At 45.4% G+C, this 51,558-nt stretch overlaps 1 protein-coding gene, 1 long non-coding RNA gene and 2 pseudogenes across 7 annotated transcripts; 1 reads left to right on the plus strand and 3 right to left on the minus strand.

Moving 5' to 3' along the window:
* Positions 1-2,244: 2,244 nt before the first annotated feature.
* LOC125549516 (uncharacterized) lies at positions 2,245-3,602 on the plus strand (annotated as a pseudogene). Its single transcript, XR_015599414.1, has 3 exons — positions 2,245-2,412; positions 2,499-2,818; positions 3,136-3,602. The product of XR_015599414.1 is annotated as an uncharacterized LOC125549516 (transcript).
* A 6,353-nt stretch (positions 3,603-9,955) lies between these two features.
* On the minus strand, positions 9,956-14,332 carry LOC125546295 (uncharacterized). 5 transcript variants are annotated; one of them, XR_007300541.2, is made up of 9 exons: positions 14,157-14,329; positions 13,790-14,065; positions 13,285-13,538; positions 12,882-13,187; positions 12,311-12,765; positions 11,131-12,212; positions 11,012-11,049; positions 10,824-10,925; positions 9,956-10,705 (listed from the first exon to the last, which is right to left on the minus strand). XR_007300541.2 is itself a non-coding variant. In XM_087514349.1 (8 exons), the coding sequence occupies exons 6-8, from the start codon at positions 11,090-11,092 to the stop codon at positions 10,547-10,549; spliced, it is 342 nt and encodes a 113-aa protein (XP_087370475.1). In that variant the 5' UTR covers positions 11,093-12,212; positions 12,311-12,765; positions 12,882-13,187; positions 13,285-13,538; positions 13,790-14,065; positions 14,157-14,330; the 3' UTR covers positions 9,956-10,546. The 5 variants fall into 5 exon arrangements, 1 of the variants encoding a protein (XP_087370475.1); XR_015599179.1 differs by having other exon boundaries at positions 11,012-11,832; positions 12,015-12,212; positions 14,157-14,328; XR_015599178.1 differs by having other exon boundaries at positions 11,012-11,832; positions 12,041-12,212; positions 14,157-14,326.
* Positions 14,333-15,552: 1,220 nt separating this feature from the next.
* LOC125547362 (disease resistance protein Pik-2-like) lies at positions 15,553-45,300 on the minus strand (annotated as a pseudogene).
* On the minus strand, positions 41,010-41,788 carry LOC147982359 (uncharacterized). Its single transcript, XR_015599182.1, has 3 exons — positions 41,681-41,788; positions 41,513-41,570; positions 41,010-41,427 (listed from the first exon to the last, which is right to left on the minus strand). It is a non-coding gene; the product is annotated as an uncharacterized LOC147982359 (long non-coding RNA).
* Positions 45,301-51,558: the final 6,258 nt, after the last annotated feature.

Raw genomic sequence — 51,558 nt, forward strand, 5'->3', positions numbered from 1 at the left:
TACACATGCAGTTTACATCCCCAAGTACCTGTGTATTTATTTTCATATTTTTTTAAAAAAAATTGACTTTCAGATTTTTAAAAAAAATTCTGGTCCCAGGAGGCAAAAATCTTCTCTGACAAGCATACGTGTTTTAGGCTTTTAGCAGCCGTACATACTTTTTTCTCTGACTGAAACAATACTCAGGGAGATATAAGAAGGTCGTGACTAGAGACATCTATGGAGCCAAATCTGCACCCGAGTGAATCGCGCCGGGATCAAGGGTCAAAGAGAAGGATTTTATGGGAACCCCGGCCCAACTCTTGTGTCCGAACCAAACTCGTCGCCGATGACTGAACCGAGCTCTAAATACCAATTGTCAGGTCGTAACTACAGTAAAACTTAGAGATTTTGGTGGTCGATGGCAAGAGAATTACGAAAAAATTGGATACATCTAAGGGCCAACCAGAAAGGTGGCTAAGTTTTCTTCAATACAGGCAGAATGAGCTTGAAGGCTCTAGATCTATGGATTTATAGTTTTACTTTTTGATTATGAACTAACTGTATCTTTTGTTCCCATCGAGTTCTAGATCCGGGATCCTTAGTCACTAGGCAAGACCTCTCCTAAAGTCCCTTAACACAGGACCCTTCTAAATGCTATAGCATGCTTTTAAAACCATGGTTATGGTCTAATTATACAATCTAGCTTCTTCCAATTATCAATATACATAGGTAGTCTTTCTAGTATGCAACGTATATAGTGTATTCCACTGGTAATCAACCGGCTTCCTTGAGCATGCGAAGGCTAAAAAAAGGCCCTAGTACACCTACGGTTTATTACGGGACTTCTACGGGGAGAGAGAATATTCCCTTACCTAATCTCCCCCCCCCCCCAATGTTACACTCAGGGCCCCTTCAAAGAGTGTTACGGGGTCCTTCCTTAAATTCTCTCAATGCCCCACCTGATTTTCAGCTGGGTGGGGTCCCTCACACCCCGTTAATCAAGTCAAAACATACTTCATAACAAGCTCATAACTGTCCGTGGATGTAGCATCCCCCCCTCCCCCCCCCCCCAAATATTCCCTTCCCTAATCCCCCCCCCCCCCCTCCACAATGTTACACTCAGGGCCCCTTCAAAGAGTGTTACGGGGTCCTTCCTTAAATTCTCTCAATGCCCCACCTGATTTTCAGCCGGGTGGGGTCCCTCACACCCCATTAATCAAGTCAAAACATACTTCATAACAAGCCCATAACTGTCCGTGGATGTAGCATCCCCCTCCCCCCCCCCCCCCCCCCCCCCCCCCAAAAAAAACAAATTCCAGGGCGGGGCTCACTAACCAATCATAAGCCTCCAGATCTTTCTCCCTGTAATATCGGTAAAAATCTGCCCGTAGATATAGCATTACTCATAATTCCCTGCCAAACAAGTAAGCATTTCCATGCACAGACACATGTATAATTCCATAATGAGATATTTTGAATATTAATAATAACAAACAATTTGAATATAGTTGCAGAGACACATAATCCCAATAGATATATTAACTAGAGCCGATCGTTGAAGTCGTCAACAGATTGACATGATTGCAAAAAAAAAAAACAGATTGACATGAATATTCCTTTTTTTCATACGTCACTGCCATCTCCCTCTTCCCCAAGATTTCACCTATACTCCTGATCCCCTTTCTTTTCGTTATGCCTCCGATCTAGGGTTATGACAAGCACGTGAAGGACTAGCAGGCGTGATGTTTTCTCGTACGAGCTTTTCTTCTCCTATTCTTTGACACCCTCCAAATAGAGCAGGGAGAAACATATGGACGGAAATGCTCTTGATTCGCATTCTCCTCTGGCCTCCAAAAGATCTCTAATTGTAAGCAATTAAACAACACCACCTTCTTCAATTCAATCTCGTTTGGTTGTGTTTTTCATCAGAGCAATCAAATGTGAGCCTCCTCTTCCTTGATTGATCTCTCGTGCGAGCATTTTTTGTTAGAATGTTTGGTTGAGTTCTCTGGTCAGATCGATCAAATGTTGTGTACCTTGAAGCTCCGGAGCCTCGTCTTCCTTTGGCGATCTTTCATGATAGCACTGGTCTCGTTCATCTCCCATTTCATCTGGTAATCCATGCAAACAAACAACTGTCAATCGCCATACACCCAAAATCCCCAATAAATAAATACATACATACACAAGAATTTTCTTTGCTATCGATCGGGGACCCGGAGAACTACTCGTTCTTGTCATGCATCTTCATTACGGTTCACGATGGGATCGGTGGACTACTACGAGATCCTGAATGTCAACCGGAGCGCGACCGACGACGACCTCCGCAGGGCCTACCGGCGGCTGGCCATGCGGTGGCACCCCGACAAGAACCCCACCGGCGACAAGGATTCCGAGGCCAAGTTCAAGGACATCACCCAAGCTTACAACGTACGCTCATGCACGTTCATCCATCCATTCTCAATGATGAATGGAATCTGCGTGTAATGCTTCATCGTTTTGCTTTGCGTGATCAGGTTCTCAGTGACGCCAGTAAGAGGGCAGTGTACGACCAGTATGGGGAGGAGGGGCTCAAGGGCCCGCCACAGCAGCCCGCCGACGACATCTTCGCCGAGTTCTTCGGGAGCACGCCCTTCACGTACTGCAATAACGTGCGAGGCAGACAGCGGACGGCGCGGGACGGCGGCGGCTTGGGACGGCCTCACGGCGCCGGAGACCAGGGCGGCGGGGCGCCACCACCGCCGGTGGAGACCAAACTGGCGTGCACGCTGGAGGAGCTCTACACGGGCGTCACCAAAAATATGAAGATCTCCAGGAATGTCGTCGACTCCAGCGGGTAAATACAGTTTGGATGCTGATCAAATTAGTTTTGTCTAATTTTTTGCATTTCGCTCAAATGAAACATCAGATTTTTTACCATTGCGAATCGAACGTTTTTGTGCAAATTACCTGGTGGGAGGGTGGCAAATTCTTCAGGGACACATGGAAATTTCTGGCAAACAAGGATTTGCTGTGCAAAAAATGCCATGTTTGCTAAAAGAAATTGCCATGCTCGACAACATAAATTGTCACAAAAACAGTCGATTTGACATGCTTAAAAATCTGACATCATATTTTTAATGTTACCAAAATATTATGGCACGTGTCTCATAGGAGGATGAAGACGGAGTCCGAGGTTCTATCGATCGAGGTGAAGCCGGGGTGGAAGAAGGGTACCAAGATCACGTTCCCTGGCAAGGGCAACCAGCAGTGGAACCAACTCCCTGCTGACCTGGTGTTTGCCATCGACGAAAGGCCACACCACATGTACCGCCGCGACGGGAAGGACCTGGTCACGGATGTCCGTCTCACCCTCGCGGAGGCCCTGGGCACGGTGATCGTGCTCCCCACCCTCGACGGCCGAGAACTAGCGGTGGACGTGGGCGGCGGCCAGGAGGAGGAAGCCCCCATGGTTCGCCCCGGGTATGAGCTCGTGGTACCGATGGAGGGCATGCCCATCGCCCGCGAGCCCGGCCGTCGGGGAAGCCTCAGAATTAGGTTTGATGTCATATTCCCGGACCGACTCAAGCGCGGTGCGCGCTTGCAGATCAAGCGAATCGTGGAGGCCGACGCCGCTTGAAGCCTAGATGTCTGAGACATATACATGTATGCTTTTTTTCTTATGAAAAGCTTTAATGGCAGATTATATTATGTGTGTAAATAGAGCTACATCACCCGCAACAGTGGTGGATCTAGCCCAATTTATTAGGGTGGGCCAATATTGAGTTTGGCTGGGCTTTTTTCTACTTACTAGTAATGTGTACGTGCAATGCACGTTGATATTAGGTAATATATTAATTACACGTAAATATTAGATATAATATTATTTGCGTATTAATTATGTAATTAATATTGGAATTAATATTTGATATGATATTTACTGCACACTAAACGTGTTGAGCGCATCATTGAAGCAGCCTGAGTCATTGGATTGACCTGATTTGACGGCCGGGATTTGTTGGATCTGCCCCTTTAGATCTTTTTATATTGATATAGATAGATCTATTTTCTTCATAACGATATGCGCTTGGAAAAAATCTTAGGGTGGGGCCCACCCCGGTCCCACCATGGTCCCCACCCTACACCCTATTGCATCTGCCCTGACCTGCAATTACATGAACAAGAAAACATTGATGGATCCATATTCCAGGCAAGTCTTGGGCATCCACCCTGACCCGCAATTACATGGACTTGCTAGAACATTAGCTGCTCTAACAATGAATAACGATTATCTGATCAAAATTGTGACATAAAAAGAGCACTCTTTGTAAATTGCCGCAGCCGGTCCAATGGAGTTACAATCTTGTTGCATGATCTCAACGACCTCCGTGCAATCAATTTTGTTTAAGAATTAAGCCATTAAGGAGAGCACAAGCCTCAGCCGTCGTGGCATCATCGATAAATGGAATGTCGCTACTTCCCGTTGTGACAAAACGACTACGATCATCTATGATAATTGCACACGTTCCTCTGGCACCAGTCATCATAGAAGGATGCGTCAACGTTAAGTTGGTGTAGTCTTTCTTAGGACATTGCCATCCATGCCGGACAAGCCCCCGAAGATAGCTTTGTCTACACTCTTATGTAATTTGTGACCAAAGCCACAATAGTATGGGCAGTTCTAGCCAGAGATTGGATTGTTTGACCGTGAGTTACCTGGCGGCATTTCCACAAATATACTGAATGATTGTAGCAATTATATCATTGTGAAATACCTCCGTCAAGAGAGGTGCTATAGCAGATTTGTCCAAAAGAAGTCTCTCTAAGATCGACAATTCGTCATCACCGATAGCACAAGCACTTTGAATTATATCATCAATCCCAAGATTCATCCAGATATCCTTTACGTGCAAGCATTGGAACATAGCATAATGAACACTCACTAGCCACTCGAAACCTATCGGTTCGCCAAAAGCATTTCTGAAAAAGATGAAGTTAGGTACCGATGAATCATCCGCCCCCCAAAAACATCAAAATCCTCCCTATTTGCGGCTAATTCAATAAAGTATTACATTGTATAGGGTATATCTTTTCTCTTACGATAACAATGTTAAATGAGTAGACTTGTGACGAAGAGGAGTTTGCCCTTGATGATATGTTGGAAACTGTACTTAATCATTTTGAAATTTGTTTTCATTTTTTATAAAATTAATTATTTTTAGGACTATCATATAAGTACATTTTGGAAAGCAATATATTTGTGTGATGTGGCTACATTTAGGTATTTTTCGTAAAGATGAAAATCCAGGAAAATTCAAGTTTACTTTTGGAAGGATCATAAAACCATGAGAGAAGACCGTTGGAGGACACTCACCATGCCCATGCGTGACTTGGTGGGTCCCCCTCATGGGTTGCACAAAAGGAGAACCAAGCCCACGAGACATCTCCCATACCATCTTTTGGCCGAGGGTTTCGTCTCCCCTACAAAATGGACCACCTAGTTATGTTTTGATATTTAAATACTGCGTGGCGAGCACCATCGCAAAAAATAGAGGCCAGCAGATAAACATATCATGTCTCCGCAGGCATTGATACATGTATTTTTCATCATAACTCCTTGGGTCTTCCCCCACATATCCCAATTCAGAATAAATCATCATAAAAAATAAAATTATCTTGCTAATTAAATTTATTATTTAATATTCCTATGCTCATTGCAACATGTAAGGACATGACACCCGCGACACCATGCGGATGGGTCGGGCCCAATATGGCCGTTTTGGTTTTCCCTTTTTTCGTGGTTTTGGGGATTTTATGGTTTCCGTTTTTCCTTTTCCTTTTTCTCTTTCTTGGTCTTTTATGTTTTCCTTTTTTTTTCCTTTTTCTCTGTATTTTATTTTTTATTGTTATATGCTTCCTTGTTTTCACTTTCTTTATTTGTGGGTTGGGGGGGGGGGGGGGGAGGGAGGGAGGGAGTTATATAAGCACATTTTGACAAATGCATGAGCATCCTTTTAATACACATAAACCAGTAATGTAACACACATGATTAAATATTCTGAAATGATGACTTGTTTTCCAAATATATTAACCGTTTGTCGTATGTAGTGAATAATAAATACTACATAAACACATTTCCAATATGCAAACAACTTTTTTAGATAAATAGTAATAAAATTCAAAAATAAGTAAAATGAATGGACTAAAAAAGAAGAAAAATGACAAAATAGAGAAGAAAAAAAATGCTTAGGCCTTGGCCCAACTAGGCGACGACATCGCTCCGATCGGGTGCTTGTTGGCCGGCCCAAGCTCTCGCAGATTTGAAAAGATTTCATCGATTTTTTTTTGTGTTTATAATAATGTTCGTGTCTTCAAATGTCACTCATAAAATCATGAGTGGTCAAATTTTCAAAAAAGTAATTCGATTTTCTCAAAAAATGTTCATGGTTTTCAAGAATTCTTTGGGTATTCAATTTTTTTCATAAATTCAAAATGTTGCATTTACAAATTGTTTGGGTTTTTTTCAAATAAAAATAACTTTTTAACAATTGTTTGGGGTTTGAAATTTTTGTTCATAACTTCCTAAAATGTTAGACTTTTTCAAAAGCCGTTTCAGTTTTTCAAAACATGTTCGTGTTTTTCAAGATTTTTTCAAAATGTCAAAAATTATTCCTGATTTAAACTTTCTCAGACACTCAAAATCAAACAATTTTGAACCTACAAATATATTTTTTTAAATGCACGCATATTCATATTTTGGAAAAGAGATATTGTTTCTTCAATTAAAATCATTTCTCATACATTTATAATTTTTTAAATTGCAAATATTTTGGTAAAATGGGAACAATTTTTGAATCTCCCATTTCTTTTAAAATGCAAATGTTTTTTGACATTTGCAAACAGTCTGATAAAAAATTCTAATAATTGTTGAGACTTTCATTTTATAAAAAGGAAATAGGAAAGAAAAATAGAAACCAAAAGCTAATAAAGAAATCAAACAGGAAAAATCGCATTTTCAAAATTTAAAACAATATTTTAGACTTGGTCGTGGCTGCTGCTTCTTATTATACACGTTTTCCTAATTTCCAAGGAAGCTCGTTAGTTGGTCTCGCAAACGACCAACACTCACAAGTGGCACCCTAAAAAGGCTCTTTTTCGTGATTTTTTTTCACTGTGCACAACGCGTGGCATAACAGAGATCACTACAGGAAGCAAAACAGAAAGCTTCCGAGTGTCCCAAAGGCTTCAGAGCAAGTCTTGGTTTCTTCAGCGCCATTATTTCTACTCTTGCCATGCACAATCAACATGAGGAAGAAAGCTCAAGTGATGGATAGCCCGTCCATACAATAGTGAGGAAAACCGAAATTTCCATTTCTTTGTTTTCGGCTTCGGTGCGTCGGGTTTTAACCCCACCCTGAGGGAGCGATGTCGTTGCCTAGTTGAGTCAAGGCCTAAGCGGCTTTTCTCTATTTTTTGTTAATTCATTTTTGCTTTTTAAAATTTATTATTATTTTTTAAACTTGTTCAAAATTTTGAAATTTTGTTTGGAATACCAAAAAAATGTTATTATTTTCAAGTATTGCTTACAATTTAAAAAACATGTTCTAGAATTTTTTAAAAATGTTCACATTTTTTTCACAAATTTAAGAAAAGTTTGCATTTAAAAAATTGATATTTTTTTTAAAAAATAGGTAGTTTGCAATTTGTATTCAAATTTTTCATCGATTATTGGGAATTTGTTAACTATTTTTGGAAAACGTTTTGAAGCTTGTAAAGTCTTCATACACAATTTGAAATTCCAAAATCATTGAGAAATTTCAAGAAATGGTTAGAACATAAGAAAATGTCCATATTGATTGATACTGATGGAAATTGCAAATAACTGAAGCATTCAAATTAGGAAAAACTACATGCTCAATGATCTACTAGTCTAGTCTAGTGTCGCACACTCCTTTCGAATGGTGAGTTTTCTTACTATGGATAAATGACTCCAACTTATTGCTGCAACCTAGCACGGACATATGAGACATCCATGCCAGATTTCAACGACCACCAACACCTTTTGCTCGTTGCAACACGTCCGGTCGTTTATCGGCCCTTTTTAATCAAGAAAACTCCAGAAAATGCAAAACTTGTCAAAAATCCAAACAACTTGGCATGCAGCCTGGAATTGGTCATATAAGCTGGTGGAATAATTTTGGGGTCATTTTACGAATGTCAAAAGACAACGTGCTGGCCTACCCGAATAGTCTCCGTTGAACATGATCTATTTTTAGGCACTATTAAAATGACCCCAAAATTTGCAAGCAGACGAGCAAGCCCATGGTAGGCATACATGCTAGGTTTGAAACGACTTTTGACACCATATGCAAGTTGCGACACATCCGGTCATTTATCGATCTTTTTTAACCAGGAAAACTCTAGAAAATGCAAAACTTGTCGAAAAGGCAAATGACTTGGCATGGTGATTTTAATTGTTCATACAAGGCCATGGAGAAAAGGGGCAATTTCAAGGATACCAAGAAACAACATGCACTCAGACGGAGCCTTCTGGCCTACCCGAAAACCCTCCATTCAATATGATCTATTTTTTGACATTGTTAAAATGACCTCAACTTTTGCAAGAAGGTGGGCATGCCCATAGTAGCAACCATGCCAGGTTTGAACGATTTCAGACACCGTATGCAAGTTGCGACATGTCTGACATATTGTGTCAAACTTGGTATGCAGGTTGCACCATGCCAAGTTGTTTGGGTTTTCCATGACCTTGTATGACCAATTAAAGGCACCATTCCAAGTCATATGACATTTATCGGCCTTTTTTAGAAAGAATTTAAAATCATAATTTGAATATTTCAAAATTTTGAACAAGTTTCAAAGATAATAATAAAATTCAAAAATAAGAAAACTGAATGGACAAAAATAAACAAATAAGATGACGAAATAGAAAAGAAAGAAAAATGCTTAGGCCTTGGCCCAAATAGGCGTCAACATCGCTCCCATCGGGCGCTTATTGGCCGGCCCAAGCACTGGCAGATTTGAAAAGATTTTATTGATTTAAAAAATTGTTTGTTATTTGTGACAATGTTCGTGTCTTCAAATTTCACTCATAAAATCAGCAAAATGGTCAAATTGTCAAAGAAGATCGATTTCTTCAAAAAATGTTCATGATTTTCAAGAATTGTTCGGGTATTCAAATTAAACAATTGTTTGGGTTTTAAAATTTTGGTTCATAAATTCCTATACTATTTGAATTTTCAAAAACTGATTCAGTTTTTCAATACATGTTCGTGTTTTTCAAGAGTTATTCAAAATGTCAGAAAATATTCCCAATTTAAATTTCCTCAGAAACTCAAATCAAACAATTTTTGAATCTGCGAATGTTTTTTGAAAATGCACGCATATTTTAAAAAATGGGATCTTGTTTCTAAAATTGAAATCATTTTTCATATTTTTATAATTTTAGAAATTGAAAACATTTTGATAAAATGGGAACATGTTCTTAAAATTCTGAATCTCGTTTTTTTTGGAAATGCAATTTTTTTGGACATTTGCAGACAGTCTGATAAAAAATTCTAATAATTGTTGAGAATTTCATTTCAGAAAAAGGAATTAGGAAAGAAAAATAGAAACCAAAAGCTAATAAAGAGAAGAAAAACAGGAAAATCGCATTTTCAAAATTCAAAACAATGTTTTAGACGTGGTCGTGGCTGCTGGTTCTTATTATACACGTTTTCCTAATTTTGAAGGAAGCTCGTTAGTTGGTCTCGCAAACGACAAACACTCACAAGTGGGAGGTGCAGGGTTTGATCCCTTGCACTGGCACCCAAGCTCTTCTTCTTGATTTTTTTTTCACTGTGCACAACGCGTGGCAAAGTGGCATGTAGGAGCTCCCGAAACGTACTCCCTCCGTTTTTATTTAGTTCGCGTATTAGCTTTGGTCAAAGTCAAGCTTTGTAAATTTTGACAAAATTTAGAAACAAAAATATTAATATATACAATAACAAATCAGTACCATTAAATTCATTATTGAATGTACTTTCACATCATATAGATTTGTTATGTTAAATGTTTATATTTTTTTCTATAAACTTGGTCAAACTTTACAAAGTTTGACTTCAGTGAAACCTAATATGCAGAGTAAATAAAAACGGAGGGAGTACGATGATAACAGAGATCACTACTACAGGCTCCCCTAAAAAAAGGAACACGCTACAGGAAGCAAAACAGAAAGCTTCTGAGTGTCCGAGGCTTCGTTTCTTCAGCGCGAAAGTCATATTCTGAGCTCGAGCTCAGATGTTCCCTTTATCTCAGCCGTTGTGTAGCGCTAAGATTCGGACCACTGTCAGTATTTTACTCTGTATTTGGAGGAGTATGCCGGGCTTTTTCGCAGGTTGTGGCCCACTCAACCACCGCATTAAATGCAACGGCCGTCATTGTCACAACCACGGCTCAGATGAAGAGTTGCATCATGAGCCACGGCTCAGTCGTCAGCCACCAAACGGACGTCCCCCCACGGCACCCATTAATTCAGCTCCTCCCGCATCCTTCCACTGCAAGATTCCTCTGCTGCCATTGCTCGCTGTCATGGCCATGAGTCAGCAGATACGATAGCAGTTGGATCGTGCTCGCCAGTCCCCTCCACTCCACCTGCTTCTGGTTCCATAGCAGCCTCCGGATCAACATGAAGCTTATCATCGATGTAGACAGTAGCCACCAGCGCATGGCCGTGAACTGGCGAGCTCTGTTGAAAAACAAAAAGACAGGAAATTGTTCCAGCTCCCAGTTTTCTTCAAGGAAGAACAGTTGATGCAAAACAAGAACTGCATTCTGGAAACATCCCATCAAAATTATTGGCATACCTGAAATGATCCATTCAACATGCGGGAAACAACACTCCCATCTGATCGTGCAGACGCAGCCTGGTTCACATTTGCCTCTGAACCAACCCCCCCTTCTGAAAACTGAAACCATGCTTCCATTCTTACAGAAAGGGACAAGAGGAAGAAAGATCAGAGGGAGAAACAATTCAAAAACTAGAGCCACGTACCTCAGCGCCGCAGCCGATGCTTGCACCCAGTGTGACCCCTGTCAAAACAGAGTCGTACGCATCACCAATGGATCGCTCCATCTCCTAATACACCTGAGATCTGTGTGCTCAAACCTTACCCCTGAGATTAGTTCAAAATAAGGCTGAAGCTAGCTCCATCTCTCTCCTTGGGCGTACGAGTTGCCACTGCTACATCTAATTACATGACGTCAATACCAAAGCATTTTTACCTACATAAAAAAATTATAAGCAATAATGGCACCACCACCACAAAGAAGCTCTTCTGATCAATCAAGAAATTTTAATGCGACGATATATACAAGTAGCGACAGCATGCAGGGCTGAACAGAAAACAGTCAAAAGCTCATGGAAGGCAACATGCAAGTATGAAACAGAGGACAAGCAGTTGCTTGTCCTTGACATCGAGTCAGTCTCTCCAAAATCAGCCATAGCTTGCTGCCCACTATGGTTCTGTTCTCTTACTACTATCATTGGGTTTGATTGGTTCACCACATCTCCCTTGTCTGCAAGCCTATCCTCTAGACCAAGACCATCTCTAATTTCTGCGTACGGTAACATTACTGACAAGTTCGACTTGAAGAGGTCCATCAACCGATTGTACACTTCCACACTGGTGTCACCGAGCCTGACCAGCTCCATCGCATGCATTACATGGTGAAGTGCCTTTATGCGTACGGGATGTTCTGCATACTGTCTTTCTGATATTGTGCTAAGTGTGCAGCAGTATGTCCCGAGCATCCTTCGTCCACCTCTTCACGATGCTTCGCTTGTATTTCTTTGGCCCAAATGAAATCTAGCAGCTGTGACAGAAAAGCCACAACTCAATACCGGATCGGGAAATCCATCATTCAACCAGAAATGAATCAAAATGAACCGGCAATCATTAAGCACAAACTTTCAACACATGACTGCAAAGTAGGCCCATGTGTGCAAATTGTCCGCACTCACAGTCGAATTCATTGCCTCCGTCAAGCATAGTTACCTTGTATGACACTCTACACCACTTACTCTTTTCTGCTTCGCTATGGATTGCAACATATGTCTTGTGTGTCTCGATCTCTTCCACATGATAAGCTTCACATTCGTACAATATATGACCAAACTGCTCAAACATGGCCCTTGTATATATCTTGCTAGCATGCCTCTCCACTGCCAGGTTTGCTCTCATGAGTGGCCTTCTCTGTATTTCTCATCAGTCAGCATCGTTCTAAAGTAAACTTTTATATGCAACGAGTGGCACAAATGTCGTACGAAATATATTTTCAAGATAACACTTACAATTTGCATTCTTTTCTCTTCATAGTTCTCCTCTGATTCCCGGTCGAATTGTAGCCTCAAGTATTTGTGCACAAACATGTGCATTGGGCACCCAGGAGGCACGTGATTCTTCAGCATATGGTTCGCACTCTCACTCCTCTGTGAGCTGGTCATCTTTGTACAAAAAACCCTTGAAATAAGGTTTAGCCCATTTCTTCTGAATCTCGAACAGCCGAATCATTTATGGGTGTGCCCTTAGTTTGTATTTGTCCAACAGTAATTCCCACCCTTAATCAAATTCATCTTCTGTCAGCATATGGTTTATCACTTTATAAAATCCAGCCCTGAAATCACTTTCTTTGTGTACAGAGCACCCAACGACTCCTTTGCTTACTTCAAAATGTGCCATTTGCACCATCGGTGTGTCACCCCCGACATAATGTTATCGATAGCCAATTCCATAGCACGGTTTTGGTCTACAAAACAAGGGAACAAATCATAAACAACCATCTCTCTGTAGCACGAAAAATATACATCAGCTAGCCGACAGTACAGAAGGAGGATTCATCATTTTTCCAAATATAGATAATACCTGCAAGTATGGTCACGAGTGGAGAACCACCCATCATTCTTACGAATTCTGAGAAAACCCACTTGAAACTCTCTTAGGTCTCGTCGCAAACAAGAACACCAGCCATAATCACACTCTGGAAGTGTTTGTTAACCCCAACAAATAGGCCGAAAGGCATGTCATATAGGTTGGTACTGTATGTTGCGTCGAATGTTATGACATCCCCAAACGAGTACTACAGCCTGCTGCGCCCACTTGCCCACATCAGATTCTTGATTCTACCTTCACTGTAAGCTTGGACCCTGTGTTCTCGACACCAGCTGTCACCTGCAAAACGTTTACCAAATTTCGTCAGTTAGTAATTCTTGACAACAACTCAATTGATTCATTGAAGTAGTACCTAGAAGCAAAAATTCGTACTCACCGCACACCCACAAACTATTTCCTGCATCCATTTTGTCCTCTCCACGTTCAGCTGGATCTTATTGTATCAAATGCAAAAGCCCTTGTCCCATGAGTACAAATTCTAGAAGTCATACGCCTCACCCACCGAGTCAAATCTAGTGCCAATAACTAATGTAATCATATTATCAGCTGGGTTCCCAACAAAGCTCCTGACAGCCTTCTCAAATGCATTGGCGCGGGTTTGGGCAAGGTGCTGCAGCTCCAATCGTCAACCTTGCGAAAGCAGGCAACTATGAAATTAGTTTCCAAGGTTTCAACCATCATATCATATTAACTAAGTGCATCTTATGCCCTAGTTCTTCTAATCCAGCAGTCAATTTTTCTAAACTCACCTTGAATTTTTTAAATCCTGCAAAAATATGATTTTCCTTCCTATTCTGTCATAATCCATACACTAACTGAGCAAAACTATGACTCATTTTATCCTGCTCCAAATTGAATGCATGATCAAATACATCACTAACCTTTTGTTCCACCTAGGGGCTCAGGGATTCATCTTTCCGGTTGACAGTTCCAAAGCCGGGGGAGATCTCTCCCTCCTTTCCACCGCCGCGTCAGCGACCGCCAAGATCTGGGCGTCCGCGCTGCCATCCGCCGGTGCCAGCTCCCCCGCACCCTGCTCCGCCACCAGTCCATCTCTCATCGCCGGTGCCTGCTCCACCACACCCTGATCCGGCAGTTGCTGCTCCGGCACAGGAGGTGGCACCATACTCTCGCCTGCCTCCTCCAGGAAAGAGGATCTGTTCGATGAGGAACCAAATCCATCTCAAGCACTAAATACAGATCACTAATCCAGGGACTAAACCACGGGAAAAAGAAGGATTTACATACCCGCGTATGGACTGCATCAAGAACTCCATGGTCTGTCGCCGGCTCGCCTTCTCTCGACGACTCCAGTCCCCAACCTGCAATAGGCCGAGAAGACACTAGACGGTGCATCCATTTCCCCCTGACCCCACCAACCGGAAAAGGCAACAACCTAATCCACGGATCAGACGTGCACGGCGATTCTGGTCCACGGCTCGCCTCGTCTCAGTCGAACGGCCGTCAGCCCACCGCATACGTATTTCTCAACAGTGTCCCTTTTCCAGCAGCCCACGAGCAATTGTATAAAGAAATCGCCCAGATCTATATCTAGTACTGAACGCCCAGGATAACGAGCTCATTTGAGCTCGGGTCCAATAACTCCACGTCCTTCAGCGCCATTATTTCTACTCTTGCCATGCACAATCAACACATAAGGAAGAAAGCTCAAGTGATTGATAGCCCGTCCAAATAATCGCATCTCCTGCTGCTGCTGCTGCTGCTTCATACATAGCCTCCCATGGTCTGGGCTTCAACGGACTAGGCTCTGTTCACAAATGACGACACAGGAAATCTGTAGTATGCTGATGCAGCATCAAAGTTGACACTGAAAAGGATGCACCGGAGAAACCAAGAATTAACGTAACGCCAGTTCTGCTGAGAGGTGTCCAAGCTCCCTGTGCATTCCTCAACTGACGAAGCATTTTCTCTCGTCATTGCGATCCTTGGATTCAATCCCCATCTCTCAAGGTTTTTTCAGTTGGGGAACAGGGTGCCAACCTGAAAGCAGAGTGGACACGTGACCCTCTCCACTTCTCCACTCTAGGAGTGTAATCCAGTCCTGTTGTGCTCTAGACGATCAATATAGTGGGAGGCAGTTATGCAGCACTTTCTTTGTTTCCTAAAACATTTCATGAAAAATTACTACCACTACTTGGCTAAAACAGTGCGCACGCAAATCCAAGAGTCGGGACGACATGTCATTTGTTGTCACGGTGCCTACGCAAAGGAAGTAGCATCTCTCACGTGCATAGTACTCCCTTCGTCCTTAAAAGAGTGTACTTCCAACTTTGTTTGAGGGTCAAACTATCTCAAAGTTTGACCGAGTTTGTGCAAAAATATATCAATGTTTGTGAAACCAAATAGGTATATGACGGAAATATATTTTATCATGAATCTAATGCTACTAATTTGATGGCATAATTGTTGGTCTATTATTGTATAAATACGGTCAAACATAAAAAAATTTGACTTTCTTAGAAGTACACTCTTTTAAGGACGGAGGGAGTAGTAATATGAAATGAGCCTTCCTAGACGGTCTTGATTCATCAACTCAATCAAAAGAAATACTACAAGGGACAGAGGTGATAATACATGAATATTAATTAATATACACAAGAGAGAAGGGGAGGTTGATACATCGCTACTTCCAAGGATTCCAGCTCTTCAGCACAGGCCCGTTTTGATTCTCTGCCAGCTGGCCTAGCAGGTTTTCCACAACCCCGGACTGCCAGTCTGACTCCTCCAGCATAAATTCCTTGAGGCTTGGGAGGTATGGTAGCCCACAGAACAAACCAATACTAGGACTCCATATGCCATTATAAAACTGCACCAACTCAAGCTTAGGGGCTGCTCCATCTTCAAATCCCACCGACCTGAGGTTTCCTATCGATTTCAGCTGCAGCACCTTCAGCCTTGGGAATGCCTCCCGACAGAAACTGAAACAAACCTCTTCACCAACGAACGAGTAATCCAATAAACATAGGGTGCCCAGGTTTGGTAGGTTCCCAAGGACTTGTATGGCCGCATCATGCTCCGATATACGCGACCTCTCTAGCTTCAGCTTCACGAGATTTTTGAGGCACTGGATCCACTTCGGCAGTTTAACCAGCTTGCCTATCAACTTGAGGCTCTGCAGGTTTTCTGAAGGTGAGGACAGGCCATCCAAGCAGCCTGATAAATGTGTCTCTCCGTGTGATTGCAGCAACAATGACACCAGGCTTCTGAGACGAGCAATTGCTGAACACAACTTTTGACGGTTTCTCTTGTTGATGCCTGTCAATCCTAGCTTGCGCAGCCGGGTGAGCTTTTTTATATCTTTTAGAACAGACTTCCCCACTGAAACGTCCACAGTACGAAGTGTGTGCAGGGTCTTCATCTTCCAAATCCCTCTTGGCACTTCAATACCACCTGGATTTCGTCCTCCTGCCGCATAATAAGGTAATAAGGTAATATGCTGCAACAGAATGCAGTGCATACATCACGTCTGCTAAGTTGTGCTTCATCCTGAAGTATAAGATTCTGTGCCAGACAATTAGGTGCACAACATGCCAGACAACAAATCGCTGACCGTAAGGGCAAACACATTAGCGACTGCTCATCTGCATTTACATATATATCAAAATGTCTCTTTCCTATGTTGCTAGCAAGAATGTGTTGCATCTTCACAAGTTTGATGATGGTCCTTGGTAGCTTTATTATGCTTGTACCTGAAATATCTAGTGTCTGGAGTTCTCTCAAGCTCCCCAATGAATTTGGCAGGTGAAATATATCAGCATGTCCCCTTAGAGAAAGATATCTAAGATGTACAAGCTTCCCAATGTGCTGAAGGTGATGATCAACTAGATCCCACTTGCCCTCCAAATCCAGCACTCGCAGGAACCTCATTTTATCAGAAATATAAAACGGCCTCCAATTACCAAACACTGTCAATGATCGTACACAGGACAAGTCTACTATATTCTCAAACTCACACTGATCACCCTTCCAATTGCTGCTTATAGCAAGATGACGTACCGTGCCTTGGTTGTTTAAGCTGCACCCTTCCTCCAATGTGAAGACAAGACTTTCCTCCATAGACTTTGAGATGGCAATTTCACGAATGAGATCATGGACATGGCAGGAGTCAATTCCCTTCCTACTATGAATTGACTGTTGAGATGGCAGGATCATGCTCCTGCTTATGAGTTCCATGAAGTAACACTCCAATACTTCCTCCACAGACTTGCCACGTACCTCACTTGAGTAACTCTCTGCAATCCAACGACGCACTAAGCGTCTTCGTGCAATCTGCTGGTCTTCAGGAAAGATGGCCAGATACAAGAAACAAGCCTTGAGATAATAGGGTAAACCATCATAGCTTTTCATAAGGACTGCTTTTATGGTCTCAAGTTCTGGATTCATCTCCAACTCAGCACTGATGTGCTCATTCAATTTTCTCCATTCAAAAGCAGTTTTTGGTTGGCTTGCCAAGAAGCCACCTAAGGTGACTATTGCAAGGGGAAGTCCTCTGCACTTCTTCAATATCAGTTTTCCTTCTTCAACTAACTCTGGATATTGCTCATCCAAATTTACGGTCTCCTTAAATACCTGAAATCCGTATCAATCGAGTCATTTAGCACTACAAGAAATCATATACGCACTAATGTGATTGTCTACGAACATATTTACCCTACAGTGTTGAATATATGGGCATGTAGTATATAGATGTAGAAGTGAGACACTGCTACTTTTTGTTAGTTAATATATTAGGTTTCTTTGTCGCCCATCTTTTTCACGTAGTATATCATCATTTTTCTTCCTAAAAATATTTCCCTCCCACCTAGCAACGTACCATGGTTCAATGGTGATTTACTCTGTGCAATCCTACTCTGTCATTGGGGCTTTCGTCAATATAAAGCCAGCCAACATGCCTACTATCTTAAAAAAAAGTAACGAATTTTTTTTCTTTGAACAAACCAAAAACTCCTATAAAATCAAAATTCTGAATGTTAAAATAAATGTAATATATTTGAGAGAAACTAAATGTAGCAACTAATATGGCCTACTGTCTTCTCTCTATATTTGTCAACTGCATTTGCAAGATTCAAAACCTGCCTTAGCTTTCTTAGAGGTACGTGTGCAGCGCTTGAATTTCAAAGGAGCTTTGTGTAAAACATTTTCATTTCTACAAAGTACGAGGAAAAGTATCTCACATATGTACGCATGCCAAAGCATGCCAATGTTTTGGATGATAAATTTGAGTTTGTCAGCCATTCATGAGTTTCAAAGACAAGATTTTTTTTTCAATCTAATCAGAAGTATTGCCCGGTTACTATAATTCTTAGGTTCGATCAAATGAATTATCTCATTATATATTCATATGATATTCTGTCCCATCAGCACTCTTGTAGTAAACTAGGAATGTATGTTGTTCGATACAAGTTAATAGCAGTTGCTATCTGTCGGTGTCAAAACCGGCGGATCTCGGGTAGGGGGTCCCGAACTGTGCGTCTAGGCCGGATGGTAACAGGAGACAAGGGACATGATGTTTTTACCCAGGTTCGGGCCCTCTCGATGGAGGTAAAACCCTACTCCTGCTTGATTAATATTGATGATATGGGTAGTACAAGAGTAGATCTACCACGAGATCAAGGAGGCTAAACCCTAGAAGCTAGCCTATGGTATGATTGTTGTATGATGATGTTGTCCTACGGACTAGAACCCTCCGGTTTATATAGACACCGGATAGGGTTAGGGTTACACAGAGTCGGTTACAATGGTAGGAGATCTTGAATATCCGCATCGCCAAGCTTGCCTTCCACGCCAAGGAAAGTCCCATCCGGACACGGGACGAAGTCTTCAATCTTGTATCTTCATAGTCCTGGAGTCCGGCTGAAGGTATAGTCCGGCTACCCGAACACCCCCTAATCCAGGACTCCCTCAGTAGCCCCTGAACCAGGCTTCAATGACGACGAGTCCGGCGCGTAGATTGTCTTCGGCATTGCAAGGCGGGTTCCTCCTCCAAGTTCTTCAAGAAGATTTTAAACACCAAGGATAGTGTCCGGCTCTGCAAAATAAGTTTCGACATATTGCCATAGAGAGAATAATATTAACACAAATCTAATCTGCTGACGTATTCCGCAGCGTGGCATCACACTACGGCCAAGTCCTTTGCTCGAATCGTTTTTACTTTTCCACCTCAGCACGTTTTGCGAGGCGGTTTCCTTGGCACGTCTTGTCAAAGCAGAGATCGTGTCCCCCTTTTACGGGATTCTCATCAATACGGACGTGGGTAACCCAATCGTGCCCGTTAGCACGTTTCCTCGATTAAAGGCGAGTTCCAAACGGTTACGGGGAGGGCTCTAGGTATTCAACCTCTTATAAAGAGACCAAGGCCTTACTCCTTTTTCCAATCTCAAACGAGTTCGCCCGTCGCCTCGAGCTCCAACACCCTAGGCTCCAGATTCCAGGCACTTCGGACCTTCGACAATGTTCGGTTCCGACCTTCAAGGCCGATGGATGCCCTCCTCCGTCACGGAGGAGGACGTGCTAAAGCTAAGAGAGGCTAAGTTCTTGACCGGCGAAATTTCGCATAGGTTGCCTGCTCAAGGGCAGGCCATTCCCAGTCCCCAGCCTGGTGAGAGCGTGGTGTTCATACCCCACTTCCTTCGGGGGTTAGGCTTCCCAATGGACCCCTTTGTGAGGGGGCTGCTATTTTATTACGGGCTGGAATTCCACGACTTAGCTCCAGAGTCCATCCTCCATATCTCCTCATTCATTGTCGTGTGTGAAGCGTTCCTCCGTGTTACCCCTCACTTTGGATTATGGCTCAAGACTTTTAAAGTGGAGCCGAAGATGATCGAGGGACGGCACGCAGAGTGCGGAGGCGCTGTTATAAGAAAGAATGTTGATGCTCCATGGCCCGAGGGCTCTTTTCAAGAGGAGCTTGGCTTGTGGCAACGAGAGTGGTTCTATATCACCGCTCTCAGGGGCACCAAGTGGGTGGCGCCTCCTGCCTTTCGCTCGGGTCCCCCACCACGGCTAGCGTCATGGGTCAGCAAAGGGTTAGATTGGGGGTTACCCAAAGACGTGCCCTTGTTGCAGGGCCGCATTAGGGATCTCTTAGAAGGAGACCTCAGCCTGGTCAAGGTGACGCAGGTCATGCCGATTCGCCGAATATTGCCCGGCAAACGTCGCTCCCTTCGCCTGTGGGAGTTTAATCCAGAGGGACCGCGGGCTCTCCAGCATTTCATGGGCGCAACGCCCGCGGAGATGTATAAACTGTTCTTCGGATCACAAGCGATGTGTCCGGGTTTGACCGAGGACGCAGGCCTAAGCTGCAATCGCCCGGATACTCAAGTAAGTAACCTTGTGCCCGGACCTGCTATCCGTATAATTGTCATAAACTTGCCCCTAAAAGAGCTGTCCTTTTAAACAGGAGTGGATAGCGAAGGCAAAGCTGATCAGGTGTCCGGCTCCCCTTCCCGAAACCAGGCCGGACCCCGTGCTTTTCAGGATGTTGAAGATAATGCCTTTGGAGGGAAGTAAGGGGGAGGACAAGGAAACTATGGCCTCCTCGAAGGAGGCTGCTCCGAAGGGATGAACCGACAATTCCTCTCCTAAGGGGAAGAAGAGAGCCGCCTCTGACGACCCGGAGACCATGGCCTCGAAGCGGGGGAAAAAATCCTCGTCAGAGGGTCCGACGCCGGGGAGTTCCACGGCCGAACTACGCCCTCAAAGGGATCAGCCCTCCAGCGAGCCGTAAGTAGAGAAAGATTTTCCTTTTGAGGGATGAGAGAAATCCTGGATTTATATCTGAGAAGATTAACCTAAATTTTACCTTGTAGCTCGGACCTCAGCCCTTCTCAGCAGAGCTCGTCTTCGGGGGATCTTCTTCCGGAGATGATGGAGAGCGGGACGCCTCCCCCTGTCGTACCGCCTAGCGAGGCGGGCGACCCTGAGGTGTCGTCGCGAAGGGTTTCTCCGAATCCGGCAGGGGCGGAAGATAGCTATGTGGCCCCCCAAGGTTCTCCGCGTCCGGCCTTCGAAAGAGGCCATAGGACAAGTCCGGCACCGTCTGGTGCTCGGCCTGAGGAGCTAAAGATTCTGCTGGGGCGAGCTTCTATCTCAGGGAGCACCGTGTATTGATGGGCACGGTGATTGAAAGGATTTCATCCACAGAAAGTGGATTGCATGAGGCCGTCAAAAGTTTACTGACGGGTTTTGAGGTACGTTAGATAATGTACACTTTGGCAGTTGCGCATAAGTAAGATGCGCCCTATGTAGATAGTAGCCCCTGAGACTCTGTGCGTTGTCAAAATTGACGGCGTGCAGAGGATCATAATCCCAGGTCTTAAATGTCGCCTTTGTATATAGGTGGCGAATTGTCCGGAGTCGAGCCGGATTGATGATTTTGCCGAACTAAAGCGGCAACTTGACGTGGCAGATGCCGACATCGCGCTTGTCAACAAGCGGCTTGATGAGGCTCAAGGTATGTAATTCATCGGGCGGCAGCTGGTAAGGGGAGCTTTATGCCAGTATCTTACAATGTGTGTGCTTGATGCAGATGGTGCGGCCGCCATGGAGAGTCTTAGGGCCGAACTTGCTCGAGCTAAGCAACAAGCCAGAAAAAGCGATGCGGCTGCCGAGAAAGCCCTTGAAGAGCTGAGAGCCGAACAGGCTGCCCACTGCCGAAGCAAGGAGGAGATGGCCGAGATGGCCGTGAAGTTAAAGGGCGCTGCTGACCGTTGCAAGCTTCTTGAGGAAGAAGACCGGGCGAGGCAGACGGGCTTAGAGAAGGTCGTTGCTGATGCCAAGGACGCTCGCTCTGCGATGAGAGCTGCGAAGGAGAAGCTGCGTCAAGCCGGACAGATTGCGGCTGGAAAGCCCTTTATGCTGCGGAGGAATTTTTGCGATCCGAAGTTTGCTCCGTTGGACCGGATGTGGAGTGTGGAGGACACCTATCTGGATTTGGCAGCGAGTGCTGCTGATGCGACCGAACACTTTCGAGATAAAAAAGATCACGAAGTGGAAAAGCTTTTCTGGTCGCAGTTCCACAATCCAGAGCGTCCACTGGCAGTGGACGATCGCCTGGCTCAATGGGCCGAACTGAATAGGTTGTCCGGACTCGCCATGAAGTACGTCATGGGTCATCTGTGGCCGGGAAGATTGGAGCCGAAGAGTTATTTCAGCTTGGTGCGGCAATTTCTTGACGTGGTGCCACGTATCAATGCGATGAAGAGGTCAGCATGCATAGAGGGCGCACGGATGGCTCTTGCCTGTGTCAAGACATACTGGGCAGAGATGGAGACCACCGTTGTTGCGTCCCGAGATTCGGACAAAAGCCGAGTACCCTCCGAGCACTATTTTCAGGAAGTCCTTGAAGGCGCTCGTGTAATAGAGACGCAGTGCTCGAAGGATGCTATTTTATGATAGCATATGTAATTATAAAGCAATATTTTGATAAATTGTAGTGGCCTTTTATACTTGTGCCTTCAAGTATTGGGAACACCTCCTGTGCGGCCGTTTTAAGATATATATATATATATATATATATATATATATATATATATATATATATATATACAAAATCTGAAAGATGGCAGTCGTTGGCTTCAGCCCCCACGCACATAGTGCGGGGGTGCTCGCAGAAGACGCATTTTCACACTTACTCCAACGTCTTGGTCCTACAAAGGAGGTGATAGCGCAGCGGGCTAGGCAACCGGACTATAATGCTTTAACACTTTCACTTAGCCATAGGAGCTTGACAGTGGGACTATTTAGGTAGCCCCTTGGTGGCGACTGCACTTCGCCCGAATTCGGGGCGCGTATGTGCCTGGCCGGGAAACGGCCCTTCATTAAAGCGGAGGAATCCTATAGATTCCGATAGGTCATCGAGTGGCTGACCAGTCTCACGCTACATCATGACAGTCAGTTTTCGGCTTTCTCTACTGAGGTGCTCGCCCGGCCTAACCGGGGCACAATCGCAGTAGTTCTCCTGGTGCTACCTTAGCCGATAGAGCGGAACGTAAGGTAGCCGAACTCAGGAGCCGGGCAACCCAACATTTGACCAAAGACATGATTCGGAGCTGATGCATATAATGCCAAAACTCGCGACGCCGAACACTCCCTAAGGTGTTCGGTCTTTATGAGTGCGGACGAAACAACACTCTTTATTAAAAAGCCCCTAGTGTCCAAGTATGCGCAAAAATTCTGACGTGGCCACATGCCAAGACGCCAGCCTCCTCCTTGGTTATATCAGAGGAAACCAGGGGATATGTAGCAACAAGAGACAGTAAAAACGGTTTACGCAGGGTCTTAATCTAAAAAGAATCCTTAGGACGGGTCCCTACTGCACGTCTGCGCCTGTGTCTCCGTTGTGCCGTATCCTGGACAGGCGCCGCACGACGTTCATCTGTAAAAGAGAGGAACTGGGTTGAAAATGGGTCGTGCCGAACAAAAGTTTAAAATAAACATAGTATAAAGTAAAATATATAAAATTGAGCTTTATTGTCTCTTATTGTATATGTACGGAGCCCCTAGTGCGGGGGTATATGGCCACTAAGCCTGCATCAATGATAATTTTGTACCGAACTCGTCTATCCGCGTTCGTGGTCTTTAATGACCTATTCCGAAGTTTTTGGCCGGTGAAGCCATTTTACTGTGGGGCTGTCAAAGCGGCCGCACAGTCCTCCGCTTGGGGGAGGCGCACTTCAATGCTTCCCCTTCAAAGAGATGATGCCTCGTGGACCGGGCATCCTAAGCATTAGAGATGCATTATGCGGTATTGCGTTAAAGCGGGCGAAAGCTTCGCGTCCCAGTAGAGCTTGGTAGCGACTTGAGAATGGGACGATGTGGAAAGTCAGCTTTTCGCTGCGAAGTTATCGATAGAGCCGAATATAACTTCGAGCCAGAGAAAACCCATGCAATGGGTGTCCGGACCAGGCGTTACCCCTTGAAAGGCGGTTTTGCTGCGGCGGATTCTTGCTGCGTCTATCCCCATGTGACGGATTGTGTCCTGATATATCGGGTTTAGTCCACTACCGCCGTCCATAAGGACATTTGAAAACTGGAGTCCGCCAATTATTGGATCGAGTACCAAGGCAGTCCAGCCTGCGTTCCTGATACTTCTAGAATAATCCAGCTGATCGAAGATGATTGGTTTTGACAACCAGTGGCGGGACCCCTTTGGGATAGGTCGTGTGGTGCGTACCTTTATGGGCGCCGCACGTTTTGTTATGTGAAGTAAGTTTACTATTTTTACTTCTTGTGGGAAGTTCTTTTGTTTGCTGGTGCTCTACTTTTGGGGTTCGTCCTTGTCTTCGCTTGGTGTGTCGAGCCCCTTGTGTTCGGCGGTGAGTCTGCCGGATTGTTTGAAAACCCAACAATCTCTGTGGGTATGGTTAGCAGGCTTCCCGGGAGTACTGTGTATTTGACATATCCTGTCCAGGATTTTGTTTAAGTTGGATGGATCATCCCTGTTATCCTGGAGGGGCGGCTTTGTCTGATTCTGTCGTGAGGTTTTGAATCCGGCGTTGAGTGCTGTGCTCTTCGGACTTTTTCCTTAGTCCGGCGACGGTCCTTGTTGCGTCGCGGTTTTCCGTTTCCATCCCTAGTTTTAGATGTACTTGGGTCGCTGTTGCTGCATCTTGCCAACCAGCTGTCCTCTCCTGCACAAAAGCGGGTCATGAGGCTTGTCAGTGCGGCCATTGTTCTTGGCTTTTCTTGACCGAGGTGTCTGGCGAGCCATTCGTCTCGGACGTTATGCCTGAAAGCTGCTAAGGCTTCGGCGTCCGGACAGTCGACTATCTGATTCTTTTTAGTGAGGAATCTATTCTAGAATTGCCGAGCTGATTCTCCGGGCTGTTGAGTTATGTGACTAAGATTGTCTGCATCCGGAGGGCGGACATAGGTCCCTTGAAAATTTGCTCGGAAAGCGTCCTCGAGCTCTTCCCAACTTCCGATTGTGTTTTCAGGAAGGCTTTTAATCCAATGCCGGGATGGCCCTTTAAGCTTAAGGGGTAAGTATTTTATGGCGTGGAGGTCATCTCCTGTAGCCATATGTATGTGGAGGATATAATCCTCGATCCAGACTCCAGAGTCTGTTGTTCCATCATATGCCTCTATGTTTACGGGTTTGAATCCCTCTGGAAATTCATAATCCAGGACCTCATTGGTGAAACATAGGGGGTGTGCGGTGCCCCTGTATTTCGGTGTGCCGGATTCTGATGGTGGCTTTATTGCATTGCTTACGAGAGCTTGCTTTCTTGGCCCGTAAATGGACCTGATTGGGCCATGATGCGAATCCTTAAGTGGGTCGCATGCCAACTTAAGTGCGGTGCCGCTTGCCGCTTTATGCTGGCCATGGGGTCGTCTATCCGACCGTGTGGCTTTCTTATTTTTTGAATGCGAGGGCTCTAGGGCCTCTTCGTCGAATTCGGGCAGTAGCTTTCTCTTCGGATAGCTTTTAGTGCGGCGACTGTCGCCGTATTTATCTGCGGTTTTGATTACTTTGCTCCATCTGATCCTGAGTGCATCTTCCGCCGTTTTTAGCTTTCGCTTCTGCTTTTTCAGGCTGCGTGCTGTTGCAACGAGCCTCTTGTGGAGATTCTTCTGCTTCGTGGGTTTATCCAGCGTAAGGTCGTCCAGAGTGCCATTTTCACCGGGGGAGGGATGTTCGGTTTCTCTATCCTTGTTTCCCTGTTCGGACGGTTGCTCTAAGGCTTGTTCGTCGTCTACAGGCTCATCCTGCTCTATGGCTGGGTCTTTATCGAGGCGGGGCTTGGGTCGGCGTTTACGTCGACGCTTTGATTGATTTTCGAGGGATTGGTCCCCTGTTCCATCCCCTTTTTCCTCGTTTTCGTTTCCTTTAGGGGTATCCACCATGTACACATCGTGAGATGGGGTGGCTGTCCAATGCCCTATGGGCGTTGGCTCATCTGTATCTCCTGCATCGTCGTCCATGCTGTCGATGTCTGCGGAGTCGAAGTTGAGCACGTCGTTTAAATTGTCGACAGTGGCTACCAAGTGGGTGGTGGGTGGGCTTTGAATTTCTTCATCGTCCGTATCCCATCCTTGCTGACCGTAGTCCGGCCAGGGCTCTCCTGATAAAGAGAGAGACTTTAGAGAATTCAGGATGTCGCCGAAAGGCGAGTGCTGAAAGATGTCCACGGCGGTGAACTCCATTTTCGGCGCCCAATCGGATTCGATCGGCAGGGGCGCGGGGGGTTCGGAGTTCGGAGAGGAATCCGGCTCCTCGGAGTCACGGGCCGTGCGGAACGCGGGGCTGACGTTCGGCTCGATCGCCTTTGAGGTCGTAGCCCCCGAGGTGACGTCCAACCGCTCATCCTCGATTGGCGCAATAGGCTCCGAATAAAGGGTCGAAACCGATGCTTGTGCGGCCTCCAGGGCACAGTTCGGTGGCAGAGCTACATCGTGCCTCTCGAAACAGTGCGGCGCGCTCAGCTGTGGCCCAAATCCATCGAAGATCAAATCCCCGCGGATGTCAGCCGTGTAGTTTAAGCTTCCAAACCTGACCTGATGGCCAGGGGCGTAGCTTTCGATCTGCTCCAGGTGGCCAAGCGAATTGGCCCGCGGTGTGAAGCCGCCGAAGACGAAGATCTGTCCGGGGCGAAAAGTCTCGCCCTGGACTTCATCGTTATAGATGATCAAAGGAGCCATCGAGCCCAAAAGTGACGACACAGAGGAACTCTCAATGAAAGCACCAATGTCGGTGTCAAAACCGGCGGATCTCGGGTAGGGGGTCCCGAACCGTGCGTCTAGGCCGGATGGTAACAGGAGACAAGGGACACGATGTTTTTACCCAGGTTCGGGCCCTCTCGATGGAGGTAAAACCCTACACCTGCTTGATTAATATTGATGATATGGGTAGTACAAGAGTAGATCTACCACGAGATCAAGGAGGCTAAACCCTAGAAGCTAGCCTATGGTATGATTGTTGTATGATGATGTTGTCCTACGGACTAGAACCCTCCGGTTTATATAGACACCGGATAGGGTTAGGGTTACACAGAGTCGGTTACAATGGTAGGAGATCTTGAATGTCCGCATCGCCAAGCTTGCCTTCCACGCCAAGGAAAGTCCCATCCGGACACGGGACGAAGTCTTCAATCTTGTATCTTCATAGTCCTGGAGTCCGGCTGAAGGTATAGTCCGGCTACCCGAGCACCCCCTAATTCAGGACTCCCTCACTATCCTACAAGCAGAATGTTGTTACATTATAAATAATAGTACTGCGGGACCTTTGTTTCTCTGTTGAGTAAAAGAGTAGTTCGGTTAAAGATTCTTTCAATTCATGTATTGTTAGCATGGCAGGAGATATGGAAATATGCTCGATCTAAAGAAAAGAAAATATCAGGATGCTCCAAATTACCAATTTGTACTTTAAAGATGTATGGTTTCCTTTTGTGTAAATATATAAATGCAATATAGTTTATTAGAACATGATTTACAGATTTTCTATAAATTTCCATATCAATGCGAGACAAAAAAAAAATCTAACCTGGATAAGAGAGTGACATGATTTAAAGAGGACTGAGCCAAATACAGCCAATGAGACACTGACTAAAGATTCTTCACCCGCAAAAAAAAGACTAAAGATTCTTATAAGCATATTAACTATTCTTCCATGATTACTAAGAATGTATTTTTATTGTGGTAGATCTGAGTGGATGAAAATGTTGAGACGGTATCCACAAGAAAAAGGATGAACCTTTATTTGTGCCTCTACTGTCTGACTCCTTTGTTATACACTAGCAGAACAGGTATATCCTAGTTTACTTTGACAGCTACAAAATCACCAAATAATGTGGTTGGACCTAACTATAACCATACAAATTATCAAGTCTCCAACTTATTGTAATCATAGTTCATGTATTCCAAAGCCTTTTTATATTTATATGTATTATTCTAGCTATTGCATAATATTTCTGACGAATGGCAATTCCAATTTTCTAGTGGATATGAAGATATTGTTTGTGAAGATTAAAGCAGTTTATAGCATTCACTGAAAAAAACAAATTGGCCCTTTAAAAAAAGAAACAAACAAATTGAAAATATGTATTCCATAACCGTAATAGAAATAAGAGGTAGAGGCATTGAGTATGACACTGCTTTATTTGTACCTTTTTGGTGAAGAGGGCACATGCATCATCAGGGCCAAGATGGTTGAGCTTGTATATTTTTCTTTCATCCTTTGAGCAGTGCTTGGCAATATTCTCTTGCCTTGTGGTGAATATTATGCAGCTTGCAGCAGTTTCTGGCAAATAGTCTTTTACAACATTCCACTCTAGTATGGACCACAAATCATCAAGATCAAGCAAATATCTCTTTCCTTCTAAACATCTCCTTAAATCTGTCTCATTTTTATCTTCATTCTTATCTCTGAACTGCATAATTAAGCCCTCAAGGAGTGCTGCTGAGTTGAAAGGGCGCATGACTGTGACACAAGCACGCTTATCAAACATGCTACTAATCTCTTGGCTTTGATAGATATCTCTCACTAGTGTTGTTTTCCCAATGCCACCCATGCCCCACAAGGAGATCACACGAAATCGCTGGAGATCTTTACTTGAGATTAGTTTGATGATTCCCTCTTTTTCAGTCCCTCTTCCGATGAGACCAGATTCCTCTAGCTAGTGTAGCCATTGTCTCCGTTCGAGTGACGATTTTCTTGTGTGTAGAGCTCTTAACACCAGCAGAGACTTCAAATGGGATGGACCTTTCTTCCGTTGAATTCCTTCCTTCCCGAGAAACCTAAACACAAGGACACAATTAATGCTTATAAAAAGAGTGTATTATGCTTAAATTTTAGATCCACTTTCATATATGTTATATGATTAGCGGAGTATATACAAAATGTACAACAAGATTATCCAGTTAGTATAGTAAGTGTGGGAGTACATCCATTGAGCAGTAAGAAATACTCCCCCAGTCCGGAAATACTTGTCAGAGAAATGGATAAGTCTAGATACATCCATTTCTCCGACAAGTATTTCCGGATGGAGGGAGTACTATATAGTCATGGTAACATGTACTCCCATGCCTCACTCCTAACAGAACTGCATGAAAAATATTCACTACCATATACTCTTTTTTACAGCATATCCTTTTATGCTACTATATTGCGATGAATTTGTAATGTGAAGTTCACGTTGGCGTATCTCATGATAATTATGAGAGTATATCCAAAGTGATAAAATAGTATCAGGAAGTCATTGAACTAGTATAATATGTGGTGGATAAGCCTGTGAATAGTTTATCATCGAGACTAAAGCTAGCCCAAACCAGGTGACTACACGGGAAACCTCCAAACCAACCCGATCCAACAAAATTCTGCTAGAATCCAAACCAAACCAATCTGTACTTGTTTTTCACCCAACCCAATCCAAAACCGGTTCCATTTTTGGACTGAATCCACAGATTGAAACCGTGGACAAGTGCGGAGTGCCTGAATTGCATTTAGGAATGTTTCTACAGGAAGCGATCAGGGCAACACCGGGGAGGTAGAACCTGTAGGCGGAGGTCTGGACATGGATGAGGAGACGGAAACCCGCAGCAACGGGGATGACTCAAAGTCGAAACCAACGACGGCGGCAGAGACAGACTCGAGCTCGATGGTGGCGGAGACAGACTGGAGTCTTGGGACGTTGGAGGCAACTTAAATCGGGCAGCTTCAAGGGTCGGAAAGCTGGAGGGGAGACTATCTGGCAGTCGGAGCTGCGGCGACGGCAGACGGCCCGGTGGCCCCTAACCACATGGCAATGGTCGTCCAGGCTGGAGGCGTTGGTCTCGTACAGTTTTGGTCGAGAGACCGGTTTCCATCTACGAGTTGAAACTGTTCGAGACCAATTTATACGCATCCAAATGACTAATCCATAATACCTAAAGCCCAAACCACACAAGATTACATTAGGGGCTCAGCCCATATAAACCCATCCAAAGACGGTTCGGTAGAGAAACCAAAATGAAACTGCGGTTCCAATCCAAACCATTCCCAGGTTTAGTGGTGGAAGTACCTACTTGGCTACTCCGAGTCCCATGAGTACAAATATTTTTGCTACATAACTTTGCAGTTTTCTTCGACTACATTTGTAGGGATGTGAATCCCCTGTTGTAGCTATGTTTGATTCGGTGCAAAGGGCACATTATTAATGTTAGTTTGATTGGATGGCAGTGGATTAAGTTAGCCTAGTGAAAGCCTTTAACCAACATAAACCAGGCATATGTGAAATCATCAGAATGGTGGATAAGCTAACTCAATAGAATTAACTCTTCGTAATTAAAAAAAATTGTTACTCTTCGCAAGCCAACCTCATCACGAAACTATCCACAACTCGCCGAAACCTACGACCTTATGCACGCAGCTGCACTATCAGGCAGGAAGCTCGCTGCCAATGGACCAGGCCAGATCAGCCGCCCCGCCTGGTATGTGCCAATGACTTGGTCAATGTCCATGCAGCCTGCGCGGCCTACCCAAGGCCGAAAGAGCTTCAAGCCATAGGCACTACGAACAGGCAGGGAAGAAGCAAAAATGCCTCCCTCGCCGGACAAGCAACTGCCAATCAATATCAGCACTGTATCTGGCCACCGCCCCCAACACCCACCACCACCAAGGCTATTTCCGCACGCCCAAAGGGTATATCCACAGGCCACCAGAGCGCGCGCATGAGGGGGGGCGGGGGGGGGGGGGGGGGGGGGGGGGGGGGGGCACAACCACCTACGAGAAAATCTCAAGAGGCACTACAGCCTAGGGCTGGACGTATGAACGACTTTTCAGCTCGGCTCGAAGCTCGTTTCAGCTCGGCCCGTGAAGTATTTGTAGCGAGCCGAGTTTGAAAAGTAGGCCCGGAATGCGACCGAGCCAAGCCGAGTTTGGCCCGGTCCAGCTCGGCTACAGCCAGCAAGAGAAGCTCGCCACCCAGCGAGGTAAGGAGAAGGTGGTGGCTTTAGGAAAGTAACAGCACCCACTAGTGCAGAACCGGGCAATAGCACCGGTTCGTAAGGCCCTTTAGTGCCGGTTCCATAACCGGCACTAAAGTGTGGGCACTAAAGGCCCCCCCCCCCCTTAGTACCGGTTCAACATGAACCGGTGCTAAAGGGCAACCACGTGGCACGAGCCAGCTCCGGGGGCCGGGAGCCCTTTAGTACCGGTTGGTAACACCAACCGGTACTAAAATGTTTGGGGGGTTTTTGGTTTTATGATTTCTTTTTCATTTAATTTTGTGTTTTCCATTTTAATTCTTTTTCGTTTGCTGGTATTTTACGATACTACACATTGTACACGTTATGCATATATATATAAATAGAATTTCTAGTAGAACCAATCATATATATAGATCATCAATGTCTCACAGATCACCATATTAATTCACACATACACACATGTATAGCTATATACAGTTTCTCCTACATATGTATGTTGCCTTCGGAGCCAGTGGCATTAGCCTAATTGGTGCCTTCGGAGCACGATGACAATTGGAAGTGGTTCATGACCTGGTCGATGGGGGCGGTAGCGGGTAATAGTATTCTCCCTTCGGATTTATGACCTCGTCGAGCAAAAATCCCGCTATTTCCTCTTGAAGTGCTTGTACGCGCTCCGTTTCTAGGAGCTTGTCACGCACCTCTGTGAACTGTTAAGAAGGAGATCAATATGCATGTGTATTAGTTGTGTGACTAGATATCGATAATTGTGTAAAAATTGTGAATAGTGTTTTCACAAACGTACCCATTCCTGTCTTTGAGATCTGCTCCTTTCGGACGCCATCATGCGAATATTCTCGCAAACGCAGAATGCACACAGATCAGTCCCCTGCGCCTGCTTCAGGGCCTTTACGAGAATGGAATTTAATTTGATCAGATAATAATTAATCAAGCATGATAATATTAAAGAGATGGCAGCTAGCTAGCTAGCTAGTACTACTTAATTACTTACCTTGGGTCGAAACCATTTCAGCTTTTGTTTCCATTCGCCTTCTGTGACGCTGATGAACCTTGCCCAAGCCTTGCCCGCCGACAAAGAAAATGAATAAAGGGGTTATTAAATAGTTCTTATCATGAAATGACGAACTAAATAGACCGAGATATATAGTTAATAATGATTGAAATTACCTGTTGACTATCCCAAACAAGATGTTATAGTCACGGTTTTCTTTGAGTAGTGAGTCCAGTATTTCAACTTTTCCTTCGTCAACTTTAATGATACACAAGATCCAGTGATATCTGCATGCACACACGTTTGCATGTCTTAATTAAGCGGGCATATGTAAGCAAAAACATGTAGCTAGCTAGGTAGTAGGCAAAAACAGAGAATTTGTAGTACAAGAAAGTGTGACTCACTGGAAGTTGTAAGGAAGTAGTATATCTTCATTGTATTTGAGTCGCTTCAAGAACTCGAACATGCTGTCCTCTACCTGCTTTTCATAACGCTTGTTTATTTTCCATGTGTATTCATTAACGATGTTTGGGTCAATGAACCCAATGCCATAGCGTCCACCTTTGTTCATTTCATACATCTTCATCCTGCACAATACCACAGAAAAGAATATAATGAGGATAATTGCAGGTAATGATTGATCAAAAGGATCAATACAACTAGCTTGTGACTTAAATTACAGATAGAAATCACTTACAGACAATAGCAATTGACGATAGATTTGTCGAGTGCGTCTTGATTGTATAACTGAAACAGTTCAGAATACTCAACGGTCACAGGTTTCCCATGGTAGTAATGATCCTTGTTGACTTGCACCATGAGGGACTGTCGATCGGATCTCTTGGTAATGTCCATGTATCATTGATGCAATTCATACATTCTCGTTGGGAGCTTCTTGACATCTTTTGGCTTGACCAAAGGTTGGCCCCGGACATATTTCCATTTTATTTCCTCCTCTGTAAGCACAGGCATGTCCTCGATCTCGAGGAGTTGTCCAACAATGATCTTGAGTTCTTCAGCCTGCGTTATATGCTGCTGGTTTATTACCACATCGTCCACCTGGGGAACGTAAACTGTTTGCCCATAATAATATTGGCCGCGCGTACTGTCACGTGTTGTTGGCGGCACAACAAGCGGGGGATCGGTTGCGCCCACTGTTCTCCCAGCTGGGCAATGGTTCTCCCGCATTTTTTGACAGCTGCTTGTTGTTTGCTCGATCTCGAGCTCGCCTCCTTCTGTAGACGTTGTCGATGTAACTTCCTGATGTGGCCCTCATAGTCTGTGTCAACAGGCTTAGGAGCTGGTGGTTCAGCCATACGAATGAAGTGGTCAATAACTTCCACAGGCACTTTCTCCCTTGGCGGCGGTGGCGGTTTCGATCCAAAATGGGCGTCGACTTCTGCCCGCACTATGGCATTGGTTTGCTCCTCGGTCCTGTCGTAAGCCCTGTCAGGAAGAGGAGTAGTGAGGTTTGGACCATATTTATATCGCTTGCCTCTGCCTGTACTTCCTGTACTATGACCTCGACTGGTACCGCTACGCACCATAGCTGCGGGGTGTCTCTTCTGCGGTTGCTGAGGCGGCGGAGACGGCTGACGGGGCTGAGTTGGACGAGGAGGAGTGGCCTGAAGCTGTGCCGGACTTGGAGGAGGAGTGGCCTGAGGTTGTGCCGGACTTGGAGGAGGAGTGGACGTCTGACGCTGTGTCGGACTTGGAGGAGGAGTGGCCTGACACTTTGCCGGACTTGGAGGAGGAGGAGTGGCCTCACGCATTGGTGGACTTGGAGGAGCGGGAGTCTGCTGACTCGGTGGCGGACTTCGATGAGGAGTCGGGTGACGCGGTGTCGGTGGCCTTCGAAAGATGATGCAATCCTTTCTCCATAGGATGATACGATGTTTGGCCTCTCCGAGTGTGTGCTCCTCGTCACCTCCAGGAATGTCAAGCTCTAGCCCCGAATATTGGTCCACCACCTCATCAACCACGACACGAGCATAGCCTGCTGGAATCGGGTTGCAATGGAAGGTTGCCTCGGGGGGATTTGTATAAGCAACGGCGTCCGCCACCTTCATGGATATGTTCTTCATTTTGAAGTGTAGCTCGCAGTTAGTGTTCTCCATGATGTCATCCACGGGGTATCTATCCAGCATTGCATCAAACGGGGCGGAACCCACGCTGCTTCTCGGCATGGATGGGGCGGTGGTATCCAATGCTGGATCATCCGCTAGCTGTTGCAGCTGCTGAGACCCCCTTTGCTGGCTAAGTGAGTCGATCTGCTCCTGCTGCCGCTGGAATTTGTTTGCCAAGTCCGCGTGCGCTGATTCTAGGCCTTGAAGGCGTTCATAGTCCAGCTTCCTCTTCTCCTCCTCCATCTTCCTCTGCTTCTCCTCTGCAATCTTCCTTCTCGCACGGGTTCTGTAGTCGGCGTTCCAGTCCGAAAACCCCTCATACCACAGAATAGCGCCCTTGCCTCGTGTTCTTCCCGGGTGTTCTGGATTTCCCAGGGCACGCGTAAGCTCGTTGTTCTCTCTGTTCGGCTGGAACACCCCCGTTCGAGCCTCTTCTATTGCAACAAGTATGTTATCGTCGGCTCCGTTCAGACATGCCTTCGTCGAAACTTTGCCTGTCTTCGGGTCCAACTCCCCCCCATGCGCATAGAACCAACTCCTGCACCTGGGGGGCCAGCTCTTAATAACCGGAGTGACACCTGCATCCTCCATCTCTTTCTCAGACTTATCCCACTTAGGCATTGCCACCGTGTAGCCACCTGGCCCCAGCTTATGGAACTTATCCTTTTTTTCGGCATTCTTCTTATTTATTCTCGACCGTTCCTTAGCTAATTCTGAATCCTTGAATTTCACGAAATCGTCCCAATGAGCACTTTGATTCTCTAGTGTCCCCTCGAATACTGGAGTCTTCCTTCCTCCCTTGACGTACTTCTCCCATTCACATCTCTTGTGGTTCTTGAATGCAACCGCCATCTTCCTAAGAGCAGCGTCCTTGACTTTCTGCACATCTGCTTCTGTGAAATGATCTGGTAGGGTGAAATGTTCCATGAGAGTATCCGAAAGCAGATTTTTTCTGTCTGTCATCGACAAAAGTAACATTTGGACGTGGCTTTGCTGGCTCTCTCCATTCTTGAAGGGAGATCGGGAGTTGGTCCTTCACAAGAACTCCGCACTGACGAACGAACTTCTCCGCAATCTTCTTAGGCGCTAATGGTTCGCCATTAGGTCTGAATGCCTCGATATTGTACTTTACGCCCTCCTTCAACTTTTTGTTCGGGCCTCGTTTCATCCTTTTGCCTGAAGATTTGCTTGATCCGGATGGCTGAGAGAAGAAAGATCGATTCGTTAATATATCTTCAACTCATTTAAAACATGTGATGATCACCAGATTCCTGCTTATATAAATATATATACCTCGCCGGTGTTTGTTGTTTCAGGATCAACATGTTCTTCGTCATCGTCATAATCGTAGTTCATGACTTCATCAATTCGGTCGTCGCGATCGAATATCATATCACCCTCTCCGGTGTTGTTTAGAAATTCGGAGCCGTCATAATCTTCTTCATTCTGATTATCATCTGGCCCGCGTATCATATCGAACATGGTCTGTTCTCTATCTCTATCGGTATTGTCCGCCATAGCTTTTATTTAACTATGCCAAAAGAAATATAAAACAATTTAGTATAATCTCGAATAATAGATATAATCTTGAATACATCGTCTCGGATAATAGATATAATCTCGAATACATCGTCTTGAATAATAGATTTAATCTCGAATACATCGACTCGAATAATATATAATATTGAATAGTACATCACTGGCTAGGTAGCTAATTAAAGATCGAATACTACAGAAGAATCTAGGACACTCGCGGTTCCTGCGGCGCGGGCGGTGGACACCCAAAGAGAAGGAACCCTCACAGGATCATAGCCGAAGTGAGATCCCTGAAGAAACTGCCAGGTATTAGAGAACCTGCCGCCCTCTAACGCAACCATGTAGCGATGGACGTGCTCGTCCTCCTCCCTGACACGACGACGTACCACCTCCGGCGGGGCCGGCTCCCTCCGCACCGAAACTGGCCCACGCGAACGCCACCAAACGAGATCAGGGTCGACGACGGGACCCGGGGCCGGGTTCCTCATCAAGCGGCGCGCCCCTCCAGGCAGCACCTCCCAGTGCCAGCCCGGCGGAGCCCAGTCCCGGACATGGGTCAGTTGCACGTCGTCGCGGACGTGTCGACGGCGAGGATGCGGGCCGGGATCGTCGACAACAAATACTAGCTATATGCCTGCAAAAAGTAACATCTTTTTAATGATTGGATTTTTATAACTAAAATTTCTAACATTTCTATAACATTTCTAACAATGCTATATATAACTAACATTTCTATAACATTTCTAATATTTCTATAACTAAAAAAAGAAAAATTTCTAACTATTTCTATAACTAAAAAACAAAAAAATTTCTAACAATTCTAACTTTTTATAACTATTTCTATAACTAAAAAACAGAAAAATTCCTAACAATTCTAACTTTTTTATAACTATTTCTATAACTAAAAAACAGAAAAATTTCTAACAATTCTAACATTTCTAACAATTCTAACATTTCTAACTATTCTAACAATTCTAACATTTCTAACTATTTCTAAAAAACAGAAAAATGTCTAACAATTTCTAAAAAATAGAAAAAATCTATAACTAAAAATGTATGTGTGTGTGTGCGCTCACCGGCCGGCGAGGCGAGAGGCGACGGGGGGCGCGCGGCGACGGGGACGGCGATGAGCGCGGCGACGACGGGGACAGGGACGTACGGGCCGGGGCGGCGACGACGACGGGGACGGTGACGACGCGGCCGGGACGGGGCGGCGGTGACGACGGGGACGACGGGGACGGGACGACGGGGCGGCGACGACGAGGACGGGGCGGCGACGGGGCTAGCGACGGGGGCGGCGACGAGGGATATGGAGACGGCGGGGGCGGCGGGCGACGGTGTGCAGAGAGGAGAAGAAGCAGAGGGAGAGATGAAAACTGACGAAATTTTGAAGTGTTGTTTATATAGGAGGGACCTTTAGTACCGGTTGGAGCCACCAACCGGTACTAAAGGCCTGTTTTGGCCAGGCCAAGCGGCGGGAAGCGACCCCCTTTAGTACCGGTTGGTGGCTCCAACCGGTACTAAAGGCCCCCCTTTAGTACCGGTTGGTGCCACGAATCGGTACTAAAGGGGGATGCGCTGCCAGGCGAGGGGCGCAAAGTTTAGTCCCACCTCGCCTAGCGAAGGGCAGCCGCACTGGTTTATAAACCCAGCCGCGGCTGCTCCTTCGAGCTCCTCTCAAATGCAGGCCTTCTGGGCCTACCTGTGCTGTGCTGCCTCGTGGGCCTACTGGGCCTTTGCGGGCCTGCATCCTGGCCCAACAACGGTTTGGGTTTCTAGTCGTATGCAGGCCGCTCTAGCCTAGTAGGCGGGCTTTTTTTATTTTTTTTTGCTTTATTTATTTTTGAGTTGTTTTTGTGTGTATTTAGAGTTTCTTTGTGAATATTTTTGCTTTAGGTACAAAATATTACAAACTTTCTGTTAGTGCCCGTAGTTTTCAAATTTGAATAGTTTAAATTTTGAATTATTTGAAATTAGTGTGAATCACTAGTTTGTGAATAACTTAACTTTAAAAATCAGTAAACGCATGAAAGAATTTGTTTGCACATAAAATTTCTTCGTGTTTCAAATGCCAAAACACATAATTAACTACCCTAATTATTACAGAGATTCCCTTCTGGGTGTGAAACATAGAAGAAAGTGATGATAGCTAGTGAAGCCGATCACATCCCAGATCTTTGGGTGTGAAACTTTTTCTTCGCGTGTGTCCCTTTGCACCGTAACCATGGAAAATCTTCATCATTTAACGGGATGCTCGGGTCAATATTCACTGTGAATGGAGCAATTTCATCAAACTTTTCATAATCTTCTGACTTGTCTGTCTTGTCATCCACTCCCACGATGTTTCTCTTCCCAGAAAGAACTATGTGCCGCTTTGGCTCATCGTACGATGCATTCGCTTCCTTATCTTTTCTTTTTCTTGGCTTGGTAGACATGTCCTTCACATAGAAAACCTGTGCCACATCATTGGCCAGGACGAATGGTTCGTCTGCATACGCAAGATTGTTGAGATCCACTGTTGTCATTCCGTACTGCGGGTCTTCCGTTACCCCGCCTCGTGTCATATTGACCCATTTGCATCGAAACAAAGGGACCTTCAAACCACGTCGATAGTCAAGTTCCCATATGTCCTGTATATAACCATAATATGTTTCCTTTCCCGTCTTGGTTTCTGCATCAAAGCGGACACCACTGTTTTGGTTGGTGCTCTTCTTATCTTGGGCGATCGTGTAAAATGTATTACCATTTATCTCGTACCCTTTGAAAGTCATTATATTCGAAGATGGTAACTGGGACAACAAGTACAGGTCATCTTCAATAGAGGTGTCATGCATGGTACGTGCTTGCAACCAGCTGGCGAAACTCCTGGTTTGTTCACGTGTAATCCAGTCGTCAGACCGCTCCGGGTGTTTGGAGCGTAGCAAATTCTTGTGTTCATCCATATACGGAGCCACCAAGGCGGAATTCTGTAGAACTGTGTAGTGTGCTTCAGTGAGAGAATGTCCGTCCATACATATTATTTGTTCCCCTCCTAGCATGCCTTTTCCATCCAGTCTGCCCTTATGCCGCGATTCAGGAACACCAATCGGCTTAAGGTCAGGAATAAAGTCAATACAAAACTCAATGACCTCCTCATTTTGACGGCCCTTGGAGATGCTTCCTTCTGGCCTAGCACGGTTATGAACATATTTCCTTAAAACTCCCATGAACCTCTCAAAGGGGAACATATTGTGTAGAAATACAGGACCCAAAACGTTAATCTCTTCGCATAGGTGAACTAGGACGTGCGTCATGATGTTGAAGAAGGATGGTGGGAACACCAACTCGAAACTGACAAGACATTGCACCAAATCATTCTGTAACCTTGGTATGATTTCTGGATCGATTACCTTCTGAGAGATTGCATTGAGAAATGCACATAGCTTCACAATGGCTAATCGAATGTTTTCCGGTAGAAGCCCCCTCAATGCAACCGGAAGCAGTTGCGTCATAATCACATGGCAGTCATGAGACTTTAGGTTCTGAAACTTTTTCTCTGCCATGTTTATTATTCCCTTTATATTCGACGAGAAGCCAGACGGTACCTTAATACTGAGCAGGCATTCAAAGAAGATTTCCTTCTCTTCTTTGGTAAGAGCGTAGCTTGCATGACCCTGATGTATGTTGTCTTTTCCGTGCATACGTTGCTGGTCCTCCCGTGCCTCAGGTGTATCTTTTGTCTTCCCATACACGCCCAAGAAGCCAAGCAGGGTCACACAAAGATTCTTCGTCACGTGCATCACATCGATTGCGGAGCGGACCTCTAGGTGTTTCCAATAGGGCAGGTCCCAAAATATAGATTTCTTCTTCCACATGGGTGCGCGTCCGTCAGCGTCATTCGGAACAGGTTGTCCACCAGGACCCTTTCCAAAGACCACCTTCAAATCCTTGACCATATCATGTACATCAGCACCAGTACGGTGGCCAGACTTCGTCCGGTGATCCGCCTCACCTTTGAAATGCTTGCCTTTCTTTCTTACGGGATGCCTGCTCGGAAGAAATCGACGATGTCCCAGGTACACATTCTTCTTACAATTAGTCAAATATATACTGTCGGTATCGTCCAAACAGTGCGTGCATGCGCGGTATCCCTTGTTTGTCTGTCCTGAAAGGTTACTGAGAGCAGGCCAATCATTGATGGTCACGAACAGCAACGCCTTTAGGTCAAATTCTTCCCCCATGTGCTCATCCCACGCATGTACACCTATTCCATTCCACAGTTGTAAGAGTTCTTCAACTAATGGCCTTAGGTACACATCAATGTCGTTGCCGGGTTGCTTAGGGCCTTGGATGAGCACTGGCATCATAATGAACTTCCGCTTCATGCACAACCAAGGAGGAAGGATATACAAATATAGAGTCACAGGCCAGGTGCTATGGTTGCTGCTCTGCTCCCCAAAAGGATTAATGCCATCTGCGTTTAGACCAAACCATATGCTCCTTGCGTCATCTGCAAACTCCTTCCCGTACTTTCTTTCGATTTTTCTCCACTGCGACCCGTCAGCGGGTACTCTCAACTTTCCGTCTTTCTTACGGTCTTCTCTGTGCCATCGCATCGCCTTGGCATGCTCTTTGTTTTGGAACAAACGTTTCAACCGTGGTATTATAGGAGCATACCACATCACCTTGGCAGGAATCTTCTTCCTGGGGCGCTCGCCCTCGACATCACCAGGGTCATCGCGGCTGATCTTATAGCGCAATGCACCACATACCGGGCAAGCGTTCAAATCCTCGTACTCACCGCGGTAGAGGATGCAATCATTAGGGCATGCATGTATCTTCTGCACCTCTAACCCTAGAGGGCAGACAGCCTTCTTTGCTTCGTACGTACTCTCGGGCAATTCGTTGTCCTTTGGAAGCATATCCTTTATCATTACCAGCAACTTTCCAAATCCCTTGTCAGATACACCATTCTCTGCCTTCCATTGCAGCAATTCCAGTGTGGTGCCCAGCTTTTTCTTGTCAACTACGCAATTCGGGTACAACAATTTTTTGTGATCCTCTAACATGCGCTGCAACTTCTTCTTCTCCAAATCACTTGCGCAGTTTCTCTTTGCATCGGCAATGGCCCGACCTAGATCATCAACGGGCTCATCTGATGCCTCTTCTTCAGCTTCTTCCCGCATTGCCGGCTCAGCTTCTTCCTGCATTACCGGCTCAGCTTCTTCCCCCATTGTTGTGTCATCGTATTCAGGGAACCCATGGCCAGGATAGCTGTCGTCGTCCTCTTCTTCTTCATTGTCTTCCATCATAACCCCTCTTTCTCCGTGCTTGGTCCAAACATTATAGTGGGGCATGAAACCGGACTCAAACAGGTGGACGTGAATGGTTCTTGACGTAGAGTAATTGTGACCATTCTTATAGCCAGCACATGGACAAGGCATAAAACCATCCGCCCGCTTGTTTGCCTCAGCCGCAATCAGAAAAGTATGCACGCCCTCAACGAACTGGGGAGAGCATCGGTCATCGTACATCCATTGCCGGCTCATCTTCATTACACAACACCGAATAGACCAAATTAATACAAGTTCATACATAAAGTTCATACAACACTTAAATGCAACAAACAAATAACTCTCTAGCTAAAGCATTTAAATGCAACAACAAATGCGATCAAGATCGCAACTAAGGTAACAATGGATCCAACAGCATAATGATACCAAGCCTCACTATCGATGGCATATTTTCTAATCTTTCTAATCTTCAAGCGCATTTTCTCCATCTTGATCTTGTGATCATCGACGACATCGGCAACATGCAACTCCAATTCCATCTTCTCCCCCTCAATTCTTTTCAATTTTTCTTTCAAGTACTCGTTTTCTCTTTCAACTAAATTTAACCTCTCGACAATAGGGTCGGTTGGAATTTCCGGTTCACATACCTCCTAGAAAAAATTTCTATGTCAACTTGATGGGCATAATTTGTCATAAACACGAAATGCAACTAGTTTTAAAAGAGAATATATATACCACATCTGAATCATAACAAGGACGAGGGCCGACGGGGACGGATATCAAAACCATGGCACTATATGTATAACAAACAACGTACGGGTAAGATAATTATACGAGTAACTATATATCCAAATCACACAAACATCAATTTTTATATAAAATTTCATGAACAAAGAGGCTCACCACAAGGTGGTGCCGGCGACGGGATGGTGCGGGCGATCGACGGTGGTTACAACGGAGATTTAGAAGGCACTAAGTAAACCACACCTACATATGCAAACTAAGTGTTATTTCTGACCTCAAATTGCATATAAATCAAATACTAGCACATATATATATTTCCTCCCAAATTACTAAACTCACAAATTAATCACTATATAAAGCATTGCAAGAGCTAATCTAGCAATGAGAGATGAAAGGACAAAGTTGCTAACCTTTGTGATCATTTCAATGGATGGGGGCCTTCAAATCTTGACAAATTTTGGGCAAAATGTGTGATGAGCTCGAGAGGAAGAGGAAGAACAGAGAGGAGAGGGGAAAGGGGAAGAACAGAGCGAGCTCGGGTGGACGAAGGGTTTATGTAGGACGACCTTTAGTACCGGTTTATGCCAAGAACCGGTACTAAAGGGGCTGGAGGGGCCCCAGTCTGACAACATCCTGCCACCACTATCATTAGTACCGGTTCGTGGCACGAACCGGTGCTAAAGGTTCGCCACGAACCGGTACTAATGAAAGCGGTCTGGCTAGCCGTTGGAACCGGCACTAATGTATACATTAGTGCCGGCTCAAATACAAACCGGCACTAATGTGCTTCACGTTTGACCCTTTTTCTACTAGTGACCCCTACCCCGTGGGGTGCCACTTGGGAGAGCAGTACAGGTGCGTGCCAACTCAAAAAAACATGTAATCTAGTTAAACCGTTATTTAGGCTAAACTTTAGCTGTTGACATGTAATTTGGGCTAATATGTTAGTTGCCAAACACAAAATGTAGGGGTAAGCTAACATGGCAAGGTGAGGGTCAATTGGCCAATCTAAAGGCCGTGTTCATGGCAACCTTGAGGTAAGTGTTTTGTTATGCAACTCAAAGACCCAATGGCAAGGTTTCTCATTATGTGCTAAGACCTACATCATCTCTCTACTGGCAGTCTCCACGGCTCTAGCCCCCTAGCAGTGGCACGAGTGGTCCCCACTTATGGCGGTTCTACTTTGGGCTTTTCCCCATAGTTTGCTTGCTTTCATTCGTGTCGAACAGGATGGAGAGAATATAATTAATGGAAGAAGTATGTGGTCGTTGACTAATGGCCCCTAGATAAGTAAAGGAAGCCAAATAATTCCATTTCAGAGTTCGAGACTTGAGCTAGAAAATGAATGGAGTATGAGGTATAGTTGTAACTACGTAAATTATTTGCATGGTCAAGATTGGATATAAGGCCAAGGCAAAAGACATGCAACAGGGTGATCGGTAAGGAGGAGGGAGGTGTAGCAACATCAAATGGAATCAATTATGCACATCGGCCTTGATACATTAAGGTTACTCTATATCTCAGTTGGAGCATAAGTGAAATGTAATAAATCCTATAATTTTTCCTCAGGAAAAAGATGAAAACATATAAATATTTTAAAGTAAACTATATAGAATGGCTATTTAAGCTAAAACTTTCATGACAACACAATTACATGTCTAGTACTCTCTATGTAAAGAAATATAAGTTCGTTTAGATCACTACTAAACGGTCTTATATTTCTTTAGAGAGGGAGTATTAGTTAATTATGTTAACTTTTAGTTGAGACACTGAACAGAAATAACAACAAGAGGAGTCTTTTCATGACTTCAAAAAATACCTTACTGTAGAAAGCATAAAGAGACTGATCAGCAAATAACTTCTTATGCACTAGATCTCCGTCCTCTGCTCCTATGCATAAGCATGCAACTTCAACTTGCTTAGTGCATACTATGATTCGGCTTCCTTTGTTGTTGTTTGGGAAACATGTTTTAATGCAATCCCACTGTTCAATGCTGTGTATGTCATTGAGTCTATCGGGATTTGTCGGCACATTCGGGCGGTGTTGCTGGTCTTGTTTTAACCTGTCGAAGTGTCTTGAAGAACCGAGGTACCGAGTCTGATCGGAACGTCTCGGGAGGAGGTCTATTCCTTTGTTGACCGTGAGAGCTTGTCATGGGCTAAGTTGGGACTCCCCTGCAGGGATTTGAACTTTCGAAAGCCGTGCCCATGGTTATGGGCAGATGGGAATTTGTTAATGTCCGGTTGTAGATAACTTGAACCTTAACTTAATTAAAATGAATCACCTGAGTGTGTTACCATGATGGCCTCTTCTCAGCGGAGTCCGGGAAGTGGACACGGTGTTGGAGTAATGCTTGCGCAGGTTGTTCTCTAGTTTCTCGCTCGCGCTTTGCCTCCTCTTCTCGCTCTCTTTTGCGAACAGGATAGCCACCATATATGCTAGTCGCTTGTTGCAGCTCCACTTATATTTACCTTGCCTTACCTATAAGCTTAAATAGTCTTGATCACGAGGGTGCGAGATTGCTGAGTCCCTGTGGCTCACAGATTACTATTACACCAGATGCAGGGCCTGATGATTCCGCTTCAGGTGACGCGCTCGAGCTCAAGTGGGAGTTCGACGAGGACTCTCAACGCTATTATGTTTCTTTTCCTGATGATCAGTAGTGGTGCCCAGTTGGGGGTGATCGGGACCGTGTCGCATGTTGGGTTATCTTTTATTTTGGCGCCGTAGTCGGGCCATGAGTGTTTGGATGATGTAATGTTATTTATGTACCTTGATTGATGTGGCGAGTGTAAGCCAACTATGTTATCTTCCCTTTATTATTATATTACATGGGATGTGTAAAGATTACCTTACTTGCGACATATGCCTTCAATGCGATTATGTCTCTAAGTCGTGCCTCGAGACGTGGGAGCTATAGTCGCTTCGAGGGTGTTACACCCATACTCATCAGCAAAATGGGTTGGCTGAACATAAACATCGTCATGTTGTTGAAGTAGGATTAGCACTCTTGGCCAATGCTTCCATGCCTCTGAAATTCTGGGATGAAGCTTTTCTCACTGCCACATATCTCATAAATATTCGACCCAGTAAAGTCATCAAATTTGAAAGCCCAATCACACGTTTGTTTGGAACAAAACCAGATTTCAAATCTCTACGAGTCTTTGGTTGTGCATGTTGGCCGAACCTAAGACCCTACAACACACGCAAACTTGCGTTTCGTTCAAAAAAAATGTGTGCTTTTGGGGTATATCCCTATGCACAAAGGAGTCAAGTGCTTAGATGTTCCCACAGGCCGAGTTTATATATCTCGAGACGTTGTGTTTGATGAATCAGTTTTCCCTTTTGAATCTCTCCATCCCAATGCCGGCGCTCTCCTTCGTCAAGAGATTCTTCTTCTTCCATCTACACTTCGAGCTTTTGATCACGGGGGAAACAATTGCACAAACCAACATGATGATAATATCCCTGCTGGAACCAGTTCTTGTCTTCCGTGTGTGCAGGTACCTGAAGAAAACAGAGAAGAAAACGGTCAGAATGATCAAAATCCCGTCCAAAATGAGGCTATATTTCATGTAGAAGAAGAAGACGAAGAAGGCGCAGCGTTCGAGGATGATTTGGCGGCGCCTGCCACCCCTGCGCGTCAATCACCCTCGGATCACGCACGGATATCCTCCTCGGATCGCGATCTGGTCGGCCAGGAGAGCCAGGCGTGGGCGAGCCGCTCCGCAGCCGCCACGTCCTCACGCGGAGGATCTCCCTCGAGCGGCCCGCGCATGCAGCCAATCGCTGCGGGGCGCGGCGGGCACATGCAGCAGACAGGCCCACCTGGCGCGGCTGGCACGGGATCGTCTGCGGCCACAGATGGTGCGGCTGTGGAAGAACAGGCCACACCCGCGACCACAGGATCTGACATGGCAACGCCCGTCTCTTCTCCAAGATCTTCTGCGACAAGTCGATCCGTGCGCCCGCGTGTACAGCAGCAACCAGCTACATCCAGAGTCACAACTCGGCTACAAAAAGGTATCAAGAACCCAAAAATAAGAACTGATGGCACAATATCGTATGGTATGCTATGTATTTTAGGAGAGCCAACAAAACTAGATGATGCACTTGGAGATCCAAAGTGGAAAAAGGCCATGGATGAGGAGTATATAGCCCTGATGAAAAGCAAGACATGGCATTTGGTACCAAATCTAAAAGGTAAAAACATCATTGATTGTAAGTGGGTGTATAGGATCAAGAAAAAGGCAGACGGCTCCATTGACAGGTATAAAGCATGTCTTGTTGCTAAAGGTTTTAAGCAGCGCTATGGTATTGATTATGAGGATACATTTAGTCCTGTGATAAAAGCTGCAACCATAAGACTTGTGCTAGCAATTGCTGTGTCTAGGGGATGGAGCTTGAGACAGCTAGACGTAAAGAACGCGTTTTTGCATGGTGTTCTGGAAGAGGAGGTCTACATGAGGCAACCACCAGGTTATGAACACAAGCAAAAACCACATTACATATGCAAGCTTGACAAGGCTCTCTATGGCTTGAAACAAGCACCTAGAGCATGGTACTCCAGGTTGAGTATGCAGTTGAAACACCTTGGCTTTGTTGCATCAAAAGCTGACACATCTCTCTTCATATACAATAAGGCAAATACTGTCATTTTTGTGCTCATATATGTTGATGATATTATAGTTGCAAGCTCTTCTCAGAATGCTACTGATGCTCTCTTACATGATCTAAGCTCAGAATTTGCCTTAAAGGATCTTGGTGATTTGAGTTTCTTTCTAGGCATTGAAGTTAAGAAGGTTCAGGATGGTATAGTGTTGAAACAGGAAAAATATGCAGCTGAACTCTTGGCTCGGATGGGAATGAAGGATTGCAAGCCTTCTCCCACACCATTATCCTCATCAGGACAACTGTCAGCTTATGAAGGGGAACCACTTAATGAAAAGGAAAGCACCAGATATAGAAGTGTTGTTGGAGCCTTACAATACTTAACCTTGACACGGCCAGATATCTCATTTTCAGTTAACAAAGTATGTCAATACCTGCATGCTCCTACTTCTGCTCATTGGACAGCTGTCAAAAGGATCATACGGTATGTCAAGCACACAGTAGGTTTGGGGCTATATTTTAAACGTTCCAATTCTACACTGGTTAGTGCCTTCTCTGATGCAGATTGGGCAGGCTGTAGTGATGATAGAAGAGCTTTTGATCACGGGGGAAACAATTGCACAAACCAACATGATGATAATATCCCTGCTGGAACCAGTTCTTGTCTTCCGTGTGTGCAGGTGCCTGAAGAAAACAAAGAAGAAAACGGTCAGAATGATCAAAATCCCGTCCAAAATGAGGCTATATTTCATGTAGAAGAAGAAGACGAAGATGGCGCAGCGTTCGAGGATGATTTGGCGGCGCTTGCCACCCCTGCGCGTCAATCTCCCTCGGATCGCGCACGGATATCCTCCTCGGATCGCGATCTGGTCGGCCAGGAGAGCCAGGCGTGGGCGAGCCGCTCCGAAGCCGCCACGTCCTCACGCGGAGGATCTCCCTCGAGCGGCCCGCGCATGCAGCCAATCGCTGCGGGGCGCGGCGGGCACATGCAGCCGACAGGCCCACCTGGCGCGGCTGGCACGGGATCGTCTGCGGCCACAGATGGTGCGGCTGTGGAAGAACAGGCCACACCCGCGACCACAGGATCTGACGTGGCAACGCCCGTCTCTTCTCCAAGATCTTCTACGAAAAGTCGATCCGTGCGCCCGCGTGTACAGCAGCAACCAGCTACATCCAGAGTCACAACTCGGCTACAAAAAGGTATCAAGAACCCAAAAATAAGAACTGATGGCACAATATCGTATGGTATGCTATGTATTTCAGGAGAGCCAACAAAACTAGATGATGCACTTGGAGATCCAAAGTGGAAAAAGGCCATGGATGAGGAGTATATAGCCCTGATGAAAAGCAAGACATAGCATTTGGTACCAAATCGAAAAGGTAAAAACATCATTGATTGTAAGTGGGTGTATAGGATCAAGAAAAAGGCAGACGGCTCCATTGACAGGTATAAAGCACGTCTTGTTGCTAAAGGTTTTAAGCAGCGCTATGGTATTGATTATGAGGATACATTTAGTCCTGTGATAAAAGCTGCAACCATAAGACTTGTGCTAGCAATTGCTGTGTCTAGGGGATGGAGCTTGAGACAGCTAGACGTAAAGAACGCGTTTTTGCATGGTGTTCTGAAAGAGGAGGTCTACATGAGGCAACCACCAGGTTATGAACACAAGCAAAAACCACATTACATATGCAAGCTTGACAAGGCTCTCTATGGCTTGAAACAAGCACCTAGAGCATGGTACTCCAGGTTGAGTATGCAGTTGAAACACCTTGGCTTTGTTGCATCAAAAGCTGACACATCTCTCTTCATATACAATAAGGCAAATACTATCATTTTTGTGCTCATATATGTTGATGATATTATAGTTGCAAGCTCTTCTCAGAATGCTACTGATGCTCTCTTACATGATCTAAGCTCAGAATTTGCCTTAAAGGATCTTGGTGATTTGAGTTTCTTTCTAGGCATTGAAGTTAAGAAGGTTCAGGATGGTATAGTGTTGAAACAGGAAAAATATGCAGCTGAACTCTTGGCTCGGATGGGAATGAAGGATTGCAAGCCTTCTCCCACACCATTATCCTCATCAGGACAACTGTCAGCTTATGAAGGGGAACCACTTAATGAAAAGGAAAGCACCAGATATAGAAGTGATGTTGGAGCCTTGCAATACTTAACCTTGACACGGCCAGATATCTCATTTTCAGTTAACAAAGTATGTCAATACCTGCATGCTCCTACTTCTGCTCATTGGACAGCTGTCAAAAGGATCATACGGTATGTCAAGCACACAGTAGGTTTGGGGCTATATTTTAAATGTTCCAATTCTACACTGGTTAGTGCCTTCTCTGATGCAGATTGGGCAGGCTGTAGTGATGATAGAAAATTTACAGGAGGTTTTGCTGTTTTCTTTGGGTCTAACCTTATTTCATGGAGTGCCAGGAAACAAGCAACAGTGTCAAGGTCGAGTACTGAAGCTGAGTACAAGTCATTAGCAAATGCTACTGCAGAGATTATTTGGGTTGAGTCTTTGCTTGAGGAATTGGGTGTTAAGCAACATCGTGTCTCATGTCTATGGTGTGATAATTTGGGTGCTACTTACTTAAGTGCCAATCCAGTTTTTCATGCCAGAACCAAGCACATCGAAATAGACTTTCACTTTGTACGGGAAAGAGTTGCAGAGAAGAAGTTGGAGATACGTTTTATTCCTTCTAAAGATCAAGTGGCTGATGGTTTCACCAAAGCTCTACCGTACAAGCCATTTGAAGCATTCAAGAACAATCTCAATCTAGGATAGGTAGTTCAGATTAAGGGAGGGTGTTAGACTTAGAGATATATTCTGTTGTAATCTTAACTACTTATCTCTTCCTCTCCCTTGTAACCTCCTATCTCTTATCCTACCGAATCCTAGCGATCGGTAGAAGTCTTGTAAACCACGGCAAGGGTGATTCCTGCCCTCGATCAATAAAACCCCGCGGCTCCTCTATGGAGGAGTAGGAACGCTTCCACCAAAATACATCTTACACTGGTGTCGATTGTGCGGGGCTCCTTCACAGAACTGCTTTCTTCCGCACGTGCGTACAACCTAGGTGGAGTAGAAATCAGTGTTTGATAATGTAGGTGTATTGCCAGGCTTTCATTTACCTACGTTCGTTCATTATTCCAAGGATTTTTCATGACACTTATGTACTCATGCATGTTTGTGTGCTATACTGCTATGTCAGTATACAATGCACGGATGTGTTCAGCGAAACCACTTTGCAACCAGTAATAATTCCAAAAGGGAAAATTCTATGCTTGAACAATGCTGTCAGAAGGAGTATTCAGAGTTGTTTTTCCGGTGTTGATTGTGCAACGCTCCTCCTTCACAGAACTGTTTCGTTTGTGAGCAGAAATCATGCATATTTGGCTAGAGTATGTGTTGCCGTGCTTTCGTTTGTGAGCCAACAATTCTGTGACACTTAATTTAGGTACGTCACTTTATTTTCCTGTTCCATGTTAGCACCAAGTTATGTGCGATCTCTGGCTTTGATTTGGAGCACACTAGCTGTAACCCAGGTAGATGATGATCTTTTATGTATCTCCTTCAGTGTGGTTTCAATCAATGTATCACCAACTGCTACTCCGTTTGTAAGAGCAAATGGTGTTCTTCGTTTTGTTCATCCGTAGCGACTCTTTGAGCACTGTTTATTCAGGAGTAAAATTTCATGTTTTATTTTAGGAAACAGAGCAAGTGCTACCAAACTGTAGTGTCCACTCTGCTTTCAGGTCAGCATTTCCAGCATTATTTACTGTTTACTCAGCTTGAGGAGTTGTATCAGTGAGACACTGATGGAGGTGAGGAGGAGATGTTCCTGTGGGTTTCATCGACCAATCTGAAACTACAGAACCATCAAGACAGGGCGGCCGCAACAACTGGATCTCCAGCATCAAGCCTTTTTTGCCTTTGCCTGCAAAGTCCTCCAAGATTACGTACCATATGTCAGTTTCCTTCTCTGTTAGTGTGTCACGTAACATTTCGGCAAAAAATTCTGTCATGCTTTCAGAGGTTGGCGAGGTGTGAGTATGTAACAGCACCATCACCATGGAAGCTACAAGTAGAACCAAAACCAAGCAGCGTCAGAACTGTTTCCGCAATATCGAGGCATGATTGGATAAAGTGTACTGTCCTGCTTTCCGTAACCCGCATTTATATGCCAAAACTCTGTGACACTTGACTTAGGCATGTCACTGTATTTCTTGTCCAGCATTGACTCTGTGTGATCCATCTGTGATTTGGAACAATTGTGTCTGACTCAGATGGCTCTAGCTGTGACCTCTAAATACTTCCGTCAGTATTTTTCCTGTCAGAGCAAGCATGTACAGGACCTGAAACACGTACTCATGGTTGTATTCTCAGACAGTATATATGTGCGGCTGTATCTTGGACAGAGCTACAGGCGTGCATGGACGCACTGGCTCTAGCTCTCCAGTGGACAGAGTTACCGGCGATCCTTGAGTCCTTCTGTACCACAAACCTTTGTCAGTGTTGTAAGCATCAGGAAAGGATGTGGCTCAAGCTAATACTCGAGCCTTGTTCGATAACTGAAGCGGGCATATTGCTTCAGAAGAGAGTTTAAGCAGCCTCTGAAGATTCATACATCCCGAAATAGGATGAGGTGAGCCAGTCCTCTGCAAAATTTGCTGCTACATTTAACCAGCGCATAGGGTAGAACCCCTTTTGGCTCCCGCGACTAGGCGACTAGGGTTCCCCCTCCCCACCTCCCGCCACCGCCGGTCCTCCTGCCGCCGCCGGCCGCCGGCCCCGCGCCCCACCTCCGCCCCCTTACTCCCTTCCCTCTCCCCCGTCCAGACCCGCCTCGCGCCGCCTCCCCGGGAGGTGGCCGGGGCGGAGCTCGTGCCCCTCTTCCGCGGGCCCCCACCTCCCCCATTTCCCTCGCAGCCGCCGGAAGTCGCCCCCGGCACTAGCCCGGGTGGTTCCGGCGGCGGCGGGCCTTCCCTTTCCCGCGCCTGCGTGCTCCCTTCCCGGGGCAGGGAGGCGGCGGCGGTGCAGCTCGGCGTGGCTGCGGTTCGGCTACCCTGCGGTGGCGGCCGGCGGCAGGCATGGTGTCAGCACCGCTCCTTGGCGGGGGTGCAGCATGGTGGTGCTGGATGGCCGTCGTCGCGACCCCGGCCTAGATCTGGGCCCGGCGAGCCCCATCTGGGTCCTAGCGGGCCGGCTCCCCGGCGTGGCCTCGTTGTCTGCGGCGCGGTGAAGAGGAGGAGCGGCTCGGATGTGGGGCATCGGCGCCGACGGCAGGAGCTTTACGGGCCCACAAGGGCTCAGCCGGGCCTGGTGTGCTCCTGCTATTGTGTCCGGACGGCTACCGTCGCGGAAGGTGAAGGTGGGGCCCTCCTGCGTGTCGACGATGCTGATGCCCTAGCCCCGGC

Source organism: Triticum urartu, chromosome 3A, assembly GCF_056163025.1.
Source record: "Triticum urartu cultivar PI428250 chromosome 3A, HENAU_Tu73, whole genome shotgun sequence".
Classification (NCBI taxonomy): Eukaryota; Viridiplantae; Streptophyta; class Magnoliopsida; order Poales; family Poaceae; genus Triticum; species Triticum urartu.

Excerpts from the sequence above, each read along its gene's own strand:
- LOC125546295 (XM_087514349.1), bottom strand. The coding sequence starts at position 11,092 with ATGGAGCGATCCATTGGTGATGCGTACGACTCTGTTTTGACAGGGGTC. Across the intron at positions 10,926-11,011 it reads GCATCGGCTGCGGCGCTGAG|TTTTCAGAAGGGGGGGTTGG; the intron begins GTACGTGGCTCT and ends GCATGGTTTCAG. Across the intron at positions 10,706-10,823 it reads TGTTGAATGGATCATTTCAG|AGCTCGCCAGTTCACGGCCA; the intron begins GTATGCCAATAA and ends GTTTTTCAACAG.